Genomic DNA, 72089 nt, shown 5'->3' on the forward strand with positions numbered 1-72089 from the left:
CCTTTAAAACCTCATTCTTGATAAGCTTCTCAAATTGACTTCCTAAATAAAGGAAATCAAGGCTACTGTCCTGAAATCAAGCTAGTTGAGCCTTTAGCAATTGTTCTGAAGAACTGACCCACATGGAGAACAATGTAGCAACAAAGTTCATTAACTGCAGTAGTAAACAGAGTTTTTCCATAAAAATAGTGATCTTAAGAACAAAGCAGACAACCAGGTGGTGTTGGCTGTTGCATTAAGGGAACAGGACCTGAGGAATGCCCCCACTGACATCCGCTACTGAACAAGAAGAGAACAAGAAAATGTCCGAGGTAAGGTCAACAAGGACTGTACTCTGAGAGTCACCTATTTAATATGCTATCATCATTATCAAGTTATTGTACATGGTCCAAACTGTCATGCAACAGATCCTATAAGAGGCTTGGTGGATTATATGAATCAGTAGAATGGCCTGGCAATAAGAACTACTATGTAAACTATAATATAGCTATAGAAGCTTAGTATAACTACTAGACATCTTGGAACTTCAGGGTTGTCATTGATGTCTTGAATCTACCATACATGTCTCTAGGAATTGAACATTTGTATAAATTACATCTTGTTCATTTCATAAGATTTTAACTCATGACCAAAGGTGTCACTGTGATTGAGGACACAGGAAGTCATATCCTCTGCAATTCATAAAAAAAGAGTGATTTATTGTTGCACGTGTTGCATTTGGGGACCAGAGATGCTGTTTATATTTTACAATTTAAAGGTGTTGTCCAGCAATTTAGCATTACACTTTCACAATCCTGACTTTTAGTCCCTAGTCAAACCACTGGATGCTGCATTTCACATAATGCAGACAATAGCCACTTGAGAAAAAGTCTTTCAAACTCCACACCTTCAGTTTGTAACACAGTAGGCCGATGTCTGTCTATGTCCAGCCCAAGCTGAGATAACTCCGATGACCAGAGACTGTTTTTAGGTACCTGTACTTTACTTGAGTATTTCCATTTTATGCTACTTTTTACCTCTTGTAGATGATTTACTTCACTACATTTATTCAACTGCTAAAGTCACTAGTTACTGTACTTTACATATAAAACATATGTTTGTAAAATATGATGCATGATGTATATGGTGTTAAAATCTGCTCCACCTCCACCAGCTGCAACAATAAGTTACTGCTTGTATATTAATACATCAATAATAGTGATCCAATAATATAATAACATAAAATGTTTTGCTAATACGTATGTACTTTTACTTAGGTAATGCAGGACTTTTACTTTTCATTGTGTTGCATTTCCACTTTTACTTCAGCAAATTATTTGAATACATCCGCCCCCCCCCCCCCCCCCCCCCCCCGCCCCCCCCCCCCCCCCCCCCCCCCCATATAGTTCATATTTGGTGTAATATCAGTGCTTTATGCTCACTTCTGTGTTTTGCCAAATTTGCAAGTCCACTTTGAGGCAAAGGGAAGAGTTATCACTTAAGTGCTTTAATACACATTGGGTTTTAGTCGGGTCAGAACAAAAGAGGTAAAAATGGTTGATTTTGCAATTATTATCATTATTTTTATGCATACAGCAGTGACCACAAGCAATGAGGAAGCAAAGCCAATTTCCCTGCTGATGATATTCATCTCTGCTAAAGGCATTACAAAATAAAACTGCTTTTCTGAACAATAACCTGCAACAGAAAAGACATGATTTTGGACATTTTCCGAGCACAGAAGAGTATGGTACAGTTATCTGTGATATACATTCCAGAGAGAGGCATACTACTGTACATGAACTGTATGCAGCACACACTAACATTTACAGCATTCCCTACCAAATTCCAGCCATTCTGGAGGCTCCTCTCTTGGCATTCACCGCGTGCCTTAATTGACTGATTTTAAATCAAGGTCCACTGTGAACACTGAGAGAGGAAGCCCAGAGTCACAGAGGAGGAGAGAGACAGGGACAATAACCTTGAGGTAGAAAGTGCTGAGGTTAAACCGACACATTCAACACACTTTCAATTGAATATCCAAATTGCAAATAGGTGTAAAACATCAATTGTCAATTTTTCATGCATGCTGCAACAATGGGCTACTGTCACAGCTGCCTCAGTATAATCTATACAGGAAATCCCCAACAATGAACAACATATTTATAAATGAAACACTGTCTATATTTTGTTGTTTGAATTATTTCAAAACGCACTTCCTTCCTGACAATATTTAAAGGTCACATATACCTGCTGCTCATCTTCCTTTGGCTCTATACTTTATGTCAGCCAACAACTGTTTACAATGCCTGCCCTAATAGACTATACTCAGAAGAAAAACTCATGCACAAACAACACAGATAATATTCAATCTCTCTTTTTCATGACGTCAAGGACACATGACGCAGGCAGCCATTACAGAGCAGAGCCCTGCAGGCTGCAGGGATCTAAATGAGGCTAAGACCAGATTTGATGGAGACTCATCAGAATGTAAACAGATCAGGAAACCTGAGCATCTGAATCACGTTATCATGGTGAGAAAGACCACCTGAAGGCATATATATAGGCATATATGTATATATATATATATATATATATATATATATATATATATATATAATAGGAATCCCTTCCTATGCCAAATGGTGACAAACTAACTACAACTAAAATTGTATTATTTATTCACAATTATGATATTAAAATGTTATTAATTCAATTTAAATTAAATGAACAAGATTTAAAAAGCATCCTACAAGCCCCGCAGTATTGTAAACACAACACTGAATACTACAGACACATTGTCCCTGCGGGAATAGTGCAGTGATGATCAATATATATATACTGTATACTGTATATCAAATCATAAACTACCAATAAGGTCACAATAAACTCAATATTGACAAGCGCTGGCACATCAAATGTCCCTTTAGAGATGTTATATAAGAATGCTTTTACAGCAGGTTATTACAGTAGGCTATGTAGGCCGTGCATGCCATGCAGCATTAGCCGATACGCTCCGCCAAAGCCTGAACAACCACATTCCGTCAAACAATCACAATACAAAATACACTGAAAGAGAAAGGAGCTAGGAAATACATATTTAAACATCCATGTATCCATTTTCAGCAGGAATGAGCCATTTGATGCAACTTCCATCAGTCTATTTTCCGCACAAAGACAGCCCCTTATCATAAGGAACCGTTTCAAATAACAAGAATGAATTGGCTAAATATGAAGAGCGTCGACATCTGCAGTGAAACCCGGAGCTGCTAGTCTCCTTGTCGCATTATCTCCTCCAGCAACCATCCCGAAGCCTCTCCACCCTCCCTCTCCTCCTCTTCTCTCACAATCCTGTCATGCAGGACAAAACCTATTTCTGATTAAAAAAAGCATAACAAAGAAGAAGTTGTCGATGAGGCGCAGTCTCTATTCAGTGTCATCTTCCCGCTCGCTGGATGGTGAAAAATGATCTTGGTTAATTGGTTTAATGTTCGAGACGGATTTGTTAAATGAAATCAAAGTGTTTGGATTCATCCTCCCGGACGGTGCGGGCGGTGGATTACGCGCAGGAGAAGGCTTCGAGCGGCTGGGGCGGGGTGACGTCACCATGCAGACAGATGCTCTCTCTCTCTCTCTCTCTCCCTCTCTCCCTCTCTCTCTCTCTCTCTCTCTCTCTCTCTCTCTCTCTCTCTTTCTCTCTCTCTCTCTCTCTCTCTCTCCCCCCCGTCCCCCTCTTTGCCCTTGAGACCGGGATAGGCCTCCTGCGGAGAAGATGCTGCCATTTGGGTCTGTCACTTTGCTCTGTTTCCCCATTATTCATGTGTTCTAATATACAGTAGTGATCTAATATACCACGAAATATAATAAGAAATGATCACATTTTACATTTAAGGGAATTAGTCAACAATAAGTAAAATATGATGATCGCACAGTAGTATGTTTCTTTATAATGAAAAGAGATAATAAATACATTAACTCGAAAGCCTATAAAATGTCTATACAATTTATTTGCATTTATGCACGAGTATATGCATTCACTGAAATTTGAATTTATTGCTTTTGGATGCCCCTGTGGCAGATAAAACCTGATAAAGTGACCTCCAGGGTGCATTTCAGGTGAGAAAATGTGTAGAAGAATCCTCTGTGGTGCCTCTCCAGGGCAGAAAGCCCGATGAAGTGCCCTCTAGGGTGGCCTTCATAGGCGTTAACATTAAGAAAACATGATGAGGTGCCATAGGCTGCCCTACATGCTAGAAAACTTTCTGCACACTAGTGCCCCACCGCATGCAGCTGGTGCCCTTTTTATTTTTTCCGCCCCTGCCCCAGACAGCCTGAGTCCACCACTGCCCATGAGCAAGCACTACGGTGATAGTGTCAAAAAAGAACTTCCCTTTAATGGGTAGAAACCTCGGGCAGAACCAGGCTCTGGGTGGGTGCCCATCTAGAGAGAGAGAGAGAGAGATGCACAGCAACAACAATAATAGCTCAACAGCTATAATAATAATAATAGAAATAGGACTAATAACCATAATAGTAGTGGCGGATATAATAGAATGATAAAAACAGAAATAGTAGTGATAATATCAGTAATAATAATAGAACTATGGATACTACTACTAATAATATGCAGTATATGCAATATGCAGTAATAATAATAATAAAAATATGGCTGATAATAATGATAGTAGCAGTGGGTGTGAAGCAGGGCCACGGCAGCAGACGTAACCACGATCCATGGATACCTGCGAGACGAGAAAACACAAAGAAATCAAGTTAGTAACATGTATGAATGGGACATGAATATATACAGAAGGAGAAAGGAGAGAGGAGGTCAGTGTTTTCATAGGAAGTCCCTCGGCAGTCTAGGCCTATAGCAGCAGAACTAGGGGCTGGCCCAAGGCAGCCTGAGCTCGCCTTGCCTTATCAAAGAGGAAAGTCTTAAGCCTATTAAATGAGTTTGAATAGAAGAAGTAAAATGTCATCCACATAAAGACTGATCTTATGATGTGTGTTGACTGTTTGGATTCCTAGATGTTCTGACGGATGGCTGCAGCTAACGGATCAATGAGCATGGTGAATAAAGAGGGAGAGAGTGGGCATCCTTGCCTAGTCCCCCTTTGCAGTGTGAAGCTTTGTGAGGTTCATCCATTGGTGAAGACGTTGTCTGAAGGTGAGGTGTATAGAATGTTGACCCAGTTAATAAATGATTCCACGAAGCCAAATCTTTGTAGTGTGGTTAGAAGAAATGTCCAGTTTACTCTGTCGAAGGCTTTTTCTGCATCTAAGGAGGCTATGATGGTTCCTGCTTGCTGTAATGATGAATAATGAATTAAATTAAACAGTCTGCGTGTGTTGGGCTGCACGGTGGTGCAGTGGTTAGCACTGGCGCCTCACAGCTAGAGGGTTGCAGGTTCGAATCAGGCTTGGGACCCTTCTGTGTGGAGTTTGCATGTTCTCCCCGTGTTAGCGTGGGTTTTCTCCGGGTACTCCGGTTTCCTCCCACAGTCCAAAGACATGCAGATTAGGTTAATTGTGGACTCTAAATTGCCCGTAGGTGTGAATGTGAGTGTGAATGGTTGTCTGTCTCTATGTGTCAGCCCTGTGATGGACTGGCGACCTGTCCAGGGTGTACCCCGCCTTCGCCCAATGTCGGCTGGGATCGGCTCCAGCCCCGCGACCCCTAACGGGATAAGCGGTTGCAGATGAGGATGAGGATGAGGAGTCTGCGTGTGTTGTTGGATGGGTTGATAAACCGGTTTGATCTGGGTGAATTATGGATGGAGTGACTTTTTCTATCCTGTAAGTTAATACCTTTGTTATGATTTTTATATCTACGTTGAGGAGGGAAATGGAACGGTAACTCGACAGAAAGGTTGGGTCTTTGTTGGGTTTGAGAAGGAGTGAAATTGTGGCTGTATTCATGTTTGATGGAAATCTTGAATTTAGTTTTATTTCAGTTATCATTTTGTTGAAAAGCGTGATTATTGGTGATTACAGTATGTTGGTTTGGTCTTTACTAAGCTGTGGTAGGTAAGTGCTGCTGAGAAATGAGTTTGAGATCTTTGAGGGGTCGGAAGACTAGAAAAGCGCTATATAAATGCAAGTCCATTTACCATTCTGATAAATAAAGACCTCTACTACTGGGTCCATACAATCTACATTTACAGTCATCAGTTGTGTCCTCCGGTGTCCTCCGGTGTCCTCCGGTGCTCCTAACGGCATCTGCAGGATTTCACAGACCGGAAGAAAACAAGCAGTCAGAGCTGATCTGGAGTCTGCCGTCCAGCTGCCGTCTATGAGAGCCGGCTGTCAAACACTCGCGAAATCCGTCCAAACGGTCAAACTAGGCTGATCAAATATGAATCAATATTCTAATACTGTAATGCCTATTTCTCTCCTCAAATGTTCTCAGAATCATCTTGTAGTGTACTGTTTAGCTGTAAAATGATAAAGTTTGTGACCCAGCAGCCCTGTTGAGATCAGCTGAGGAGATACCAAGCACCACCCACCAGCCGCAGTACAGCCAATAGGAACGCTCTCTCTACCTTTTTTTTCCAGCGTGCACACAGAACAGACAGCTAGTGGAGATATTTGCTGAATTTGACAAAAATTGCATTGGATTAGAATCGCTGACTCCACCTTTAAATAGAGCATGAGCACTTCTTCCGATGCTGATTTCAGTATTCAGTAGACATAGAGTACAAGGCTGAGGCTAATAAGGCTGGTAGAGCATCACTGTTTTTTAATCAGATTGATTCAGGTAGCAGGCCCGGTAATTGGAGAGGCTCAAACACAAAATATATGATATGTATGTACAGCCCAGTCACATGAAATGGTGTATGAATGGCATGGTAATGCTCAAGGCAGAAGCATGCAATAAGAACGTCGTTCTCGCTTTAGGTGTGTCATTTGTACGTCATACATCTGCGTAAATATGCTACACTCAGAGTTAGTGACGTAGAATAACAAGTGATAAAGACTGCTGATGGCGGGCGAGAGGGAGGTGGATGGGTCCAACAAACACAGGACTTTCAACCAGGAGACCGCTGTTCGAGACTGCTGTTTTGTTTGTAAGTTACGTTAGTGATGTTTTTCCTAAACTTAACTAAGAGGGTTTGTTGCCTATACCTAAGTGAGAGGTTTTGTTGCCCCCTGTTGGTACTGCACCTTAATACATGTGTTTACTTGGCATGATACGGGGTTGGTATGTAACATTCTTCTGGAAAGCAAAAACGGGCCCAGAGCAAATAGAGACAATTAGACTACTTCAGTGGAAAACAATACAACACAGTAAGAGACAACGTAAAAGATTTTCCATAGACCTAAAAATGTAGCTTCAGCTACAGATTATTGGGCCTACCCTTGTTAGAATAAACAGCCTCATCAGACAAAATGTTACAATCTATTCATTTATCTAGTCAACTTATGATTTTTAAAGTTCTTGTCAGAAGTGCAATCATTTTTATATCTCAAAGGTTCAAAACATGTCCATATCCATATTAACCCACTAGTGGGCCCCAGGGCAAGAATGAGCTTTGGCCCCTATTGAGCCCCTGTTTGAGGTTATTACCTCCACCGAGGCCGAAGGCCTAGGAAGGAGGTTATTACCTCCACCGAGGCCGAAGACCTAGGAAGGAGGTTATTACCTCCACCGAGGCCGAAGACCTAGGAAGGAGGTTATTACCTCCACCGAGGCCGAAGACCTAGGAAGGAGGTTTCGGTTTTCACCGACGTTGGTTTGTGGGTTTGTCCGTTTGGAGGATTACTCCAAAAGTCTGCGATGGATTTGAATGACATTTTTTGGAGGGATGGGGTGTGGCACAATGAACAATCCATTAGATTAGCGACGTACATGAAACCTGCCTTGGCGGAGGTCTGCGCTCTCCGAGTGCACTTCTAGTCTGGTAAAGCACACATACATTTTATTTAGACCATGCACATTTTGAAATACGCCTCCTCTACAAGACAAATGTGCAATTAATCAAATTACCACAAACAAACTGATGCAATGAATATGGACCCCTTGACCCTTAGGGGCCCCAAGACAGTTGCCTGCTCTATCTTCTCGGTAATCCAGCCTTGATCATGTCTGTCTAAACCAGGGGTTCTCAACCAGTGTTGAGAACCAATATCCCTCTCTGTCAACACGGAAGGTGTGCCTCGGAAATGTTTTGACAATCACAAGTGTGCCTTCAGTTGCAAAAGGTTGAGAACCCCTGGTCTAAACCAAATCCAGACTGTAATTGGAAGGAATATTTATGATAACATTATTACACCAGGAAATATTAATCTATTTGAAAAAACTAACATGTGTAGTTAGTGCTGGACTTCATATCTAATTTGTAAACGATATCTATAGCAGCTGCTACAGCGGATGTTATTATGTGTATTAACATAGAGAGCAGTCTGTCATTGGAGCAGTGGCAAATCATGAGAAGCACCAAACTTCACATCATCACAACATCTCCTCTAATTATGCTAATCTGAACAAAAATGTGACCATCAATAGTTTACCCCCCCTCCCCTCCCCAATGAATGATAAATGTCATCCAGGTGAGAAAAATTTAAAATGAGTACATTCGGAGACATGAATTATTACATTGTCCATATATTGTTTTATTCTCTGTAAAGCAGTTTGTGTCTCAGTTTTGAAAAGTCTTGATTATAAACCATCATAAGGATCATCAAGTGCTCTGTTTTATCCTGTATTTCCAGCCCGTTCTCATTCCCAGGGCGTCACATACCAACTCTTTGTCATGGCCGTCAGCGTTCAATACCGCCGCATAAGGGTATGCGACGCATTGGGCTTTGCATTAACTATAATGTAAACCCATCCGTGGCGACAGCAAACGCACAGGGAAAGTACTGTGGTGACATATTACAGTATAAATAGCGAAAGAGACACAAGACGGGCGGGAGGGGAGGAGGATGGGTCCAACAAACTCAAGGCTTTCATCCAGGAGACCGCTGTTTGTGTCCCGTGTATAACGTTTCACTTTCACTTCACAATCAGCTGTTCGTTCTTGTTACAATATCAAGTCACATTTGCACTGTAAAAACGTAGTACTTTTAATCCAAACCATGTTTTTCCTAAACCTAACTAAGTGGTTTTGTTGCCTGAACCTTAGCAAGTGTTTTTGTTTAAATCCCAACATTAAGAACGAGTTTACTGCGATCGAAAAGTGACACAGAGGGGTCGTTAAGCACATGTTTAGTGCGACATGCGTCAGTATATGACGAGTTGGGAAGAGAACATGTTGGATGAGAACGTGCTGGTATTTCAGATTGTGTTCATGGTACAGGTGTCCTCAGTCATGACCCTGCTCACTCCCTTCCTTCTGTTAATCTGATTCCTAATTGGCTAAAAGAGCAGATGAAGCTAAGACCAGGAATAGGACTACATCCCCCACACAAAGACCTGTGTGTGGGCGTGTCCAAGTTAGAGGTTGGACAGAGTGTAAGGATACAACATGACCAAGATAAAATATGATATTATGTAATAGCTTAGAACCTGCGACCCTCTTGTTGTGAGGCAGCGGTGCTAACCACTGCACCACGGTTTCACTGAAGAAATACTCTCCAGTTCTGGTATAACTGATACTATTGCAGCATCTACGCTAACCTCTTTAGTAGCCGCCATTGTTGTTTATAACCAACAGTTGCCTCTCCGTGTCGTCTCACACATAACTGCAGTAGCTCCTCACAGGACGCTGATTGGTCCGTTGTCTGGCGAGCCAGATGCAAACGCATTACTTGAAGCCTGAAAAGATGGATTTTCATGTGACATTTGATACCGCGATTCTTGCACGATCTTTTGACATTGCGACAATCCAGCTGTGCCATTCTAATAGAGAAAACATGATGAAATGCCCTCCAGGGTGTCCTTCCAGTAGATAAAATGTGATGAATTGCCCTCCAGGGTGCCCTTCCAGTAGATAAAATGTGATGAATTGACCTCCAGGGTGCACTTCCAGTAGATAAAATGTGAGGAATTGCCCTCCAGGGTGCCCTTCCAGTAGATAAAATGTGATGAATTGCTCTCCAGGGTGCCCTTCCAGTAGATAAAATGTGAGGAATTGCCCTGCAGGGTGCCCTTCCAGTAGATAAAATGTGATGAATTGCCCTACAGGGTGCCCTTCCAGTAGATAAAATGTGATGAATTGCCCTGCAGAGTGCCCTTCCAGTGGAGAAAACATGATGAATTGCCCTCCAGAGTGCCCTTCCAGTGGAGAAAACATGATGCAGTGCCATATAGGCCGCCCTACATGCTAGAAAATTTTCTGCTTTACAGCCTAAATTTGCTGTGTAGCTCAACAAGAAACCATAGGAATCTCACTGCTTCTTGAAAAAGGTGACACTGAGATGAGAAATAAATTCTCAAGAGTTAAAATGAAATGAGAATGAGTGAAGTGGAGAACAGCTGTGTGAAGGTGGGTTTCTGTTTTATAGAAGCTCTCTAAATGTCTCTTGGCACTTTGTTCTGCCATATAAAGGTTACAGTGATTGACCAAAAGAGGTATTAATAATTAAACCAATCTAACCCGAACCCGCTTTAGCCTACTAATGCACACTGGTGCTTTGAGATGTAGGGACCCAGCAAATGGCTGGTGACCAGTGACCTCATGAACTCAGTAACATGATCCTTGACTCTGGACTCAGCTCAGCTGCCATTGGCTACTGTAGCATTTCACACAGAGGTGTGAAAATCACCCAGAACAAAACCAGAGGAATATCTTTGTTCCTTCTCTTTCTGCTCTTCATCTCCTCACCTCCTGACCTGCTCGAGGTGAGCTGCTCTCCAGTCCAGAAGCTTTAGAAGCAGCTCTGTTCTGATCAATGGCCTGTTAGGAAACAGCCATTTCAACACAAGGAACCAAAAGGCAGACGACGCGAGAGCCTGCCTTTGACCAACTAACTTCAAGCAACGACCGCAAGGAAGTTAGCACCAAGCTATCAAGCTACTGGAGAGAAAGTAATCTGCACAGCAAAGATGACCTCTTTGACTTGGAACCACAACTTTAACCCATGGAATCACAAACCCTTTTCTTCCATGGATCGGTAACGTACTGGGCTTACCTTAGTTAGCAATCGCACATGGCTGAGCAAGACTGTCCAACTTTGATTTCTAGAATGTACCTGTATTGATTTGGTTTAATGTTATTCATTGAGTTTGACTGTGGTGATTTATTTGTATTTGATATTCGGGTAGCTGGCTTCGCCACATCTGATGTGTTTAGTTTATGCTTCACATAGACAAGGTCTTGCATGCAAACTAACCATCTTTTCTAACCCACTGCATATCTAACACACATTAAGATCACATACATAACCTGTGAATTAGTTAAACATAAACATACAGCTTCAGATAATCTTAACCCCCCATCACCCCCCCCCCCCTGTCCTTCTTGAGCACATGTGCTCAGAAGAACAAAGAGGTCATGTGGTGATATGCTGGCGGCCATCTTTGATTCCGCCATCTTTGTAGTTTTACAGTGCTCGCCATTTTGTCTGTAGGCCATACAGACATCCTGAGACAAGAAGCCATCTAGTCTCCCTCTCTCTCTCTCTCTCTCTCTCTCTCTCTCTCTCACACACACACACACACACACACACACACACACACACACACAATATACAAGATATCCTTCAACCTTTACTATCTATTTTGGTTATAGTTATTAATTTAATTATTAATCAACGTTCCAAATTGATAGTTTAGCATATATAATGAGACTATATTAACGTTTTGGTCATTGGTCCCTGATTCCAGGGTGGTGCCCCGCTTATTATTAATGTTTATTGATCATCTTTATTAATATTAATAATTCTATTATTATTTATTAATTAATTTGCTAATAACCAAAACCTGTTACAGCCAAATCCCTACAGAGATAAATGCTAACATCAGCATGCTAACATACTCACATACTATCATATTGTTGTTAAGCAGGTATAATGTTCACAAGGGTAAGCGTGTTAACATGCTAACAATTGCTAAGTAGCACTAAACATGTACAGCGGAGGTTGATGGCAATGTCATTAGTTTATGTATTTTTAATCATAAACCAATAACATTTTTGAACTGAGTCAGAGATCACCGATGTGATTATAATTCATCCTAATGGGAACATGAATGTCTGTACTTAATTTCATGTCAATGCATCCAATAGTTTAGATATTTCATTCAAAACTGCAAATGTCAACCTCGTGGTGGCGCTAGAGGAAAAGTCAGCGAAATACCAAAGTAATTAGGATTCATCTTCTGTGGACTATGAATGTACCAAATGTTGTGGCAATCCATCCTGTAAATGTTATGTTTAGAGAATGGATATTTCATAAAATAAGTGAATACTTTAACCTGATGGTGGCGCTACAGAGCAAGTTAGGGGATCATCATCTAATTAGAAGTCATCCTCTAGGCACCATGAATGCCTGTATTAAATATAATAGTCATCAATTGTTGAAATATTTCACTAAAAGGCAAAAATGTCAACTTGCTGGTGGAGCTACCGTAGAAGAAAATGCAGTCAAAGGAGAAGCCAGTATTTCAATTCATCATGTTTCCTTAATCTCTGATGACATATCATGGTCATTTTATGATTTATTACAGTAAATATACTACATATTGATCCTTTCATAACCAACTAAACACCTACTGTATCAACACCATGTCAAACACTTGAACTGTGTGATGTAAGTGTAGATTTAGTTGGCTCAGCCAGTCAGTCAGGGAGCTCAGACATTTGGCACCATTTGGCTCCGCACCCTTGGGTGACAGGAGCAATCTACATTCCTCAGGCCAGAGAAGTCCATCTGCAGTGTTTGCTATTAGAAATGACCTTAAAGTGACCTTAAGATACACTGTAGGACAAGTGTTATTATAGTAAATCTAACTGTATTGGAAACTAATACGGTGAAACAATAACTGGATTTTTTATATACCATAAAATATGATATGAGTTCTGCAGGCACAGAAGGCATGGGAATATAAGTAGTTTACCGTATGGGAATATAAGTACTTTTATTATGTAAATTTACATTACAGTAAACCAGGGATTACTCTAAGGCTTTGGCAACGTGCCTACCAATGTGTGTGTGTGTGTGTGTGTGTGTGTGTATGTATAGAGCCACTAACGGAGCATGTGCAGAGCAGCAGAGAGATTAGCGTTCACTCTGACTCTGGACGGTTTGGTGTCTTCAGCTCTCCGACTGTTTGCTGGAATATTCCGGGAGATGTTTTAAAGACATGGATCAATCACTAGAGGGAAACTATTCCATTAAAACAGTCAACAGGCGTCTGAGGGAGAGGAGATGAACGGCTGGGCTTTTATTTCACTTCCAAGACTTTTTACTCGTGGATCGCCTCCTCAGTTGTGAGCATAGCCGTGAACTGTAGCTCAACAGTTGGTCTGTAAAAGAGTTACTGTGACTTTTACAATAGAGTTTAGAGTTGGACTTTTTTGACTCCAAGTATGGCAGGCTCATCGAAGCTGAATAACACACCTGGTAGGATATAAGACATTTTATAAAGAAATCCTGATTTTCTGGACACATCTCAAGTGAGATAAGAAAAAAATATTCACAATTTGATATAGACTGGAACAGAAGACTATTTATATTTGAAAGCAATCTAAAACGGAGGTTATTACAAGAATCACTTCTTAGTGAGTCAAATGGCAGAGGAATATGAACCGTGTGATACGTCAGAATTTATTAAAGGTAAGTTACACATTCATTTATGGTATTTCATAATGAGTAATAATCAATAAACTGTAAACCCTGTTGAACACACATATCGCTAATAGCCTATACCTACATCCTGTGAGGATAAAAATAATAATAACTATAAGAAATGAACATCGAGACTTCCATTGCAAAATATGATTTTTAATATATACATTACATTACTCTACTCTGATACCAACGTCATATGTAAACATGTGGATACCTGACAGTACCGTAGACTGTTTGGGACGCAGTAAACTCACTGTTGATAATTCTGCTCTGTGAGCAACAAATCCATGTTGAAACCAGCAGGGCAAGAGCTAGTTACCAGGAGGAGCCACTGATTTATATTATGATGCGTTCAGGCTCTATTAAATTATCTGTAACCACTTCCAGGGGGGCGCTGGAGCTGATCCCAGCTGACATTGGGTGAAGGCGGGGGGGTACACCCTTGAAAGGTCTCCAGACTATCACAGGACTGACATATAGAGACAGACAACCATTCACACTTACATTCACACCTACGGGACATTTATACCCCTTTCACACCAAGGACTCAACCAGGGTTGGTTGTGTGTATGAAAGGGTTAACCCGCGTTGATCGACTCGCCTTTGCGACCCGGGTCATGAGGTGGGTCAGACCAGGGTCGGACCAGGGTCTATTTCCATGTGAATTGAACGGACCAGGGTCGCTAACAAACAGGGCGGGACAAACCTATTCGGTTGTAAATGAGCGCTCACAGTCCGTGACGTAACTGTCACAGGTCGGTGGTCGCCGTGGTTCATAAACAAACGGAGCGACGGCAGCAGGAATGATTTCAGAACAACACGGATATGTGGCGAGACATCGAGGTGCGGGAGCTTCTGACCGTCCACGCTGAGGAGGAAGCTCTGCTTCCTGGTCTGACCTCTGGTTTGTCATGGATTTGGTCCACTAACAATCTTGGTCAGATTTCTGCATAAGAGATCCGCTCCATCCAAAGTAGGATGAATGCCGTCTCTCCTAATCAGACCAGGAGTCCCCCAGAATATAAAGTCATTAAAATGAGCTCCACCTTTACCAGCTGCAAGTGATGAACACATTAATGCATCAATAAGTATAATCCAATAATATACATTATTCTGCATAATGTGTACTTTTATGTTTGGTACTTTAAGTATTTCATATGCTAATATTTTTGCAATCGACTTCAAAATTTGGGCCAACTGTGGGTCTGTCCTTAAGTTGAAGTCAAATAGGGATAGAAATAGCCCGCTTCCTCCCTCTGACACATCATCAAAAGCATCTAATTTACCCCGTAGAGACAACTGGTTAGAAACTAGAACCTCCATGACATCAACAATACTAGAAACATAGTACCGATTTATCTGGAGCTGATCTGATTTGTTTCCCTTTCTCTACACGCTGCTCTCTTTCTTTCCACTGACTGAAACAGACCAAATGTTCCTTGGATGTCCCGTGTCTGTTAAGTCCCTTGTTAGCCTCCACTGCGTGTTTCCAGTCCGTATAGCCTTTGCTAGTGAAAGCAGGACCACATCTGGACTGAGAAGAGCGAAATATTCTGCACGGGTAACAAGCAGCATCCCGCTGTATAGAATATTCAAGCCACTCCCGATGAATGACCTCCTTTTAGTTCCAAAGAGACATGAGGGTTACTTCTCAAGTCTTACTTGCATAGGTCCATCCGCTCTCAAATCATCGGGGCAAATATCAGTCTCCATCAGCCGCTTCACGTTGGCCCGGCGGCGCTGGGGCTGGGCCCTGCAGCATCAGCATCCTCAATGCTAACGTTAGCTCCATCGCTGCAGCTTGTCTCTGTGTCAGGTTCAGGTGCAGTTGAGCTAATATTAGCTGAATCATTAGCGTGAGCTGGGTTGTCACTGCCATGACCTTTTACTGACGTGTTTGCTGTTCCAAACCACTTTCTTATATCCATATTAATTGAACGACGCACATTGTTAGCTAGTTAGCCTTGTTTACCGCCAAGAAAATGTCCACAATAGAGCCACCTACCTAACGTGAGGTGACGTCTCTGTAACGTAACTACAAGTTGAACCCAACCCTGTAATTGATTGGCTGGTCATACAATGCTGATATGCTAGTTGTTTTTAATTGGCTTAGGGAGGGGGGTGTTTTATAGGCTAGTAGTGCAGTGTTATGTCCTTTCATTACCAAACTGTATGACTTCATTTTACTTCTAGCTCTAAAAGTATTTCGGTTTAGTTTTTTTGTCAGGACAGAATTCAGCTGAGGGGGGGCACAGTGACCTATTTGAACGGGTCTGGACCCACAAGGCCCACCCCTAACGCCGACGCTGGAGTCAACAATGAACCTAACCGGCATGTCATTGGACTGTGGAAGGAAACCGGAGAACCCGAAGAAAACCCACGCTAACACGGGGAGAACATGCTAACTCCACACAGAAGGAACCCAAGCCGGGTTTGAACCGGCGACCCTCTTGCTGAGAGGCGACAGTGATAACCACTGATATGTTCAAATGTAATCATGTAAAAGTTTTGGCGAGAAATTTGAATAAATCCAGTTTTATGAAGGAGATATTTTCACAGCAATATAAAATAGATAATAGAGAGAGGATTATCATAACAAAAAAAAACAGTATGCAAACGTTAAGATAGGAGTGGACTTGTTTTTTACCGTGGTATCTGATATAGAAAATCGTGTAATTTCGCTCGTATTGGTATTGACTACTAAATTTCTGGTATCGTGACTTAAGAATAAGAACAACTTTTGAGTTGCCAGGTTGTGCCTGTTTTTTGGGTTCCTAGCCCCACATGTGACCTTGGCACTCTGTCCACTTTGTGACTTGGTCACATAGGCTTTTTAATCCAGTATTATGCCCAGCTCCTCAGAAACACAACCATAAACATGGCCCCGCTTTTTCCTTCTTCGCTGTACGAGCTGCACGCTGGGATCTGTTCCAGAGATCCTTCAGGTTCCAGTGGTCAAAACGACAAATAGTAGTTTTAGTAGTAATAACATACTTTCTTAATTTAATGTACAAGAAGAATGTATTAGAAGTTTCACTATTATCTCTTTCTGTATGTGATCTGGTGCTTTTTGAACAGCATGGCGTGCTTGGTTCTACTCTGTGTCCCTGACATGAAACCAAAACTGTCTGTCTGTGTCCACCTGAACTATCATAACGCAGTATTTCTGTCTGCTTGTCCTCCTGTCTGTGTGTGTGTGTGTTTGCTTGTACAGATCGGCTGTACTTTGCCACTCTACCTGTCAAACCAAAGAATACAGCCAACACACACTACTTCAGCATGGATGAGGAGTTCATATATGAGAGGTAAGCCTCTGTGATAAGCAGCTGGATCAAATGAACATCACTCAGTCAGTTCCAGAGATTATCCACGATGCAAGGCAGTGGAACAGAAATACTTCTTTCCGGGTCTGGTACACAGCAGTGCATCAAAACAGTAACGAATGGATAATGAATCAATATGTTATTGATCAAAGATCTCTTTTACAAGGGAGACCTGGCCAAGAATAGCAGCAACACAGAGTTTTAACAATTCAGATAAACAATACACAAAAAGTCCTATGATTGGAGATTATAATTTCCGTAATTCAAATTTAAAAGATAAAATAACTATTTTTTTTACCATGAATAGCTTTGTAATGCCTAGCTCCCAGACAAAGGCCCCTGATCAGAGGAAAATCGGCGTCTGCGGCGGCAGCATGCTACTGTATGTGTAGAATGTTCAAAGACGCAAGCCAAGAGACTCGCTGATGCATTGCAGACACATTCTAGAAATGTAGCAGGCTAAATATGTGGACCTATCGGGGAGTCTGTCAGGGAGCTACAGTCAATGAGAGTGCAAGACAGGGGTTGTAGGGATACCTGAACTGTCACTGAAAAATAACCATTGTTGTAAATTGTAAAAGAGTGGTAGTGGGTACCAGGCCTTTATTTTAAACGGGCTTACGTTAGATACAGGCCTTTATTTCTAATTCACTCTGTTTGATTTGTAAAATGGGTCATATCTTAGTATGACGCTTCCTTCTTTTCTGAACTGCTCCCGTTTGTCCTGTTAAATGTTTTATAATACAAGCTCAACACTTCCTGTATCCTTTTCAAATTAAAAAGATCTGTAGCGTTTCAGTGGACAGAATCCTGTCATTTGCTAACAATGTGAAACATTTGCAGGATTATGTTGTGGAAAATTCAGTGGTTCTTATATGGTACTTCAAACGTGGCACTTGTATGGTGTACAGTTTGGTTGGGACATTAACACACATATAGCAACAGTGACTGAAATAGGAAAATAACACGTTAATGATGAGTTAATGAGTAATCCAGAACAACAACATGTTGAAAATAGCATGATTGTATTGTTGAATTTATTAAATTCAATTTGATTATTTGATACCTCGATTATTTGACTCAAACTTAGCTCAACCATGTCATGTAATATGCTACTTCAGTACACTTTGAGAACACAAATTACTGGGACCATCACAGAAAATTGCAGATGAACAGTTAATATCCAGGAATTCACATTATAATCACCGCTGACCATCCGAGTAACAATTTTAGTTTAATAACTTAGCACATTGCCCATTCATGGTTCAGCCATAGGCTTAGACCTAGTCTTGTTTACTCAAATGTGTAGTTGTCATTTTTCAAAACTCCCCCAGGCTTGAATCAGGTCAGGTTCAGTACAGAGCTTCATAACATTGACATTCAAATATAAATCAACATGGGCTGTTTTTTTCTTTTTGAATGTCTATTCATTCTGTTTAAACACAATATTTCTGCATAGTTGCAGATAAAGATTAGGTTACACTAATTACTGTTTCCCCTATATTCATTCTGAAGTGGTGCACCCAGTGGTCAACCTACAGGTCTGAGAAGTGAAGCCGATGAGGAAGAGCCTTAAACCGAATTCTCTCTAAGAGCCAGCAGGGGGCGACTCCTCTGGTTGTATAGAAGTCTGTGAGAAAATGAGCCTACTTCTCACTTGATTTATTACCTCAGTAAACATTGTAAAAATTAGTTTATGGTCTCAATCGCTAGTGTCAAGTCTTCTTCAATACAGCATGATGTTCTTTTAGTAAACTGGAAGTGCAGACCTCCGCCAAGGCAGGTTTCATGTACGTCGCTGCCCCCCTGTGGTGGCCTGTGGTGTTAATGCACAGGCTAAGCAGAGTTATTAAAAAAAATACCTGAAGCCGGACCACGATCCGGATAGCCAACAAAATCGAATGGACTGTTCATTGTGCCACACCCCACCCCTCCAAATTTCATTCAAATCCATTTCGAACTTTTGGAATTATCGTCCAAACGGACAAACCAACAAACAAACCAACCAACAAACCAACCAACAAACCAACCAACCAACCAACAAACAAACCAACAAACAAACAAACAAACAAACAAACCAACCAACAAACCGACCAACAAAGCAAACCAACAAACAAACCAACTAACAAACAAACCAACAAACAAACAGACCAACAAACCAACCAACAAACAAACCAATAAACAAACCAACCAACCAACAAACAAACTAACAAACAAACAAACCAACAAACAAACCAACCAACAAACCAACGCCTGTGAAAACATAACAACCCGTTCTCACTCCCAACTCGTTAAACTCGTCGGCATCGGAATCCGACGCACGGAGGCACCCATTAGCAACAGTGTGACAAACCATGCGTTCTCCAATGCAGACCCACCCGCGGCGTTATTCGACAGTCAGAGCAAGTGGCGAGGTGTTAATAGCGCGAGAATCCGCTAATGGCGGCTGGAGTGGTGGTGGATGGGTCAAACAAACACGAGACTTTCAACCAGGAGACCTCTGTTTGTGTCCCGTGTGAAACTTAATGTAACGTTGACTTATTTTGTCAAGTCACTCTTTAGTCACGTGACTTGTTTAGTATCGTAAGTCACTATTCAGTGAAATTAAAGTCAACCACAACCATTTCCTAACCCTACTAAGTGGTTGTATTGCTTAAATCTGACTTCCTGTGAAAACTATTTTGAAAGGACACTATGCATGTAACGAGCGTATATTGACATGCCATTCCTCGTCTGTCCAAAAGTAACACGAGAGGGATACCCTGTACATTAGTCTCTGATGCCGAGGGGGCACTGACTAAACGGCGGTAGGCTATCTGACGAGTTGGGAGTGAGAATATGTTGGCCAAAACGGCGAACTCGAGGCTTCAAAAAGGCAGTCCACAAACTAGTAGGTGATGTCACGGTCACTATGTCCACTAAGTCCACTTCCTATATACAGTCTATTGGCGCATCGCGATCAATAATATCCTTCGCTCTCATGTTTCACTGAATATGGCTTATATGCAGGCTTCATTTAAACTATACGGTTCTCCACACAGTAGGTGAGACACCTGAAGAGAAGATAACATTGCCGGTACTGGTTACAAGCAGGCTCCGTAGTGAATAATAGTCTATTATAGTATTTGTAGTATTAGATTCCAGTGGTGGATCCAGTAGGATTGTGTCCGACTCATGTGATCCAAACATTTCCAATAACTCCAGAGTGTTGTAAAGTCCAAAAGTCAAACTTTTTTGAAAAAAGATGTAATCATTTCCAAAATTCACAACATGTGAATTTTATCTAATGAAATATTCTACTTCAATCCATATTTGTTGGCATTTAGTCTTTTAAAAAACAATACTTCCACTGCGGTCAAATAACTGTTTGCTGTCCTGCTTGCTGCAGTGCACACAAAGGGAGGCGTGCACCTGGAGAAGACACATGTCGGAGATTGTGTCACAAATGTCTGTTACTGCACTGAAAAAAACTTTAGTTGACATAATAAATGTTTTAATCTAGCCTATATTTTCTTTTATTTACTTTTTTTACAGTGGAAATTCAGGTTTTTAATCGAGCTTGGGCCCCGAACTGCTGCCGTGGTCCGGGCTCGGGTCGGGGTTGGACAGAAACTATACAGGTTCATGTAGGCCTGTTGTTTTTAGCCGGATCATAGCTCAATAAAACTCAGCCAAATACAGTGCTGCAGGTACAGAAAATATAACCAAATACTGAAACACACTGCAAATAGAAAAAAAAAAAAAAAACACGCTGCAAATACAGAAAACACATTCAGACAGTTCGATATTTAGTCAAAAATCAACCTGAACAAAGCCTAACACGTAAACTCATCTTCACAACAGTTAACACTCAAATTCCCAGAAATATTACAGAAGTGTACTCAGTGGTAGCGCTGGTTGCTTTTGTTGTCGACCCTTCTCCTGTTCTTGGAGTAACAGTAAAATAGAAAAAACAAAAAAATAATTTTCCATTTTTTAAAAGAAAAGGAAACAAGGCACAGTCTCGTCTTCCTATGTTAAGCTCATTTTAGGATGTCTAAGGGCAGTAATAGCTTTATTAGAGCTTTAATAATAGAGTTTTATTTTGTGAAGTTTAATTCAGACACACATACCCAGGATGCCATGTCAGATAAGCTTTCCTTTACACATATTAACATTTGTCTACACTATTATTATTTCAATGTACAGTTTTTCTCGATTGTTTACACACATTTTCTGAAAGCATGCCTCATAGTCTCAGAACTCTACACACAAATCAAAAAACACACACACAATGGGCAAAACCCCTCAATTCTCCTGCAAAATGAAACTTTACATTCAAAACAATGTTATTTCTTCTCAAAATGGTATTTTGTTTTCAAATGACACACACAAACCATCATATGAATAGACATTTATAAGAACCAGTTGAACACTGATGTGCTCAATGTAAAACACTATGATGAATGGAAAACACTTCTTCTCCATTCACCATAATGACTTAGGCCTTTTTTTTGTTCAGTGTTACACTTACTACAGACAGTACATACATAAGTGTGTTGTAAAATATTTTAGAATATTGTTTTTATACTCAGAACACACAAATACACGGTAACAAATATATTTTATTTTCCCCACAAAAACAATGTACACAGTGTACATCCCAACCAACACAAAGTTGCACATACAGTGGTCTACATACAAAACAACAGAAGAATTTACTGTATACAGTTACAGTAAAAAAAAAAACGAAAAAAAAAACTATGCTGCATCCTCTCTTCTGTTTCGGTCTGGCCACAGCACCTCATCCACATCACAAGCAATGTTTTCCCTGGCCAAGCAGCGGGGGAAATATCGCTTAGCATGTCGAATCCAGCCATGAAAAGCATCAACTGCTATATCTCCACATGCGTCTTCCAAAGCTTGGAGAAGGGGTATACGTGTTTGTGGATTTCGGTCATACACTTTCCATGATTGCTAATTGTAACACTGTGTGACAGGTGTTTGCCCATGTGATGAGTCAGTGTGCATAGTAGGGCAATTGACTTTAGAATTTTGAATGACAGTGTGTTCCTTGTGAAAACGAGATTTTCTTCATGAAAATTGTGCCAAATGCAGAGAATTGTGTGTAGTGTTTTGAAAAAAGTGTGTTTTAGAACTGCAATTTGAGTGTAAAGCAGGAATTGTGCTTGTAGTTTAGCAGAATTGGTTCAGGGGGTTGGTGCATGAGTTACATGTTGTGGTCATTGTGTGTCAAGTACCAGTATTTGTGTGTAAACAATTGAGAAAAACTGTAATACATGAAATAATAAATCGTTTTTATTTGAAGGGCAGATGTGCAGTGGATGACACATTCATCTGTTTCTCTGTGTGTTGCAGTTTCTATGCAGACTTTGGGCCTCACAACCTGGCCATGCTGTACAGATACTGCTGCAAAATCAACAAGAAGCTCAAGGTAACAGAGACAGAACTCTGCACTGTAACATACCTGTAATAGAGATTTAAGGTGGAAGAGAGTTTAGCCACTTTCTTAGGCTGATGTGATGTGATGTGATGTGATGTGATGTGATGTGATGTGATGTGATGTGATGTGATGTGATGTGATGTGATGTGATGTGATGTGATGTGATGTGATGTGAAGTCATAGTCTACATTGTGTGGACATTAAATCATTTGTGCTGTTGTGTTGTTGTTACTGACTCTGTTTCAGTCCTTCACAATGTCTAAAAAGAAACTGGTCCACTACACCAGCTATGACCAGAAGAAGAGAGCAAATGCTACTCTTCTCATCGGTGCCTATTCTGTAAATATCTCTTTATTTGTCCATTTATCCTTCTACTCATCCTTGTACTGTATCTGTCTGCCCCTCTGTCCATTATTAATAATGCAGTATAACCTCCCTACAGGTCATCTATTTGAAAAGAAGTCCAGAAGAAGCCTACAGGACTCTGATCTCAGGAAACAACACAGGCTACCTACCGTTCAGGTAGGCCTAGACACACACACACACACACACACACACGCACACACACGCACACACACGCACACACACACACGCACACACACACACACACACACACACACACACACACACACACACACACACACACACACACACACACACACACACACACACACACATCTCAATTTCTTAAAATTTGGCCGAAACGTACACTTGCACTAAAAGATGAACTGATTTAATTGTGGTGGTCAAAGGTCAAGGTGACTGTGACCTTGTGTCCATCCCATCCTCGTGATATCTCAGGAACAAATTCATGAATGAATTTCTTCAAATTTGGCACAAAGATCCACTTGGACTCAAGGATGAACTGATTAAATTATTTTGGTGGTCGAAGGTTACTGTGACCTCACAAAACACATTTTTGGCCATAACTCAAGGATTCATATGCTAATTATGACAATTTCACACAAATGTCTGACAGGATAAAATGATGAAGTGATGACATTTTGGACAGACATGGATGTAAACTGACACTGGTTGGCGGATGCATAAAACCGCAAGGCGGTAATTCTAGTTCTCTTTAAATAGAGCCAGGCTAACTTTTTGCCTGTTTCCAGTCTTTATGCTAAGCTAAGATAATTGGCTGCTGGCAGTCACTTCATATTTTAAGGACCAGTGTGTAGAATTTAGTGGCATCTAGCCGTGAGGTTGCAGATTGCAACCAACTGAATACCCCTCCGCTCAATGCTCCCTCCCTAGCGTATCGGAGAACTACGGTGGCCTTCAGGTAATGTAAAAACATAAAAGTCTCTCTCTAGAGCCAGAGTTTGGTTTGTCTGTTCTGGGCTACTGTAGAAACATGGAGGAGCAACATGGAGGAGCAACATGGAGGAGCAACATGGAGGAGCAACATGGAGGCGCAACATGGAGGACTATGTAGAAATGAAGGACTCATTCTAAGCTCATGAAAACAGTTCTTAGTTTCAGATGTTTATGCTCTAATGAAAACATATTAATACTATATTCCATTTCAGCACATAGAGCCCCAAATTCCTACACACTGGGCCTTTAACACACAGATATGAAAGTGGTACCGTGGGCCTTTTCTTTCTTCTTCAAACCCACTTACTCAGTTTTCACCAGTGTTTTCTTATTTGGGATTTGTTCTTAAGAACAGAATCTACGTGCTGATATGTGTTGGGGACATGAGCAGGTCAGGTAATTAGTAAAGATAATTATTAATATCAGCAACGTTAATATTAATAAAATTATCAATATTTAATAATAATAACGGGGTACCAAAATGATCATACCCCCATGACAACGTAGTCGTAGTGCAGCATTGCCCTGTCGAGGATTCTTTCACAACAATGATCTGCTCGCTGTACATCATCCCTTACTTATCATGCCCAGAAATGTATTTTCATACACTCTTTCTATTTCAACATCATTTATCATAATGTTTGACCTGATTATTGATTTGCAGATTACCAAATATTATAAACTTTGGCCTCTTTAGACTTTCATTTGGGCACTCTTGACTTCATTCAACTTTTCTTTTCCATTTCTGTGTGCACACGGCCCTGCAGTCTCATGGCCTTTTATGGGGGTTGGCAGGACGTTTACCTGCTAATTAGTATCAACTGGCACACGCCTTCATTTTATGAGGACAATAGGATTCACCATTATAAGAACACAAGTACCAACAATTATGCTGCAACACGTCGTGAATCTGACGTAAACCTTTCTTTGGACCTTTCTGAAGAACAAATTTAAGAACAAACTCAGGAATTTATTGGTGAATGAGGCCCAAAGTTCTCATCTCACTCTTAGCAAGAAAGCAAATAAGCACATTTCCCAAAAAGCAAACTTCAAATTATATAGTAAAACTTCTATAATTACATGTATTCATATTGCACTAAAATACAAATGCAAAAAGTATAAATATCACGTCTTTCTTTTCTGTCCATCCACTAATGTCAAGATTTGGCGAGCTCATTTTAACACATGTGTGTGTGTGTGTGTGTGTGTCCCACAGGGATGCAGCAGTGGGAGAGTGCTCCTTCAACCTTACTATCCTCGACTGCTTACAAGGAATCCACAAGGTAAACAACAACCTCAACAACAACAGAAGCGCAGCACTTCCTGTACCCTCGTGCACTCAGACTCTCTAACAGAGACGTCAACACTGAGTCAGCTAAACTTCATCCAGTCGTCATCTGAGGACAATACCTAACCCTCTGTTGTTACATCATATGATGACTGATGGAAGATATTTTGAAAAGAAACCCAACAGCTGCCCTGAAAACAAGTGATCTGTGTTCCCTTTGGAGGTCAGAGTTCAACTGTTCCTCTCTCCCCCCCCCCCTCTCTCTCTTTCCCTCTCTCTCTCTCTCACTCTCTCTCTCTCTCTCTCTCTCTCTCTCTTTCCCTCTCACTCTCTTTTCCCCTCTCCCTCCCTCTCTCTCTCCCCCCCTCCCTCTCTCTCTCTCTCTCACCCCACCCTCTCTCTCCCCCCCCTCTCTCTCCTCCAGGCATTACAGCATGGTTTCTTTGACTTTGAGAGTTTCGATGTGGAGGAATATGAACATTATGAGGTGAGGGTACACAGACAATAATAACTCTCATCAACTCACACAGAGCCAGTTGTGTTACAGTTAAAAGACATGATTAAGGATAATAAATAAATGAAGAACATGACTGAATGACTGAACAACCTTCTTTATTTGTGTTGAGACACTGGTGATGTTACCCCCTGGGGGGGCTAACATCACCTGCTCACTAATGTATTTAGGTCAGGGAAAAGTACTTGGTTTGGCTCGGATCATTACAATAAATACTTCTACCCCAGCACAAATTAAAGTTCTATTCCAGCGATTTAGTACTGTTCTTGGAAACAGATTTCTAAAAATGAATGGACAGAATTGAAGCAACAGAGACCAAAATCCAGATTTTTACAATGCAAGGATAAATCCTAATACAAAGAATGCATTTGCTTCCACAAAACGCAACACAGAAGAATAAAAATACCCAAAAATGAGGTTATAATAATAAGAGTGAAATAAACAAAGTAATATTAAAAAAAAAAAAAAAACATCTTTGAAAAAGACACCTGACATGGATGCAGGCCAATAGAAAAGAACAAGCAAAAAAAAACTGTAGACATCTCACAATTTTTAGAGCCGTTGTTATGAAACTAATACATTTTGCGCTGTGGACCAACGTAGCTGTTACAGTACACATTTTAACGTGAGACTGGAATGAAGGGAAATCTGTTGGATTTACTATACTGAACACAAAAAGTTTCTGGCAGCGTGCTATAAATGAGTGAAGGGAAAATTTCCAGGGCACATATCCTGTTATGTTGCCTGTAATGTTACACACACTGTAGTTGGAGTACCTCAGTCACACACTGCATCTCCATCTTTCCTCTCTGTGTTTATAGCGAGTCGAGAACGGGGATATAAACTGGATCATTCCAGGGAAAATTCTGGCATTCAGCAGTCCTCACCCTCACAGTAAGATAGAGAATGGTGAGTCAGATTCCACTCCAAACAGGGACCACCCTGCGGACTTTGTAAGGTTCCCAGAGAACTGTGAAAGAGTTGTATATACCGTTGAATTATTGGTTGTTGTATTAGTCTGGTACACAGTATTTGAATGGAAATGTTTCATGTTATTACTTCAAACTGCAATAATTCACAGCTAAGAAAATGCAACAATTGTATTTCCAGGTTATCCTCTCCACGCACCAGAGGCATACTTTGCATACTTTCGCCAAAATGACGTCACAGCTGTAGTCCGTTTAAACAGGAAGTTGTATGACAGCAGGCGGTTTGAGGATGCAGGATTTGAGCACCATGACCTCTTCTTCCTGGATGGGACCACACCCTCTGACCTCATCATCAGGCGCTTCCTGCACGTGTGTGAAAGTACTGAAGGGGCTGTGGCCGTGCACTGTAAAGGTAGGAGTGGATTTCTGTGTGTGTTCTTATGGAGAATTGTTCTGTAAAACTTAAGACACTTTGAATAAACACACAAAACACTGAGATTGAAGTTAAGAAGTTAAGAATATAAATATACACCAGAAGTCAAAGAGGAATATCTCCCCAAAAGAAGATATTATACAGCTCATGTACATTTCTCAAAGACAAATAAGCCCTTTTGCGTTGGTTGATTTCCATTGGTTGACATTCTGACCAATCAGCATAGAACATGCGCTGATCAGGCAATAACCCCCTGTGGTCCTATACCACAGAAAAGCCCTCTAGTTACTATTTTTAGAATATCTCCAGAACATGTAGAGACTTACTCTAACTGGCAGCTGCTTTCTAACGGGGGTCAGGATCGTATTCTGTCATCCAGCTTGGAACAACAGTGTTTTTTCAGAGACTTCATAAAAGTAATAAATCCAACAATGAAAGTGTTCTGTAAGATCCATTTATCCGTGTTGAAAGCAGTTGTTGTTGTCGTTAGCCTGGAACCCGAAAATGTCTTAGACCTCACAAGGTTTTAACACTGTTACAACCTGGCTCTCAGGGCCACCACAAATATGGAGACACACCGTGGTATCGTTTAAATCAAGTAATTTATTTAACAACAGAGAGTAAAATATGCAGAACAGAGGATCAAAAAGGTATGGAGTGTGAATATTAGTAGTATCTGTAGTGTAAGGTGTGCATGGAGGGTGTAAATGGTGTGTGCGCGTTGTAAAATGTACTCTGCTCAAAAACATTAAGGGAACTCTTAAATCACACAGCAGATCTTGATGAACGAATTATTCAAGTGTAAAATCTTTACTGATCTTTATTGTTGAAAACAAAATGACGTAACAACAGTCAATGGAAACCAAAATCATCAACCACTGACGGCTGGATTCAAAATCACACCCTTAAAGTAAAGAATGTAAATCAGGCTGATCCAGCTCATCATGGGACTCAGTAGTGGGTACGGCCCCCGCCTGTCTGTATACACTCCCACAACATCTGGGCATGCTCCTGATGAGTCACCGGATGGTGTCCTGGGGGGTCTCCTCCCAGACCTGGATCAGGGTACCGTTGGCTATGACATGGAGGTCTGTGATCCTCCAAGGATACAGTATGCCTCCCCAGACCATCACTGACCCACCACCAAACCGGTCATGCTGGATGATGGCCGGCGATGGTGTCTGCGGGGAAGAGAGAGAGAGAGAGAGAGATAGAGAGAGAGAGAGAGAGAGAGAATGAGTCATGAGCCTCGGTATCATAGGCTGGGAACAATGGGCCGTCGCAACATGAAACCTGCATGCTCTCTCAATGCATGGCTGGAATGGCCATCTGGCATACCGGGCGTTTTCCCAGTGGGCCGACGTCCTTTTGGGCCGACGTATGTCTTTTTCTTTTTTCTTTTTTGGGCCCATAAAACAGGTAAATCTGCCCATTTCTTTTCCTTAATTTTTCACTGGGCTGGCCCAATTGCTCTGTGCCGGGCGGCCACAGTGAAAGAGAGGGAGAGAGATGAGGGAGGGAGTGTAGAGTTAGCGGTAAGCAGTTCTGGGCTGCCTGGCTCAACATGTCATGAGAGATGAGCAGTGCTCGAAGCGGACCGCTACGTAGCGGTACGCAGTATTTTACTCATTTTCCTCCTTGGTGTACCGTGATGATTTTTTCAGGCGTACCGGAGCTTCTCACAAGCTGCCGGCTCTCCTCTGCCCTCTCCATATCAGGTTCACTGGGAGATTCATAATGGTAATACATAACGGCGCAGAGCCAGCGGGTTTGCCGTAGTGAACGGGAGCACCGCGCTATTAATCTCTGCACGAGTTGAAGCCTGGCTGTTCACATCAGAAGAGCATTTATCTGTTTCTTCTGATCCCCTTCTGTTTACTATCCATCTCTCTCTGTGTGTCTGTCTGTCTGCTTATGTGTGTATGCCAGGGGCGGGGCCAAAGTGGGGGCCGGGGCTGGCACTGGCCCCCCCCATCAGAGTCTGAATGTGATAGGTCCGATAAGACTGTCAAATTTACTTTTTACTTGTTTTAGCCTGTTTCTGGCACTGTAGAAAAAAAGAGACAGCAGGGGCAAAAAAAATAATTATAACTGATGATTATTAGTTTATGCTAGATATTCACATGCAAAGTTTATGCCAGAGGGACGAATTATTCAGTCTTCTTTCATGAGATTTAAAGGTAAAATTAGAAGTTTAACATTAAAGTGCTGTTGCAGTGTACTTATTATTTTGTTATTTTCATTGTTTTAAAGTCACCAGAATTCAGGAAACAAAGTCTCTGAAACTCACACTTTTCGTGGGGAGGACTCCCAGACCCCTCGCTTTGGTTTTGAAATCCTCACTAATCTTTAGGTCTCAAGGTTGGCAAGTATGAGAGAGCCTTCAACAAAACGTGGTACACACAGCACAAATGGCCGGTGATAGGGCCAGTCTGGGCCAAAATGCCAGGGCCGATTTTTTGTCCCAGTCCAGACCTGTCTCCATGTAATGTGTGATGTCCACACACATGTGTCCAGGGCGAGAGGGCCTCACAGCACATCTGGTTTCCATTAGCTGAGGTGCAGCAATGTTGAAACAGCAAGTACAGAGGGTACCAAAGGAATACATTGATAACTTTAAAGACTACCTCTACAGTACTGATGTTTTGGTCACAGTCAAAGACATTGCATCTGGCAGAAAATAATACAATAAATATATATATAATATATATATATATCGTATATATACTGTATATATAGAGTGTGTTGCAATTCCAGATGTTACATTTTTTCATTTGTTTCAAGCTTGTATCTCGTAACCTTCTCTTCTTAAACATTTCATCTACTCCCAGCTGGCCTGGGCCGTACAGGCACATTGATTGGCTGCTACCTGATGAAGCACTTCCGGTTCACTGCAGCTGAGGCTATTGCATGGATCAGAATTTGCCGGCCGGGATCCATCATCGGTTCTCAGCAGAACTTCTTAGAGGGGTGAGTTTCAGGCTCAGTTGTGGCTCCACAGTGTAAAAGACTGTGGTGAGACGGCTTTTCATTTTAGAGAATTCTGTACTAGTTCTTTTGGTCCAGAGTGTAATGCATCGATAGCTGTTGGATGGATCGTTATAGAATTTTGTATGATCATAGAGTCCGGAGAGGATGAATCCTTATGATATGACATAACTTTTTTACAGCAGCACCAAGAGGTCTAAATTTCCACTTTATGATAGTATACATCAAAATGAATTGCTGTCAGTCTCAGCTATAGTTTGAGATTAAAAGATAGGGCTGGTGAATTTTTATACTGTATGATTTCTGCTGTCAATACATCCACAAAATGACCCAAACCAACAAGTCTAAGCCTGATGTCTTATTCCTCTGTGCCATAGAGCTCCAGTGTTGTCCAAAAAACTACCACATGGTGTCACTGGGTGACACGTTCTTTCATCACCATGAACACACACACTGTAGTTTATTTTGCCTCAATCCCACATTCACCGTCCTGGTGCCATAAATTCTCACAGATTGTGGATTAATCCCCCACTAAAAATAGACCGTAACAAATGCACTATTTCGTCCTGTTTTCGTCCTATTTCGTCCTGGCCGTTTTAGAAAATTACTGTGACTTTTTAAAGGACCAACGTGTAATATATTTACTGTAATAAATCATAAAATTACCATGATATGTCATCAGAGATTAAGGAAACATGCTGAATTGAAATACTGGCTTCTCCAACAACAATGCTACAGCCAGTATGTTCTCCTTTGACATTTCCATTCCATACACACTGTTGGCACATATGAAAGAAATTGTGCAGCCATGGAAACAAGCAAAACAAACCACAGAGATACAGTAATGTTAACGTTAGATCCTACCGACCTGAAAAGCCTCAGCACATCTGTCTGTGGTCCGTGTGCAGCTGGTTATCAAGGCAGCGAGTATTTGAGACACACAGCGGCTGAAGTGATTCCAGCTACCGCCGGTGGCCAGTGGCTAACGGCTTGATACTAACGACGTGATGCTAACACACGTTAACTGTGATCAGTCACACCGGAGCAGCAGACGGGCCACGGCTCTAATGTTTTCAATGTGGACTGCAGTACCCATTTGAAATGCTAGCTGTCAGTGCTACATGTTGCTCCTTTAAGAGAGAGACTCATTGTTGGCTTTAGTCTTTTCATGGGATTTGTTGACAATGACAAACATATATAATAACACCAGTCTATCCTTTAACTGCCATATGTTGATAATGAGCATGCCAACATTATTAGTTTTTATTGAAATATCTAAACTATTAAATGGATTGCTGAAACACATTCATGGTCCACAAAGGATGACTTGTAGTAATGTTGATATCCTGACTCATCTAGAACCATCATCAGGTCCAAATATGAATCTGTCCAATACTTTTTGGATTTATTATGACTAAATACCTCATGTCGTTCCCATCAGCCTCAGCTGTACGTTTGGCTATAGCGCCAATCAGCGTGCTAACATGCCAAACTTTCTTATAAAAGTTTAATTCATTTCTTTATTGAAGTAGAAAATGCAACAATATGGTACGTGATACATCATCAGTAATAAGCTCTTTAGAAAACGGAGCACAGTGTAAACAGAATTATAACCTATAAAAGACAAAAAAACAAGAACAGTTTTTTGCTGCTTTTTTCCCCATATACTTCAGTGATTTGTAGCGTAGTGCTGGTTCTCATAGAAAACGCCAATAAAGTTGTGTCTTGATATGTTTTTTGATTTAAAAAAAAAAGAAAAGAAAATTTAAATATTCAACAGAAATTCAGTTTTCTTATCCTCCACTATGATTCCATATGTAATATCCTTTCTGGTAAAATGGGAGGCCAACATGCTTAACTAACATGATAAACACTGCACTGTACATTGTCATACATTGCTAGCATTGTCAGCGTGAGCATGTTATTAGCATGCTGACATTAGCCTTCATTACATAGCTTCTCAGTGCTGAAGCACAGCCTCACAGAGCTGTTAGCATAGCTGTTAGCATAGCTGTAGACTTGTGGTCCTGTTCACTGTTAAATCTTATTTAGCTAATAATTAAACGTTGGCACGATCAGCTCAGGCTTCAGCCAACAACTTTGTTTTTTCGGTCAGAAAATATTACATTTTTATTTTGTTTCATTTTTGATATAATGATTTTGTTTTATTTAACCACTTTCATAACTGTACGGTACTGTATGAGAAAATTGTATGAACTTGTTCCCTCAAGTTAGTAACTCGAGGGCACGAGTTACTTCATAGAGCACTTCCTCCAGTCACTCCTGACGGTCAAGTCATTGACTTCGGTAAAGTATTGACAGATTCCAACTTCCTGGATTAATAACTCATAACAGAAATGTAGTTCAAACACCAACCAGGGCTCTTTCTAACCGCAGTGAGGTAGACAACGAGCTACAAACTCATTTATACCACAACGAGCCTTTAGTCCTCCGAGCTGGACACATTACATCGGTCTCTATGTGCAGCCGGCTGTGAGACGAGTGGTCAGGGACCGTCTACAAAGTGCAACGCCGAAAAGAGATGCTATAAAAAATATTCAATAACTTCACTGTTATACAGTGTAGTACCACCAAAATTACTTCACACATCAATGGTCTCCTCATAGTTGTACTACAACACTTAGTTTGGAAAAATATGCTTTGCATAATTTTGGTGAATTTTTAATGGGAAAAATATTCAATAACTTCACTTTTATAAAGTGTAGTGCCACCAAATGTCTTAATTAGTTTAATAAGTATAATCAGGAAAAGACCATAGATGTGTTACATGATTTTGATGGTACCAAACTGCATTATATTGAAGTTATTGAATATTTTTCTATTAAAATTTCAAAAGAATTATGCAAAATCATATTTTTCCAAACTAAATGTTGTAGTACAACCAGGCCCCCCGTCAGGCGGGGGCAAAGGGTACAGCTGTTCCCGGGCCCAAGGCCAGGGGGGGCCAATGCAAAGGTCTATGGTTGACCCTTAAATGGGATCAAAAACAACACTTTACTTACTGACCTATATCACTGACAGTAAAAGTTAAATATATTATGATAAATAAATATATTGGTATCATTAAAACACCCTTCATCTTTATCATCTCATACCCCCACCCCCCCCGCTGTTATTGTGAAAATGGTTCGGTCGAAACTGGACCCGGAAAGCTGTGAGGGGTGCGCACCGCACGGAGGAAATGCGCCAGGAGAGGTCCGACGGGGATCCTTCCACACCGGGCGAGCGGTCGTCATTCACCCGCCGAGTTGAATCTTCCGGACAGACTGAGCGGCCGACCGACCGACTGACCCGTGGAGAAATATAAAACTATTGTCGGTTCATTATGAAACTGTGGCGGGCATAATTAACGGGAAACATTGGATTCACTAGCTACATGTTTACAATCAGACAGGCAAACTCATTAAAATATATAATAATTAAGATCAGTGTATATGATGGAATAGTAGCATTAGAATGTAGCAGAGGTCACCAAAATTGGGCTATTATAAAAAAAAATCTCCAGGGGGGCATGCCCCCGGACCCCCCTAGCTGGCTACTGTTTCCCCCTGGCTTTCTACTCCATATCCTTGTGGAAAGTCCTGATCGGGGGCTCAACAAAATAAAAGCCAGAGTACAGAGAGATCAAGAAAATGAAAAGGTCCGAGAGGCAATTAAAAAACTTTTGGAGAAGCAGCAGGTATGACAGGCGAAGCTGAACGTACAAAGATGAGGAGCTAGGCAGACTGGCAAATAAAACCCACTAGGGGGCTCATTTTTTAAGTTGGAGTGAAGATAATGGTATCATATGAAACTGGGCGACTTGGATTCGGGGTGGATGAGGGGCCCAATTTCGAAAATCTGTCCCCCTGCCCATAATTCCTAATGGCTGGCCTGAGTACAACCATTCTAACAACGCTTCGGTTATGAGTTATTGATCCAGGAAGTTTGAATCAGTCAATATCTTTCTAACCTTACCAAAGTCAATGACTTGACTGTCAGGAATGACTGGAGGAAGTGCTCTATGAAGTAACTTGTTCCCTCGAGTTACTAACTTGTGGGAATGAGTTAATAAAATGTTCTCCCAGGGGTCTAGGGGGGCTCCATAGTATGGTCAATTTGTTGTATTGCGAATAAATGACTGGAAGAAATAACAAACTAACAAATGAGGCAAGTGTGTAGTAAGATATTTGCTTCCTTCCATAAGAATCTCCTTTACTCAGTGATTTGTCTTGGTGCAACATGAAACCTGATGTAGGAGACTGTTCTGCATTTGATATTTGTCATCAATTATTGTGCTCAGAAATGACTTTCGACCAGCATTCATACCGGACTCAAAAACTTGACAGACCAATGTACAGAGTTGTCTGTTCCTTGTGTGTGTGCGTGTGTGTAGGAGACAGCACAGTTTGTGGGTCCAGGGTGACGTCCATCGCTCCAAACAGAAGCTCCTTCAGCAGAGACTGAGTCGACGGCAGCAGCTACAGCAACAGCGTCAACAGCAGCAGCAGCTTCACAGCCCTGACTCTGAGGGAGGGAAACAGGAAGCCATGTCCCGCCTACTCTCCCGCGTGGATGACCTGTCAATCAACACCACCCTTTACAAATCACACAGCTTGGATGAGGTCAGCCATGTTTATTATAGCTCCTTTGAAAATGAGGATTGCTGTATTTAAAACTAGAAACAGTGTGGTTTATATTTACAATGTGATTCATTTGATGATACTTTTTTTTTTTCCAATTTGAAACATGCTTTCTGTTCATACTGATGATAGCCTACTCCCTCTCACTCTTTCCGTGTGTACATGTGTGTAGAAGGATGGCCAGGAAGGCAGTCTAACTCAGGGAGACAAACTGAGAGCGCTGAAAGGAAGACGACCACCTAGATCAGCCTCCTCCTCCTCAAGGTACAACCTGATGATAACATGGCTTTGGTTAACATAGGGTTAAGGTTAGGGATGGGGTTATGTAGTCGTTATGGTTAAAGGAAGTTTGCCATTTTGAGAAATACACTTGTTCACTTTCTTTCCAAGAGTTAGATGAGAAGATCAGTACCGATATAAAATATAATATCTTCTCATCTAACTCTCAGAAATACTCCAGTGATTGCAATGCAATGTCCTCCGAAGTGACAAAATCAAGTCAGTGTGTGTCTCTTTACTCATAAGGGTAAAGTTCATCTTAGAGGGATTGTTTGGGTGTTTTAAAGTGGGGTTGTATGAGGTACATATCCATAGTAGGTGTAGTACCTAGGGTAGATGACGGCCGGCGTGCCCCCAGCATCGAGACACAGACAGGAGTACTGGAGCAAAGCAGGACAGTGCTGTGGACGGGGACGGCAGAAAAACGTAGTGCAGCTACCTAAAAGAAAGTCCCACCTTAAAAAATTGATATCCGTTCAAGTGTACGCTATATTTAGAATATTTTTCCTCTTTGTCTTGCCGTCAGACAGCCCTTTCCTCCTCCTTTCTGACAGGAACTGAACTGAAAGTGAAACTTATGCTCTCTCCAAAGCCAGCAGGCTCAGATGAATGATAATTATCAAACATACATATGATCTAATCAGTTGATTGGGCCTCATTCAGTTTAAGTTCAAGTCATTCAATTTTTTTCTTATATTTGTTCTTCAGAAAGGTACAAAGAAAAGTCGACGTCAGACTCATGACGTCTTCTTAAACTGCAGAATTGTTGGTACCTGTGTTCTTATAATGGTAAATCCTATTGTCCTCATAAAATGAAGGCGTGTGCCAGTTGATCCTAATTAGCAAGTCCTGATCAGTCAACAGCATATGAATCTCATCATTATAAGACAATACGTCAACAATATGTCAAGACAAAGCTAGGACACTGAGCCAAGTAGGCCTGTGTGCACAGTGGCAACACAAGTCTTTTCAATTAAAAAACTCCCAAACATCACAAGCTAAGGGCCGGTATAAATTTGGGGTGGGGGTTTGGGAGCCCTCCACCAAGAAAATTTGAATGTTTTTGACCTAAAACTATGCAATTTGACATCATTTTGGACCATTATAATTACTATAGATAATGCCCAAAAAGCTTAAAAACTAAATTTGCTATAGTTAAATAATAATGTTATTATGTACACATATCACAGCCTTTGAATATTGAATTCTTCTGGCAATGTTTGCAATGTAAAATCATATTCTGTAAATCAAATGAGCAGATTCAGAAAACTTTTAAATAATGTTTCACTAATTCTATTTATTCTAGCCGATAGCATAGACCCTGGGTTCCCAGCTCCAGACCCCCAGACCCCCAGACCTCCAGACCCCCAGGCCCCCAGTCCCCCAGACCCCCAGACCTCCAGACCCCCAGACCTCCAGACCTCCAGGCCCCCAGACCTCCAGACCCCCAGGCCTCCAGACCCCCAGACCTCCAGACCCCCAGACTCCCAGACCTCCAGACCCCCAGACCCCCAGACCTCCAGACCCCCAGACCTCCAGACCCCCACACCTCCAGACCCCCAGGCCCCCAGACCCCCAGACCTCCAGACCCCCAGGCCCCCAGACCCCCTACCTGCTCCAGTTCCCTCTGCTCCAGCACACCTGAACCAGCTGATGCTCAGCCCTGATCTGACAGAAAGGGCTGCTGAGTGGCATCTGGTGTGTTGAGAACATAATGTGATGAGTATGTTCTGAACTACTATTGTTGTTATTAATTTATTTTCTGCTCGGGGCCGATAAACTGATGACGATGACAGTGGTGCATACGGCAGATGTGCTACCGCATGTTATTGATTCACAGTGTATAGAAAATGAATATTTAGCCTGTTAACACAGCGACAGTCTTATTGTTCTTATTCGCTAACAGCCTTTTTTACTTAGCACTCAGTTAGTGCGATGAGCATGGTTTTAGCAGTACTCATTATCGTGCATTAGTAAACAACCAGATCCACCATGACATTCTAACAGAAAGGCTGCTCCATGATTCGCTCTCATCGTCGATATTAGGTACTGATTTAGCAGGAAGTGAACACATCGATACATTACAGCACCCTCGTTCTCAACCCCCTCCCCATGCCGTGCCGTGCCGTGGCGTGGCGTGCGTCGAGCCGTTAACATAGAACTCGTCCAGCTGTGTTCTTACCTAAGAACAAATCAAAAATAAGAAAAAAATGGTGAATGTCAGAATCTTCAAAAATGCGTAAGTGGGTTTTAAGAAGTAATTTCTTCTTAAGAACGGATGGTTAATGAGGCCCAATGTCCTTTGTGTTTCTTATTCAGGTTAAACCTGTCCGAGGCCTCTGACTGCTCCATTCTCCCACCCCCTAAGTCCCCTAAAGTCCCAAACTCCTTCTCTTCCTCTTTCTCCTCTTCTAAGAAGCTGGTAAGAAGCTCGTCCTCCTTCGCCACGCAGATCAAGAGGTGAGTGTCCATATTCTTGTTCCATGTAAAATGCACTTTTGAAATGCAATGGATCAAAACTATACTGCAATAACAGGTCAATAAGCTGAAACAAGTAACTGACTGTGTAACTGTGCCAACTCCATTGTGCAGACATAAGTATGATTACCTCCGCCAAGGCTGAAAGCCTAGGAAGGAAGTTATGTTTTCACCGGGGTTGGGTTGTTGGTTTGTCTGTTATCAGGATTACTCCAAAAGTCCGTGATGGATTTGAATGAAATGTTTTGGAGGGGTGGGTGGTGGCACAATGAACAATCCTTTCGATTTTGGTGACGATCCGGATCACGATCCAGCTTCGGGATTTTTTTTTAATAACTCCTCTCAGCCTGTGCATTTACACCACAGGCTTTAAGACATGTGCAGTGTAACTGATGACGCGTTCATGACGCGTCACACCGCCTCTTTCCTTCAGAGAGAGATAGAGAGATTTGGCGTTCTTTCACATTAAACTCAGTGAAATCACAGTTGAGTTGGACCAGAGCACACAAAGTAAGAGTAAACGACAACGGTTTAGGTGAGTTTCATTTTGTTTCTGTCCAGTTTGAATGAAGTGTTTTACGATGCTCCGGCACGTACAGCTGATCTCAACATAAACACGAATACACGTTGATGATTGCGCAAGCTGAACGGAGAGGGTGGGCTATCGTACTCGGGCAGCTTGGCGGAGGTCTGCGCTCTCCGAGTGCCATTCTGGTTTCTTATGTCATCCTCCAGATTAAATAAACTGGGGAAAAAAAGTTTGGAAACTTGTTTATTTACATGGTTGAAAAGCCTGTTTATTTACCTTCACAATGATGTCCAACTTGTACGGATCATGCATTTGTGGGATGAGCAGCACAGCTGATTATGTGGGTAGCGCCCAAGAAAAATTTGCCAAAATGCTCCGTCAATGGTAAACAGTGTATTCTCCGGTTGGTACTGACTCTTGTTTTGAGTTGTTTGGTGGATTGGATGATTGAACTCTCTATCAGTAACAAGAAACAAACAAGACATATTGGCTATTTTACACTTAATTCATTTAATACAATATGTCAGGAGCCTCAGTAGTGGTGGAAGATCCATACGCAGCCACAACAGCCTGGCACCTCCTCCTCATGCTGGTCACCAACCTGGTCACACGTTGCTGTGGGATGGCGTTCCATTCCTCAACCAGGATTAGTTGCAGGTCAGCCAGCGTGGTTGTGTTGGTCTCTCTAACACGTACAGCACGCCCAAGCTGATCCCACAAGTGTTGAATTGGGTTGAGGTGTGGACTCTTGGCAGGCCGTTCCATTCTCTCTACTCCCACATTGTGGAGGTAGTCTGTGATAACCCTGGCTCTGTGGGGGCGAGCGTTGTTTCTTGGAGGATGAAGTTAGATCCCAGATTGTGGAGATATGGGATCACCACTGGCTGCAGAATCTCATCCCGATATCTCACTGCATTGAGATGGCCTTCAATGATGACGAGCCTTGTTTTGCCAGTGAGGGAGATGCTGCCCCCCCCCCCCCCCCCCCCCCCTCCCCTCCCCCACACCATGACACAATCGGTGCAACAATCAGCATAGCGTTCTTCACGTCGTCTCCATACTTTGACCCTGCCATCCAACATTCGCAGACAGAACCTGGACTCATCACTGAACATGACATTCCCCCACATGTTCAGGTTCCATTGTCTGTGTTGTCGACACCAGCGCAAACGGGCCTGACGGTGAAGGGCAGTCATTGCAGGCTTCCTGGTAGCCTTATGAGAATACACTGTTTACCATTGGCAGAGCATTTTGGAACATTTTTCTTGGGCGCTACCCACATAATCAGCTGTGCTGCTCATCCCACAAATGCATGATCCTTACAAGTTGGACATCATTGTGAAGGTAAATAAACAGGCTTTCCAACCATTTAAAATACAATGCCAATTAGCATTGTAACAACAGAGAAATAATCCACCAAACACAAGTTTCCAAACTTTTTTTCCCCTTTTTATATAAAGGACAGAACCTCAATGGCAAGAGTCAATAAAATGAAAGAAGTCTAAATCCTATTCCTCTCTGTCTCTCTTCCTCAGTCCCTTCAGCCTCAGTCTGTTCAGCACCAGGCCTGCTGCCATTCACTGACTTCACAGTCATGTTGACTGATGAGGTCAAAAACCGGAACACCAACATGCTGCGGTTATCTATGCCTCAAACATTTTATCAACCTTGACAAATGGTTTAGTTATTTGTCTAACAAAGTAATTGTAGGGATTCACATAACCAATAGTTTTGTAGACTCAATTCAAAGTAAGGAAACACTTATATTTCTTTAACATTGACACCAAAATGAATCTCTATGTCTCCGGTAGATAATGAAGAAATTATATGTTGGAACGTAAAACACACAAAATTGTGGAAAATATTGTAATTTCACATACAGGTAATTAACAATGATGAACTAAGTTTAATTAATAAAGTGGTTATTGACAAATCTACGTACAGTACTAGTACGCTGAAACACATCCGTACGGAAGTACTCAGATCCTTTACTTAAAGGAACAGTGTGCAACATTTTGTGGGATCTATTAGCAGAAATTAAATATAATATTCATTGGTGTATAATCAGCTTAAAACTAAGAATGAATCCTTCATATCTCCATAGGGAGCAGGTCCTCTTCACAGAGTCATGTTGCTCCTCCATGTTTCTACAGTAGCCCAGAACGGACAAACCAAACTCTGGCTCTAGAGAGAGACTTTTGTTTTTACATTACCTGAAGGCCACCATAGTTCCCCGACATGCTTGTGAAACTACGGTAACGTGAGCCGCAGAGTGCTAATGCTGACTGCTAAAAGTTATTGCAAAGCTTTGCTGAAAATGCAGAAATGTGAAATGACTTGCCTAAAATATGTTTAAGCTCAAATACATTGCACTGCACTGCTGAAAGAACTGGAGGTTGAAATGTAAAACTGGCAGAGTTGGAAGCTGAAGTGCATCATCTGAAGAAGCTAAGAGCTGAAATACATTGCTAGAAAAGCTGGAGTTTAAGCTGTAATACTGTCAAAAGTGGAAAATGAAGTGAATTTCCTGAAAAGGCTGAAAAAAGAAATGCTTTGCATTAATATCTGACAGATGAAATTGCATTGCTAAACACTTTGGAACAAAAAAAAGCATCAGGCTAAAGAGCTGAGAGCTGGAATGTATTGCCTGAAAGGGAGGGAGCTGAACAACATTGCATTGAAAAAGCTGAAAAATGAATTACTTACACCAGGGCTGGACTGGGACAAAAAATCGGCCCTGGCATTTTGGCCCAGACTGGCCCTATCACCGGTCATTTGTGCTGTGTGTACCACGTTTTGTTGAAGGCTCTGTTCGAGGAAATCCCTTCAAATGTGGTTGTTATGCACACTTGCCAACATTGAGAACTCAAAAATAGTGAGGATTTCAAAACCAAAGCGAGGGGTCTGGGAGTCCTCCTCCAGAAAAATTTTAGTTTCAATTCTGGTGATTTTAAAACAATGAAAATAACAAAATAATAAGTACACTTCAACAGCATTTTTATGTTAAACTTCTAATTTTACATTTAAATTTCAGGAGAGAAAACTGAATAATTTGCATATTCGCAATTGGCATAAACTTTGCGTGTGAATATCTAGCATAAACTAATATTCATCAATTATAATTTTTGCCCCTGCTGTCCCTTTTTAGGATTATACATGCTGTACAGTGCCAGAAACAGGTTAAAAAAAGTAAAAAGTAAATTTGACAGTCTTATCACATTCAGACTCTGATGGGGGGGGGGGCACTTTGGCCCCGCCCCCCACTATGGCCCCGCCCCTGGCAGACAGATATAAGCAGACAGACAGACACAGAGACAAACAGAGAGAGATGGATAGTAAACAGCAGAGGATCAGAAGAAGCAGAGAAATGCGCTTCTGATGTGAACAGCCAGGCTTCATGGAATGGAAAGTGCAGACGGATTTAAAGTTTGTATATGACCTGAAGTTTAATGAAAGGTCCTTTCAATTAAAGTGTAAGGTCTTTGAAGTAACTTTTATTTTGTGTGACGTATGTCATTACTTAAGTCCTGACATTATGACATTGTGTATGTGAAAACAATGGAATGACCTGGAAAATGGAAAGATACTGAAATAGTGTGTCTGTGATCTTCATGGAATGTATTTGTAAGACATTTGACCGTAAGACCATTGGTCTCAATGTTTAACAAGTATGAAGCAGACTGGTGACCTCATTACTAACATGTTTTAATTGTATATAATAAAAATTCTGGCAATGTCAAAACTTTGTGCCTATGCATATTTTATTGTCCTAGTAAGGATGACTAGTTTATTGAACTGAATTAAACTGAACTACATTACATTAAAATTATTTGAACATAATCAAATTGAACTGAAATGAAAATTGGAAAAAAAAAGTATAATTAAAGAACCTTCTCTGTCTTAGAGTATTGTTTTGCACCACGGGGGCACTTTGGCTAACCAGAAGGAAACTCTAAGGGCCTTTTGGCTGCACTTTGGTGGCAATTGCACTGACAAATGCATGTAGAAAGAGGAAAGATTTTTCAAAACTCTTTCAATCAACTTTGACTAATAAAAACAAAAACAATTGAGTTTTGAGACAGAAATTATCCCAAAACATACTTTATCCCCATGTGAATTAGCTGGGCTTTGAAACTCTCTATCGATTGTTTGATTTGAGCTTTACATCAAAAGGGTGATGGTGTAACTCATCAGGCTAACCGTGCGCTCACCTGTGTGTAGCCCCCCTTTTAACTCAAGGAAACAAATATAACTTCAAATAAAATGTGATTAAAATATAGACTTTGATAATCAATTAATCTAATCATACACCTAAAAGCTTGCAATAAAACAAATAACCAGTAAACAAATAAAAAAGAACAGAGAAAATACACAAAAACGGTACTTGCAATACCAAAACCCATAGTGCCTACACAGTATTTTTTTCAAATAGTTTTATAAGGCAGGCAGGGCTCAACATTATACCGTCAGCATCAGTAGTAGGAGGTATGTTAATAGCAAACATTCTACATTTATTGTTGTTATTTATATTGTAGTGCAATGCACATATTTTACATACTTTTTTCTTATTTCTATTTTACTTATAACTTCTCTCTGTTAACTGTAACATTAACCCAACACTGAACCTGAACATTATTGGATATGTGGGAGATAAATGACACAAAAGATGTGGAATTAGTTGTGTAAACACAAATTTCTTACTGGAATCAGTGAACTGATACCAACCTCATTCTACAGAGTACATAGTGTATCGTACCTAATGATGACCTTGAAACTTGTGTACCTTCCAACGCTCTCCTGCCTTATCTGTATCTTGATACTGTGTTACTTTCAATAGTGCACTGTTCCATGTGTTGTCCATGTGAGTCTAGCATGATGTGCAGCAATGAAGGCCAAATGGAACGGAAAATAGAATAAAAGTAGCATTGATAACAGTTCCTTAAACTCACAAACAAAGGCCCTGTTCAGACCTGGTATTAACATGCGTCCTCAGTGATCCGATCACAAGTGGACAGCTCTAAGTACTTTCAGACCACATTCAGAGGTGGTCTGGGCCACATATGACCACATTCTTTTAGCAGTGTGTAGTGAATGTGTCCTGGCCACATTAAGGACCGCATACTCATCTGATGTCAAGCTGGGATCTCCTCCGGTGAATAAACAGGGAGACACAGGCGCTTGTCAGCATGGAAACGACCTCTGTGCTCTACTGTATCCTGTCGGTATAACTGTATTTTATTAAAATAGATCTTGTTTATAGGCTACATATCTACAGACTATCAGACTACAGACAGGAAGTGCATTATTATCATACTGTCGGAGATGTGTCGGTGTTTTTGTTCCGCTGCTTTGCGCGGAGCTGACACCTGACCGCCCGACCACCTGTTCTCTGTCCTCCCGGCTCTCTGGAGCTCTGTACCCCGCTGTTGTCTGGCAAAAGCAGCGTGCCGGTACTGGCGGCGCAGAGGTCCCCGGGACCGCCGGTACAACAACCTTTTATTTTGATGTTGATACAATGTACCAGAATTAACGAATATGTAGGATATTACTACTGACATTCCTGTAGTATTACGTCACAACGGCTGCTGTATAAGCCATGTGTTTACTAATTGTTTATTTGCATATAAAGCGGGGAAGTGAGATCGGATCACAAGAGGTCACTGAAGACACATGTGTGAACAGACGTACCTAAAGCTGTCCACTTGTGATCGGATCACTGAGGACGCATGTTGATACCAGGTCTGAACAGGGCCATAAATCAAGGGTTCACGAGCTCATTTGAAAAGCAAAACTTTTTTCATGACATAATTAGTATAAGAAGCAAATTTGTTTCAATTTATGCCAATTTAGGATTGGCAAGCCCGTCAAATACTGAGGCTTTGCCAAGGCTGTCGGTGTGTGATATCGCCATGGCCCCCTTTAGCGCCAGTATGAGCGCACCAGGCTTTCCATTTACTACAATGTAAACCCATCCACGGCAACAGTAACCACTCAGGTAAAGTGAGCCAGGAGTGACTGTGGCGACGTTGTTTAAAGAGTTAAAAGATACACACCGGGAGTTTTGTCAGCTCAGCTGTAGTTTGTTGGTTTAGCCTGGTAACATGGGTTAATCAAGTTCAATGGACAACTTTTTTTGTCATACCATATGCCGACACTGTTAAACTGAAGTTGGGTGTAGGCATCACCTGAATGTATTGATTAGCGGAATGAAACAAAAACAGACTGGACGGCGAGTCCTTCTCCACACAGTGTTCAGGCAGACTCCCACTACAGATTCAGACAGAGCCAAAGTAACAACTACTGCTAGAAGAGGGTTTATCGATGTGTATGCAACCACACTCCATGGTAGACAAAACAGAATTCAAACTTATATTCAAAGTGCTTGAGCCTCGCTACCATGTGCCTTCACATGTGGATTTTAGTCAGTCTGTTGTAACTGTCCTGTATAAACGAGCACAAGCTGCAGTTGAAGAATTAAAGGATTGCATTCTGCTATTACGTTTCTGTAATTACAGATTTTAACCATCACTCCCCAGTGAAGAGCCTGTGAACATTTTCTAAATCTAGTTATCATTATGGATTTTCCATGTTCTTAGGAGTCTGTTCACACTGATATTGGCTAATAAAAATAACTTTCATTTTGTAAGAAAGTGAAAATATTAAACTAATAACTAAATTAAAAGAAAAAATTTACTTTTATTTTTTTTATTTGAAAGTCCGGCCCCCACAGTGCCCTTGGACAAATGCAGCTGTTGCAATGTGTCTGCTAGAGGTGTACAGAGACATCATTATCTGTATCTGTTTAACCAACAAAGTTATCCATCTCTACATCTGTATTCGGATAGAAGACCAGAAGTGGGTGTGGTTTATACCGGAAGTCATGTTGAATTGGTCAAATGTTGTATTTTCTAACCTAATATTCATTGGCAATGCAATTTGTGTGCCTTCAAAGCAAGACCGGTTGTAGCCTGCTACATTAGGGAGGTCTGGTATAAATAACAGGTGGGTACGTTGGGTGGTAGGTATTCCAGAGTATATTAGATATAGATATGATATCTTTAGAAATATTAAAGATTATTAGCATAAATACATTTATTAATATTAATACAATTATTAATAAAAGGGGAACCACCCTGGGATCAGGGACCAATAACCGAGCCGTTGATACAGTCTAAAAACTGGTTGTTTGCTCAAAATGTCAGCATTTAAACACTACTTTACATTTATGAGGTGAAAGGTGAAGGAGTGAATCCGAACACTGACTCTCACCACCAGCTGTTATCACAACCAGCTGTTATCACAACCAGCTGTGTGATGATCACAGCCACACAGGGTAATATCATTCTGGTTCACACTCTCTCATCTCATTAGTTTACTACCTACACAGGTTCATTTAATTTGCAGCCAACTACACCTTTACAATTAACATCACATATTTGTTTATTTGTGTACCTTATATAGTTTAGATTCACACATTAACACTGTGAGGTTACACATATTATTATTTGTTATATTAATCATTTGTTTCTTTGTTTGAGTTGGCTGTTGGGGGAGCTGACTTCCTGGTGGAGATAGGGGCGTGGCTGAGGACTCAAACCAGAGGTCTTTCCCATTAGTGCTCTTTTATACGGCTTGACTCCTCTCCTCGACTCCTCGACTCGCATCTTAGTCCCGCCCACGGGAGATGCGAGCGGAGGAGGCGAGGAAAAGACTCGAGGAGAGAGGAAACGAGTAAATATGTTTTTAGAGACATGAGTCGTTACCTCTGAAGCGTCACGTGAAGCGACGTCCGTTTCTGATGACAGCAGCAGCTGATCACAGCTGGATCAGCTGTTAGTCGGCTTCAACAGCTGTTTATGTCTGAACTGATCTAATACTAATAAAGAAACAGAGTTATCAGAGCAGCAGTGTTTCTCTCTGTTTAACAAACACCTGCACATGAATAACAGCTGCAGTCTGTATTTATACTGTGGACTGAGTCCTGCTTAGAGGACCAGGAACCATCTCTACTGTGGACTGAGTCCTGCTTAAAGGACCAGGAACCATCTCTACTGTGGACTGAGTCCTGCTTAAAGGTCACATATTATACTCCATATAAACTAGTTATTATAGGTCTCAGACACCTCCAAACCATGTCTCTGAAGTTTTTTTTTCAAAAAAACAATCAGATCATGCATTCCAGCATGTCTCTATAACCTCTGTTTCAGCCCATTTCCAAAAGTGCTGATTTCTGTGTCTGTAGCCTCTGTCTCCTCCCACTCTGCTCTGATTGGTCAGCGTTTTCTGTCAATCAAACGTCCTCAACAACACAGCGTCACCCTCCCCGCCCCCCTCGCGGCCTGAGAGCAGGGAGAGAGAGGAGTGGAGAGAGAGGAGCTAGAATAGAGCTTATAAACCACTTTAAAGTTTATAAACCAGAAACTTCACCCAGCGCACGTTACCGGAGGAATCTGATCAGAAATCGGCGACACATGATGAACATCTGCGGTCCAGATTCCAGGTTTTCCTGACGGTTTCTCTCAGGTAAATAATACTATTTATATCTCTGTTAGTTAGCTCAGTGTTTACCTCATGCATCAACTCTGTAAACCGTAAACATACACTCTGTTTTACGTCTGTCTTTACAGATCCATCTGTGAGAAATGACCGACAGAATCATCCCAGAGGAGAGCAGACAGCTGAGAGCAGACAGCTGTGGGCAGATGGGAGATACAGAGGCTACGGGTTAGGAGGATACGGGTTAGCTCTGTATCTCCATGTAAACAGAGCTAACCCGTGAGCTAACCGCTATGACACGGTGTGTAAACACAGCGACCATCAGGGTGGAAAATAGAAGATGTGAAACAGTAGTCAGTTCATTATTTCTGCTAAAAGATAAATGTATGGAAGATCAGAGTAATGGTATATTATTTACAGTAGTAGCTGTCTCTGTGTTACCATGACTACAGACCACCGGAGCTTAGCTTACTGTAGTTTACCAGAGCTGAAGACTTTCTCCTGTACCATGTTAACTTAACTGCAGGTGGGATGATTACAAATGCTGTGAATAATTAATATTGTCATCTGTCTACTCAAATAAAGTTTGACTGTGAAACAGAAATGTGTTGTGTTGCTTACAAGTCACTATTTACTACCTGTACTCTGCTACATGCATGACATCAAATATATATAATATATAAATATCAGCTGTTGAAACAGTGTAATTACATGAAGCCTTTGTGAAAGAACATGTTATATTTAGATGATGGGAGTACATGAAGCCTGTTCTGCTGGTTCTTGCAGACTAACAGGAGCTACTTTGCTCAAGTTCGGTTGAGGAGGAGAGACAGTGACGCGCTGTGGGGCGGGGTCAGCTACTGAAGGTTCTGCTCTGGTTCGACCAGGAAACCCTTACATGGCTTGCATTTCTCAAATGACGTCAGAATACAAGGAAAAAAGCGAATTTTTTTTCTGCACCCATTTCCGGACAAACGGAGGAGGAGAAAAAGAGAGAGGATGGTCTTTTATGATACTATGGTGGCCTGTAGACACACTGGGGACAGATATTGATGTTTAAAAGACATGGAAAAGTGCATTTTGCATAATAGGTGACCTTTAAAGGACCAGGAACCATCTCTACTGGAACAATATCTTTACATTATTTATTCATTATTAGCGTCTGTAGTTATTAATATTCTGATAGTAGAAATTATGTATTAGGCTGAATGTTTGAGGGAAAAGTGAAATGATATAACTCATATCAAACCCGACTCTCAGGAATTATCAACCTCATGTGACTGAATGGAAATGAGGATAAATGATGTAAAAGGTGTAAAAGAGAGACTCTCCTTCTCTCTGACTTTAACTGTATCCTTAATAAAAGTGAATGAGTGAAATAACAGCTCATCAAAAGAAAACTCTTTCTAATAAATAAAGAAAGTTATTCGAGGTCCGCTCGTTGTCAGCTATTTTAAAGCTCCTTCAGTGTCAGACTCCTTCAGTGACGGTGTGTGAAGCAGAGATACTGCAGGTCCTTCTGCTGCTGGAACACTTCACCATCAACATGGTCCGTCTGTTGTTCACGCCTACAATTAACACAGATTATAACTAGATGGTGAATCAGAAGACAACTAAACTATAAATCTTTTAATCGCTGATCTGTCTTCACTCTGGTATGAAACTCTAGTGATGTTGATGTATCAGATCAGTCTGATCGGCGCAGCGTCCAATCAATAACTGATATCCAATAAGGGGGCGTGTCGGTCGGTGATAAACTTCCGTGGAGGAGACACTGGAAGATGCACTGGTGTATCCTCACTCATAGCTCCTCCAGCAAGCCTCCTCGCTCCTCGATCCTCACTCCTTGATGCACATTTTATGAATTGGGACGTCCTTCAAGATGGAGGACTGAGATAGATTTCCGGGTCACAGCCGGAGGATCGAGGAGCGAGGAGTCCAGGAGGCGAAAAATTACGAAATGAGAAGCACCTTAAGTGCTGCCATGAGGACTCAAACTGGGCGAAACCAAGTGCTGCCATGTCATGGGGGGGGAGGAGAGGGGGGAATTTGGTTTTAGTTGGTTCTGCTTAGTATTTAATTATAGTTAGTGTCCATCTTGTTTACCCCTTTGTGTGCTATTGGTTTGGCTAAGCCCTATATATATCTGCCCTCATGTGTCATTGTTGGTCTGGGTATCATCGGATAATCCGTTTTTGCTTTGGAATTCAGAAAGGAAAAAACGTTTTTTTATTTTTTCATTTTAAACCAAAAACGAGAAAACGGCCGTTTTCTCGTTTTTCGTTTCTGAATCAAAAAATGAAAAACGAACCCAAACCGGGCCGTTTGGTCTGGGTATCATCGGATATTCCGTTTTTTCTTTGGAATTCAGAAAGGAAAAAACTTTTTTTTATTTTTTCGTTTTAAACCAAAAACGAGAAAATGGCCGTTTTCTCGTTTTTCGTTTCTGAATCAAAAAATGAAAAACGAACCCAAACCGGGGTCTGGGTATCATCGGATATTCCGTTTTTCCTTTGGAATTCAGAAAGGAAAAAACGATTTTTTATTTTTTCGTTTTAAACCAAAAACCAGGAAACGGCCGTTTTCTCGTTTTTCGTTTCTGAATCAAAAAATGAAAAACGAACCCAAACCGGGCCGTTTGTTTGTTTTTGCGAATTCCTTTTCTCATTATTCGTTTTTGATTGAAGAACGGAAATCACGTGGGTTTTTCGTTTTTTCGTTTTAAACCACAAACGAAAAACGGAATCACGTGGTGCTCTGTTTGTTTTTTGTTTCCAAACGAAAAACGAAAAAACCAAATTAAAAAAACGATCCGATTTAGTTTCTTCAAGTTTCTTTCTGTCATTTTCTCTTCTGAATCGAGGAGCGGAGAACGGCAGTCACGTGACCAGGAAGTGAAGGCAAACATGTCAAAATAAAAGCCAAGAAGATAGTGTGGTCATATTATAAAAGTGTAACATTATTTAAGCACATGATCGAGGTAACAGTAGAAGATAAATAGGCTAAATAAATACATACTGTACCTAAAAAAGCCTAATTAATTATATATCCTAGACACATGCACTGTGCCAAAATCATGGAAATTCACAATAATTAGGCCTGTGCTAAAAAAGCCAGGCGCAAGTAAGCCAAATGATCTGTGGCCCATCGCAATAACCTCCATATTGTGTAAAACCATGGAACGAGTTCTTGCCAGCCACCTGACTAGCACAATGGCTACTAAGCTAGATCTGCTCCAGTTCGCTTAAATAAGAGCAACAGAGGCCCAGACGACGCTGTGCTGACTGCTTAACACCGTCCACAAAACTCCTTATGCATCCTAAAGGTTATGCCAGAGCTTTATTTGTGGATTTTAGCTCAGCTTTTAACTCAATGAAGACGCATATTCTCCTGAAAAGGCTCCTTGATCTCAACATCAACACAGGGTTAGTGTTGTGGATCAGAGGGTCTGTGTCAGGGAGAACATGTCAGACGTGCTGCCCACAAGGCTGTGTTCTTTCCTCTGTGCTATTCTCTCTTTTTACTAATGAATTTATGATCAATGAGGAACATTTTAGACTGTTTAAGTATGTGGATGACATGGCCTTAGTTGGCCTTTTACAGGAAACAGGCCCACTAGGTGAAGCTGCCTATCTGACCCACACTACAGCCCTTCAGACACGGTGTCACACTAGCCAGCTAGAAATCAATGTGGCCGAGACGAAAGAATTAATCATGTGCTGCACAAAACAACATCTGATCACAGAGCCAGTTTCACTTGATGGCCAACATGTTGAAACTGTGGAACACTTTAAATACCTCGGTACAGTCCTGGACACCCAGGTGAGCTTCTCTGAAAATACAGAGTATATCTTCAAGAGATGCTCACAGTGACCTTTATCTTCTAAGGAAATTCAGTGGCCTCGGTGTCAGCCGGCAGATTTTAGAATTAGTGTACAAAACTATTGTTGAGAGGATTTTAACCTTTAACCTTCCTGCCTGGTACGGTCACCTACACTGTAGATAGAAGAATAAACTGTTTAGGATTGTGTCAATGGTAGGCAAAATAGGTGGTAAACCCCAAAAGCCCTTGACTCAACTTTTTACAGAAAGGACGAGGAAGAAAGCGAGGAGCATCCTGGCAGATAGCTCCCATCCTCTCTGCAGCCAGTCGGGAGGCGCTATAGAGCCCCTCTGGCAACTAAACATGTGTTTAAAAAGTCTTTCATCCCAAATGCCATCAATACTCTTAACTCAACACAGTGACTGAGCAGATCTGAGCCACAGACACTGACATGAACTGTTTTTAATGTGTAACATAACCTGTCTCTGTTTTTTACTGACTGCTGTCTGTTGTTTTCTGTGTTTTGTGAGCCGAAGAGAAAAATCCACCCTGGTGGACAATAAAGTTTGATTGTATTGATCAATTCATATTGAGGGGCCGTCAGCTTTACAATTTAGTTTGGAGGGAGATTCGGTACCAGTGAAGTCAGTGCATTTTATGAGTGGGCCTTCTGTGACGTTACCCACCGTAGGGGTCAGAGGTCACCATTCCTCAATCCCCAAGGATTTTCTTTTCAGTCAAATTTTCAATTTTGACGCATTTATAGATGAAAAGTCAAGTCAATAATCATGGTCAATGATAGAGAAGTATGGTTGATCAGCATGTTTGCCAACCTTCAGACATCATAGTCTAATATGAGGATTAATCAGCCTGAGTTCACTAAAAAACTGAAATCACTAACTTTCTGTATTCTGTTTGGTGGTTTATGATGCTTTTCAATCATTTCTAGCCTGTTTGGTAGTTTATGATGCTTTTCATGTTTGTTAGTATATGTAATTTAGTTAATTTGTTCGACATCATGATAAGGCTGATTTTTCAACCAGTGGTTATGACATTAATGCCAGCTAGACAGAATAAAGCTCTGTCTGTCATGACAATAGAACTGTACTGAAAGCCTTTCCTTTACTCGGGTGACTCTTTACAGCCGTCTGAAGACAGCAGGTATCTGTTAAATCTACAGTATCTGGAGTGATGGAGTGGCCTTCAGTCCAGTACAGTATTGTCATGACAGACAGAGCTTTATTCTGTCTAGCTGGCATTAATGTCATAATCGCTGGTTGAAAAATCAGCATTATCATGATATAGAACTACTCGGCTACAGCCTTCCTAATGGAGTGCAGGGGATCAGGTGGAAGTGTCAGGTGTGTTGAAAGGATTAGCCACATAGTGCTTCTCACCTGCCGACATAAAGAAACAGCCCATAGTGAGGGTGTGAGAGAGAAAATTGTCAATTATGTGAGAGTTCTGTATAACATCTGTAGAGACCCTCCCTGTAATTTATCACACACTTTTTGGATAAAAGACATTCATGTGTTAATGAAAATAACAAAACAAAAAAATATCTATGTATGTACTTATTTGTGTATTTATTTAGCCTATTTATCTTCTACTGTTACTTTGATCATGTGCTTAAATAATGTTACACTTTTATAATATGACCAAACTATCTTCTTGGCTTTTATTTTGACATGTTTGCCTTCACTTCCTGGTCACGTGACTGCCGTTCTCCACTCCTCGATTCAGAAGAGAAAATGACAGAAAGAAACTTGAAGAAACTAAATCGGATCATTTTTTTAATTTGTTTTTTTCGTTTTTCGTTTGGAAACAAAAAACAAACAGCACCACGTGATTCCGTTTTTCGTTTGTGGTTTAAAACGAAAAAACGAAAAACCCACGTGACTTCCGTTCTTCAATTCAAAACGAATAATGAGAAAAGGAATGCGCAAAAACAAACAAACGGCCCGGTTTGGGTTCGTTTTTCATTTTTTGATTCAGAAACGAAAAACGAGAAAACGGCCGTTTTCTGGTTTTTGGTTTAAAACGAAAAAATTAAAAAAAAAATTTTCCTTTCTGAATTCCAAAGGAAAAACGGAATATCCGATGATACCCAGACCAACCGGGCCGTTTGTTTGTTTTTGCGTATTCCTTTTCTCATTATTCGTTTTGAATTGAAGAACGGAAGTCACGTGGGTTTTTCGTTTTTTCGTTTTAAACCACAAACGAAAAACGGAATCACGTGGTGCTCTGTTTGTTTTTTGTTTCCAAACGAAAAACGAAAAAAACAAATTAAAAAAACGATCCGATTTAGTTTCTTCAAGTTTCTTTCTGTCATTTTCTCTTCTGAATCGAAGAGCGGAGAACGGCAGTCACGTGACCAGGAAGTGAAGGCAAACATGTCAAAATAAAAGCCAAGAAGATAGTTTGATCATTCTATAAAAGTGTAACATTATTTAAGCACAGGATCAAAGTAACAGTAGAAGATAAATAGGCTAAATAAATACACAAATAAGGACATACATAGATATTTTTTTGTTTTGTTATTTTCATTAACACATGAATGTCTTTTATCCAAAAAATGTGTGATAAATTACAGGGAGGGTCTCTACAGATGTTATACAACAGGGAGGATCTCTACAGATGTTATTCAGATCTCTCACATAATTGACAATTTTCTCTCTCACACCCTCACTATGGGCTGTTTCTTTATGTCGGCAGGTGAGAAGCACTATGTGGCTAATCCTTTCAACACACCTGACACTTCCACCTGATCCCCTGCACTCCATTAGGAAGGCTGTAGCCGAGTAGTTCTATATCATGATAATGCTGATTTTTCAACCAGCGGTTATGACATTAATGCCAGCTAGACAGAATAAAGCTCTGTCTGTCATGACAATACTGTACTGGACTGAAGGCCACTCCATCACTCCAGATACTGTAGATTTAACAGATACCTGCTGTCTTCAGACGGCTGTAAAGAGTCACCCGAGTAAAGGAAAGGCTTTCAGTACAGTTCTATTGTCATGACAGACAGAGCTTTATTCTGTCTAGCTGGCATTAATGTCATAACCACTGGTTGAAAAATCAGCCTTATCATGATGTCGAACAAATTAACTAAATTACATATACTAACAAACAGACTAGAAATGATTGAAAAGCATCATAAACTACCAAACAGACTAGAAATGATTGAAAAGCATCATAAACCACCAAACAGAATACAGAAAGTTAGTGATTTCAGTTTTTTAGTGAACTCAGGCTGATTAATCCTCATATTAGACTATGATGTCTGAAGGTTGGCAAACATGCTGATCAACCATACTTCTCTATCATTGACCATGATTATTGACTTGACTTTTCATCTATAAATGCGTCAAAATTTAAAATTTGACTGAAAAGAAAATCCTTGGGGATTGAGGAGTGGTGACCTCTGACCCCTACGGTGGGTAACGTCACAGAAGGCCCACTCATAAAATGCACTGACTTCACTGGTACCGAATCTCCCTCCAAACTAAATTGTAAAGCTGACGGCCCCTCAATATGAACTGATCAATACAATCAAACTTTATTGTCCACCAGGGTGGATTTTTCTCTTCGGCTCACAAAACACAGAAAACAACAGACAGCAGTTAGTAAAAAACAGAGACAGGTTATGTTACACATTAAAAACAGTTCATGTCAGTGTCTGTGGCTCAGATCTGCTCAGTCACTGTGTTGAGTTAAGAGTATTGATGGCATTTGGGATGAAAGACTTTTTAAACACATGTTTAGTTGCCAGAGGGGCTCTATAGCGCCTCCCGACTGGCTGCAGAGAGGATGGGAGCTATCTGCCAGGATGCTCCTCGCTTTCTTCCTCGTCCTTTCTGTAAAAAGTTGAGTCAAGGGCTTTTGGGGTTTACCACCTATTTTGCCTACCATTGACACAATCCTAGACAGTTTATTCTTCTATCTACAGTGTAGGTGACCGTACCAGGCAGGAAGGTTAAAGGTTAAAACACTCTCAACAATAGTTTTGTACACTAATTCTAAAATCTGCCGGCTGACACCGAGGCCACTAAGTTTCCTTAGAAGATAAAGTCGCTGTGAGCATCTCTTGAAGATATACTCTGTATTTTCAGAGAAGCTCACCTGGGTGTCCAGGACTGTACCGAGGTATTTAAAGTGTTCCACAGTTTCAACATGTTGGCCATCAAGTGAAACTGGCTCTGTGATCAAATGTTGTTTTGTGCAGCACATGATTAATTCTTTCGTCTCGGCCACATTGATTTCTAGCTGGCTAGTGTGACACCGTGTCTGAAGGGCTGTAGTGTGGGCCAGATAGGCAGCTTCACCTAGTGGGCCTGTTTCCTGTAAAAGACCAACTAAGGCCATGTCATCCACATACTTAAACAGTCTAAAATGTTTCTCATTGGTCATAAATTCATTAGTAAAAAGAGAGAATAGCACAGGGGAAAGAACACAGCCTTGTGGGCAGCACGTCTGATATGTTCTCCCTGACACAGACCCTCTGATCCACAGAACTAACCCTGTGTTGATGTTGAGATCAAGGAGCCTTTTCAGGAGAATATGCGTCTTCATTGAGTTAAAAGCTGAGCTAAAATCCACAAATAAAGCTCTGGCATAACCTTTAGGATGCATAAGGTGTTTTGTGGACGGTGTTAAGCAGTCAGCACAGCGTCGTCTGGGACTCTGTCGCTCTTATTTAAGCGAACTGGAGCAGATCTAGCTTAGTAGCCACTGTGCTGGTCAGGTGGCTGGCAAGAACTCGTTCCATGGTTTTACACAATATGGAGGTTATTGCGATGGGCCAAAGATAATTTGGCTTACTTGCGCCTGGCTTTTTTAGCACAGGCCTAATTATTGTGAATTTCCATGATTTTGGCACAGTGTAGGTGTCTAGGATATATAATTAATTAGGCTTTTTTAGGTACAGTATGTATTTATTTAGCCTATTTATCTTCTACTGTTACCTCGATCATGTGCTTAAATAATGTTACACTTTTATAATATGACCACACTATCTTCTTGGCTTTTATTTTGACATGTTTGCCTTCACTTCCTGGTCACGTGACTGCCGTTCTCCGCTCCTCGATTCAGAAGAGAAAATGACAGAAAGAAACTTGAAGAAACTAAATCGGATCGTTTTTTTAATTTGGTTTTTTCGTTTTTCGTTTGGAAACAAAAAACAAACAGAGCACCACGTGATTCCGTTTTTCGTTTGTGGTTTAAAACGAAAAAACGAAAAACCCACGTGACTTCCGTTCTTCAATTAAAAACGAATAATGAGAAAAGGAATTCGCAAAAACAAACAAACGGCCCGGTTTGGGTTCGTTTTTCATTTTTTGATTCAGAAACGAAAAAATAAAAAAAAGTTTTTTCCTTTCTGAATTCCAAAGGAAAAACGGAATATCCGATGATACCCAGACCCACGTGATTCCGTTTTTCGTTTGTGGTTTAAAACGAAAAAACGAAAAACCCACGTGACTTCCGTTCTTCAATTCAAAACGAATAATGAGAAAAGGAATTCGCAAAAACAAACAAACGGGGTCTGGGTATCATCGCTTGTTGAAAAATTAGCATTATCATGATGTAGAACTACTCGGCTACAGCCTTCCTAATGGAGTAAAAGGATCAGGTGGAAGTGTCAGGTGTGTTGAAAGGAGTAGCCACATAGTGCTTCTCACCTGCCGACATAAAGAAACAGCCCATAGTAAGAGTGTGAGAGAGAAAAGTGTCAATTATGTGAGAGTTCTGTATAACATCTGTAGAGACCCTCCCTGTAATTTATCACACACTTTTTGGATAAAAGACATTCATGTGTTAATGAAAAGAACAAAACAAAAAAATATCTATGTATGTATTTATTTGTGTATTTATTTAGCCTATCTATCTTCTACTGTTACCTAGATTCTGAGCTTAAATAATGTTACACTTTTATAGAATGACCACACTATCTTCTTGGCTTTTATTTTGACATGTTTGCCTTCACTTCCTGGTCACGTGACTGCCGTTCTCAGCTCTTCGATTCAAAAGAGAAAATGACAGAAAGAAACTTGAAGAAACTAAATCGGATCGTTTTTTTAATTATTTTTTTTCGTTTTTCGTTTGGAAACAAAAAACAAACAGAGCACCACGTGATTCCATTTTTCGTTTGTGGTTTAAAACGAAAAACGAGAAAACGGCCGTTTTCTCGTTTTTGGTTTAAAACGAAAAAATAAAAAAACGTTTTTTCCTTTCTGAATTCCAAAGGAAAAACGGATTATGCGATGATACCCAGACCATTGTTTAGGTTAGTTTTGTTCAGTTACCATCTTGTTTAATAGTGAGAATAAGTATTGTTATATTACTTTAACCTCTTTTTGTTAGACCTAGGTATTCACTTATTGGTTAATAATGTTTTGTTATTTTTAGGCTGAATAAAAAAAGCCCAATTATTTCAACAACTCCTGTTTCCTCGTTGCTTCACTGCTTTGTCCCTCTCAATTGGTGGCAGTGGTGGGATCCCAGCATTCTGCTGATTCAACTTAGCCACAACACACAAGCTAACAATCTAACATGCAGCTGAACATGATCCTGTAGTCACTGCTGTATGCATCATTGGCAACATTACACAAGTTACAAACAGTAACAAACTGTCCGACGTATAAATATAGACATAATGAGACCGCGTTGATACAATGATACATTTCCACCGGTCTTTATATAGATGGCAGTTCCAGAATCATAACGAAACAATAACAACAATGTTTCTGGTAAATAAACGTCACATCTTACGTTTCTCTGGAGGCACATCAAACTTAACAGATGAATAAAAAACCTCTGGTCATGCTGTCCCTACTTCTCTCCCCTGAAAACAGGTAGACTCTACTCTGGTCGAGTCCGAGGCAGCGCCCCTAGGGCCCCTAGTGGCTGGCCCCTAATGGCTGGACCGCCCTAGTGGCTGGACCCCCCTAGTGGTTGGACTCTAATGGCTGGACCCCCCTAGTGGCTGGACCCCCCTAGTGGCTGGCCCCTAATGGCTGGACCGCCCTAGTGGCTGGCCCCTAATGGCTGGAACCCCCTAGTGGCTGGGGCCCCCTAATGGCTGGACCCCACTAGTGGCTGGGGCCCCCTAGTGGCTGGCCCCTAATGGCTGGACCACCCTAGTGGCTGGCCCCTAATGGCTGGCCACTAGTGGCTGGACCCCCCTAGTGGCTGGCCCCTAATGGCTGGACCGCCCTAGTGGCAAGTCCCTAATGGCTGGACACCCCTAGTGGCTGGGGCCCCCTAGTGGCTGGCTCCTGGTGGCTGGACCGCCCTAGTGGCAAGTCCCTAATGGCTGGACCCCCCTAGTGGCTGGGGCCCCCAGACCAGCTGTACTGCTATGCCCTTCAGAACAGCATGACAACAACAGTAATCATCATTAGAAGATTAGATTAATGGGAGAGATTCATTATAAAAAGCTTGTCAGCTGATCCGGAGCTGAGGTCTTCAGGTGTCCCCTGAAGGTCTTCAGGTGTCCCCTGATGTAATATGCTGCACTTTTTTAATAGTCCTTTATTATTTGTCTACTACCTTAAGTAGCTAAACTAAGATCAACTATTACAATCTTAAAAGAGATATATACTGTATGTTAATAAATAAAATGATTGCATCAACTATTTTGCAGCATGCAGGTGGATTCACTGCTTTATAGAGTTACTGCAGTTTATCAGGAGTTTCAAGATTGTACAAACTGAACAGTCGATTCAAGGTAAGTGTTTGTTTATTGCAGCTTTATCATTTCGTTTCTTTACACTCTTGGCTTTTTTTTTTTATCTCTCTTCCTCCCTTTGCTGGACTTCATCTACACCTACAGTTAATTCCAGGTTAAGGCCATACCAACCCACTGATACATGCCAACACAGAGATGGATCAAACCTGGATGAGTCATCTCCACATGCCACATCTGATATCAGTATCTGGTTGTATAACCTAATATCAATAATTGTGAGCATGTTCCCATGCTGAAGTTAACATTTTGTTCAAAGTAGTGCTGTGTCTATGAACAGCCTCACAGAGCCTCTAACAAAGCTGTAGACTCCTCTTGGTTATTCACAGTTGGTCAGATGACTACTTGCAGGAGGAGTGGAGACCAAACTACAGTCATAAGGAGAGTAAATTAATATTGGACTTACGTTCAGCAGGTGGACACAAATACAACTCTAAATAAATGCTAATGTTGCTCTGTGTGTGCTGGATAAAAATAATTAGAAAAAGAAAACAGTTAATGTAGGTTTAAACAAGGGCTCTTTACCTTAAAGCAGCATTGGGTAGAAACAGAGCAAATATGATGAAAAAAAGTTATTTTTATAAAACGGTCACTATATCCTGACAGTAGTGCAAGAGACAGGTAATCTGAAATAAATCATGTTCCTCTGTGTCCTCCGGTGTCCTCCAGTGTCCTCTGGTGTCCTCCAGTGTCCTCCGGTGCTCCTAGCGGCATCTACAAGATTTCACAGACCGGAGGAAAACAACCAATCAGAACCGAGCTGGAGTCTGCCGTCTCTGAGCAGCTGTCAATCAAACGGTCAAACTAGGCAGCGCTGATCAGATACGAATCATCTTGTAGTGTACGGTTTAGCTGTAAAATGACAAAGTTTGTGACCCGGCAATACCCAATGATGCCAAAAATATACTGACTACTGAAGCTTTAACAGAACCACATTTAAGTTATTCATGCTTAAACCTGCAGTAGGCAGAATGTTTTTGGCATCATTGGGCAAAAATCCCATAATAACCTTTCAGCATATTGTAATTCAAGTGTTCTGAGAGAAAACTAGACTCCTGTTCCTCCTCATGGCTCTGTTTTCAGGCTTTAGAACATCTAGCCCGTGACGGGAGACTTTGACCAATCACAGGTCATTTCAGAGAGAGAGAGCGTTCCTATTGGCTGTGCTCCGGTCATGTGACCAGAACTTGGCGTTCCTTCACCAGATTTCACAGCGTCACAAACTTTCTCATTTTACAGCTAAACCGTACACTACAAGATGATTCTGAGAACATCTGAGGAGAGAAATAGGCATTACAGTAACAGAATATTGATTCATATTTGATCAGCGCTGCCTAGTTTGACTGTTTGATCAGAGTTTGCGAGTGATTGACAGCCGGCTCTCATAGACGGCAGCTGGACAGCAGACCTCAGATCAGCTCTTACTGCTTGTTTTCCTCCGATCTGTGAAATCTTGCAGATGACATTACGAGCACTGGAGGACACCGGAGGAGACAGAGGTACGTGGTTTTTTTCAGGGTTCCTATCTCATGTACTACTGTCACGATATAGCGACTGTTTTATAAAAATAACTTTTTTAATCATATTTGCTCCAATCTCACCTAATTCAGCTTTAAGCTGTCAGGAACAGATAATATAAGAAAATAAATACCTTGATAACAAACCATTTGCAGATGCATTCAATAAAAACAGTTCCTTGGTGTGTTAATAAAAAAAAGAATCTGGGTGGGGTTTTCATAAAATTACTTAACTTTTAGGAGACTGGAGGCCTGTACTACTAAGCCAGTTCAACATACCCAGGCTATCTTCTCATTATCTAGCTTCACTAACCCTAACAACCGAGAACACACTAAGCGGTCCTATGACGCTGGTTATCAACTCAGTAAATCAATCCAGAGTTTCTCAGTCTGGTTATGAGCGCGTTCACATGAACGGTGTTTGCAGTTTATGACCAATCACAGACATGGACAAGTCTACAGACTGCAGACAGACAGAGAGACACATTTTACAAAGAGTAAACTATATTAGACACATACGAAGATTTTAAACACATAATCAGACTAACAGTAACACAGTTGAAGCTGCCAAATGCAGCTGGCTAAAGAAAAAACTCCCGATGTGTGAATGCGTAAATTAACAGAGTTATTAATTGAACGGAAAACTCAGAAGTCAGATATAGTTGTGTAGATATAGGTAGCTTTAAGAAATGTAATGGATGGATGAGTTACACGTCATGATGCCCATTAATAAATATTCAATTCAATTCAATTCAATTCAATTCAATTCAATTCAATTCAATTTATTTTTGTATAGCGTCAAATCCCAACAGAAGTTATCTCAAGACGCTTTATATATAGAGCAGGTCTTAGACCGTACACCATAGTTTAGAGACCCAACAAGATCCACCAAGCGCGCTGTGGCCAGGAAAAACTCCCCGATTACTGGGAAGAAACCTGGAGCAGAACCGGGCATAGGGCGGGCGGCCATCTGCCGAGACCGGCTGGGGGATAGAGAGAGAGAGAGAGAGAGAGAGAGAGAGAGAGGGAAGCGGCCACAATAGTAACCTAGCAGCTGTAATAGCTAATACAAGTAGGACTGATAACACAAAACCAATAGTGGTGGATGGAAAGAGTGATAATACAACTATCAGAATTGATATCATTGGGTCGTCCTCAGACGGGCCTTCAAGCGGAGCTTCCAGCTGTCTCAGTCCACCATACATCTGGCTAGCTCGCCAGCACTGTCCAGCATCTCTCCTCAGTACGTCCATGTATGTTGGTGTGGGACGTCCCTGTGATCGATGCCCGTGCGTTGGTTCCCGCAGCATCAGCATGCTTCCTGGGAGTTCTTGATGTCTTTGGCAGTGACCGAGAAGTGTTATTCTCCAGGCTGCCACTTTGTCACTAGGTGTTGGTAGTCCCTCGTTAGCCTTGGTAGTCCCTCGTACAGACGGAATTAATTAATGATGGTAGCAGTTGGTGTCAAGTAGGCAGCAGACGCGGGAGCAGATGCAGCCACAATCCAGGTGACATCCAGATCCAGGTGAAAGCCCACTCCAAGTGTACCCCTGCTCCAGGTATAACCTCGCTCCAGGTGTGACCCCGCTCCATGGTTACATGCGAGACAAGGAGGCACAAGGACTCCCGGGAAGGAATGAAGTTAGTAACAATGAATGGGACATGAATATTTACAGAAGGAGAGGGGAGCTCAGTGTGTCATAGGAAGTCCCCCGGCAGTCTAGGCCTATGGCAGCTTAACTATAAGCGTTATCAAAGAGGAAAGTCTTTAGCCTACTCTTAAATGTAGAGACGGTGTCTGCCTCTGGGAGCGCAGTGCTCTAGTGGGGTAATAGGGTACTATGAGCTCTGTAAGATATGATGGGGCCTGACCGTTTAGCGCTTTGTAGGTGAGGAGGACGATTTTAAATTCTATTCTTAATTTTACAGGCAGCCAGTGTAGAGAAGCTAATACAGGAGTAATATGATCTCTTTTTCTAGTTCTTGTCAGTACACGTGCTGCAGCATTCTGGATCAACTGGAGAGTCTTAAGAGACTTATTGGAGCAGCCTGATAATAAGGAATTGCAGTAATCGAGTCTAGAAGTAACAAATGCATGGACTAATTTTTCTGCATCATTTTGAGACAGGATGTGTCTGATCTTTGCAATGTTACGTAGATGAAAGAAGGCAGTCCTTGAGGTTTGTTTTATGTGAGAGTTAAAGGACATATCCTGATCAAAGATAACTCCCAGATTCCTTACGGTGGTGCTGGAGGCCAGGGCAATGCCATCTAGAGTAACTATATCATTAGATAATTTGTTTCGGAGGCACTCAGGGCCAAGTACAATAACTTCAGTTTTGTCTGAGTTTAACATCAGGAAATTGCAGGTCATCCAGGTTTTTATGTCCTTAAGGCATGCTTGAAGTTTAGTTAACTGGTTCGTCTGGCTTGATCGATAGATATAATTGGGTATCATCTGCATAACAATGAAAGTTTATGGAGTGTTTTCTAATAACATTGCCTAAGGGAAGCATATATAAGGTAAATAGAATTGGTCCAAGTACAGAACCCTGTGGAACTCCGTGACTAACTTTGGCGTGCATGGAGGACTCATCGTTAACATGTACAATCTGGGATCGATCTGATAAATAGGACTTAAACCAACTTAGTGCAGTTCCTTTAATGCCAATTAATTGTTCCAGTCTTTGTAATAGGATGTGATGGTCAATGGTGTGGAAAGCAGCACTAAGATCTAACAAGACAAGTACAGAGACAAGTCCTTTGTCCGATGCCATTAGAAGGTCATTTGTAATTTTCACTAGTGCTGTCTCTGTGCTATGGTGCACTCTAAATCCTGACTGATAATCCTCCAATAAATGATTGTTCTGTAGAAAGTCACACAGCTGACTGGCGACTGCTTTCTCGAGGTCTATAGTTAGCTAGGACCTCTGGATCAAGAGTGGGCTTTTTAAGAAGAGGTTTAATTACAGCTACTTTAAAGTACATAGCCTGTTAGTAAAGACACATTGATCATATCCAGTAAAGAGGTGCTAACTAAAGGTAAAACTTCTTTAAGCAGTCTAGTTGGAATAGGGTCTAGGAGACAGGTAGATGATTTAGATGAAGAGATCAGTGAAGTCAGTTTGTGGAGGTCGATAGGAGAAAAGCAGTCTAAATGTATATCAGGTTGTACAGCTGTTTCTAAGGTTCCTAATTTTTAGGATAAATCGGTACCAGTTGACGGTAGGAGGTGATTAATTTTGTCTTTAATAGTTATGATTTTATCATTTAAAGAAACTCATGAAGTCACTACTACTGAGGGTTGTGATAAAATATGTGATAAAATTGTGATAAAATAAATATGAGGCATGTGTGACTATTTCAACCTTCTTTCAGCTGCGTCCCTGTCTCCGGCGGTGTGAAACGGACTCAAAACCAACTATTAAAATAAATATAAAAACATAATTCAAAGCAGTAAACACCAACAGCATATATCCAGCTGTCCTTCCTGCATCTCTCAGTTTAAACTGTGCTGTTTTTAGTCCGATTATGACTTAAACTTCTTCATCTTTGTGTAATATTATCATACAATCCGTGCACTGAGCTCTGATTGGTCAGTAGGAGGTGCTTTTATATGGTTGATCTCTTATCTGGAACATAACCTGCTGTGGAGCAGGTTAGCTGTTCAGCATCAGTTACCATGGCGATCTACCCCGGTAAGAAGTGATCCACCTTCGTAGGACGGAAAACCCTGAAGGGTTAACCCTGAAGTTACCTCACTGACCCTAAATCCTGCTACGTAGTACAGACCTCGGATTGCACCTACTGATCAAAATATCAACATTGCACATGAAATATTCCATAATCTATCTGTCAGATAGACATACAATTTAAAGTACAATGCATTTATGAGCCACATGGGATAAACCCTTTAAATTCTAAAGACCCAAATCACAGACCACTGTTAACACTACTGACAATTGTGTATGTTGTTAATGTCTGTACAAAAAACAATAAAGAGATTTGAAAAAATAAATAAATAATTAAAGACCCCTCCGGTGCCATGCTTAGAAGAAATGTGTTATTTCTATGCTCACTGCTAGTAAGGCTCTAGGAATAGTAAAATATTTTATTCAGAATACTTATTACTTTGGAACGTGGAACACTAGAGGATATTTATGGTTTTTAGTCTTAGTTATTTTAGGAGTTCTATTTCATTCACGCTGCAGTAAGCACAATGGTCTCACTAAAAACCTTTTTGCTTTATGTCAGATTGGATAACAAACCTGACTGAGACAACTGTGATACTCGGGTCACACAGTCATGTTTGGGTGTTATTGTGAACTTTTGGATGGAACATTAAGAAAGGCCACACATACATGTACACCTATGGTTGCCAAAGCTATTTAACCTTCTGACAAGCACTTCTGATGGAGTATACTGGCAGCTTATCTGTGGCTAGTTTAAAAAAAAAAATATATATATCTATATTAATTTTTTTTCTCTACCTTCTGCCACTTCAGAAAGACTTTCTGACATCACAAAGTGTTTTTCATCTTTTCTTTTTAAAATGAGAGAACATTTAAAAAAAAAAGGACAGCATAGCAACACCAGGTGAGGGGAAATAGGGGAAACATCTACCTTATTTTTATTTATTATTTTATTTAAAAAGGACCATGTACAGTTTAAAACATAAATGTCACCATTTGATGCACCGTACCAGATTATAGCTTTAAGCTAATTCACATCTGTAGTCCCTTGGCAGGTCAAAACAAAGAAACATACTACAGTCATACAAGAAAGAACATACAAAACGCACAATACACAGCTACACACAATAGCACATCACAAAGTATGCTTGTGAAGTAAAAGCAAGTCATGAAGACCATGGAATAAAGATCAGTGAGTACAGAGCTGAGCAGCTTTCAGCAGACATATTAATTGGTTTTGAAAATGCTGATAGAGCTGCAGCTCCTCACATCGTCAGGCAGGCTGTTCCACTGATTTGTGGCCTTAACAGAAAAAGCTGATTGCCCAGATGCGGTGCGGCGAAATGGTACAGTACAATCTTGCATAGAAGATCTTCTTAAGGATCTAATAGAATCTACTGAACGAGAATGCACAAAATCACGCAGTGGAGGAGGGGCCAAACCATTTAGAATTTTATAAACGAGGCACAAATTTGGAAATAACCTAAAATTCTCAAAGCTCAGTAAATGATATTTCTCCAGTATTGTAAAGTGACGAAAATTCAGTTGTTTTTTGTCCAGAGTTTTTAGAGTTTGTTTGTATAAGGACTCAAGAGGTCTTAGAGCGGTTTCCCCAGCCTGCCCCCAACACGTAATACAATAAGACATATGGGAAAGGATCATAGCATGCATAAATATCTTGGCTGTGTCTAGAGAGAGATAGTTTCTAATACTTCTCAAATTTGCCAAGTTGTACTTGATGGTTTTAACCATTTTTTTTTTACACGTTTCTTAAAATTCAAATTTGAATCCAGTATTACGCCAAGATATTTAAAATCAGTGACTATGTCAATCCTTTCACCCTTAATGAGAATATCAGCATTAAGAGGTTGTACCGCAGTTTTAGAAAAAAACATACCTTTTGTCTTGTTAACATTTAGACTCAGACATGATTGATCAAGCCAATGTGAGATCCCTTCCAGCGCAATTGTTAGCTTGGCAGCTGCTAACTCAGCTGTTTTTGAATGTGTATATACAACAGTGTCATCTGCATACATTTGCAGTTCTACATCATGTCACTGTTGAGGAAGATCATTAATATAATGGGGGACTTAACACTGACCCTTGTGGAACACCCATAGTGCACTTCAAGTTACTGGACAGTGCATCACAAACTTTAACACATTGCATCCTATTAGATAAATATGAAGACATCCATGCCAGTGCTCTAGTTGAAAAGTTTAGATATTAGAACATCATGATTGACTGTATCAAAAGCTTAACGCAGATCTAAAAATACAGCACCAACTACACCTCCTTTATCGAGCCTTGATTTGATTTGCTCTGTTAAGTACAAGGTAGCAGTTTCGGTGGAATGATTAGCTCTAAAGCCAAACTGCATATGATGTAAACCAAAATGACTTGTACTTAGAAATGTTGTCAGTTGCTCAATGACAATCTTCTCAACAACCTTTGAGAGTACTGGCAGTATACTTATTGGTCTATATAGTTACTGGCTTCGTGGCGGCCTCCAGACTTAAAAATAGGTGTAACAATGGCACGTTTCCAGTCATCAGGGAAAGAACTGTGTTTAAAAGACAAGTTAATTAAATGAACAATAGGGGGAGTTAAAATATCTTTGTGTGATTTAACAAACATGGTATCAAACTGGAACGCATCTCTACATTTTGAGCTTTTTAAGGAGCTGATGATTTTGTTCACTTGTGATTCGTTAGTCTCTACCAGCTCAAAAAACCTGGCCTGTAGCATCTACGGGAACAATATCCAGGTGCTTTTTTGTAAAAGTTTTTCCTAGCTCACATACAGAGTCAAGAAAACAATTATTAAAAACAGAAGCAACAGCAAGATGATCTCCAATTAACTCTCCTTGTACTTTAAGTTGGGGACCCCCTAAGAATTTTGGATCCCTCCGAGTGAGATTATCAATATTTCTCCAGATCATTTTACTGTTACCTTTTGCCTTATTCAGTATGTTGAGATAAAAACGAGATTTAGCTAATCTTAGCTCTTGGATGACTTTGTTCCTTAAACCTTTATAGGTCAGCATGTCATAGGGTCTTCTAGTTTAAATTGCCCTCTTAAGTGCAGCATCTCTAGTCTTCATCAGCTTCCACAGATTTTCATTGAATCAGGGTAAAGTCTTTTGATTTTTAGATTTTATCTGGACCCTCACATTGAATTTTTCCCTAACGTAGCTGATTCTTTGAGTAAGAGTATTTCTGCCATAGTCCAGATTGTCAGAGGACAGTACATCATCCCAGTTCAAGCTGTTGATTTCACTGGAAAATTCTTCTTGCTTAGCTTTAGGTATGCACTGATGAATCTTTGCCTTAGTCGCTGTGTTCCTAAATCTATTTTTGTCACTTTCCTAGCAAAAAGGGTTAGGGTATGATCTGATAAGCCGGTAATTAAATTATAACTTTTGGTTATTCTTTCTGGTTTGTTAGAAAATATCAGATCAGGGCGGCTGGTTTGCGGCAGCGGGAGAGGGATAGAGTGGGTCTGCCGACGAATCAGCTTCCAGGATTTCCATTTTCTCTCGACAAATCATGTGGCGGCTTTCCATTTTCACTGCCGACGTCATCCATTTTCACCGCGGATACAGCCAATCGGAGCTCTGGATTCCATTTTCAGGCAACGAATCGTCTGGCTGATCTCTGCCACGTCATCCATTTTTGAATAGCCAATCACAGCCGTCCCAGCGGACGCGATGCGGAGGAGGGACTTTTGAACTATTCACTGCCGTCGTCGCAGAAACGCCTATTCAGTTAAAGACAGGTAAATGTCATTATTAACATTACGTAACATTGATATTGGGTTCTCTTAGACAATACGGATTAAACGTGTTTTAGCTTTCTGGCGTTTTTTAATGTGGGCTGATTAAGAGTCGCTGTGAAATCAATGAATAGGTTTGTAATGTTACTCTGTCTAAGCTAGCCTGGCTTTAATTATGTTAGCTAGACTTGGTGAATAAGTTACCAATCACTTTATCATCTGTTCAGAGCTCTAATTAGAGCTCTGATTATTATGCTGAGGCTACGTTACAGTTACAGTTACATAGAGGTAACGTTACTCCTACTGTATGAGCTCCTCAGCGTTGTTAAACTAACACTACCACAGTCCCTTCTTTTAGCTCAGACAGGTAAGATAACTGTGGTGTTATATTAATGATTATATGATCATAAACGTTATGTTAATACTAAAGCTATATATACATATACAGTATGACTGCTGCTGTATTAGCTTCTTAACGTTGTGAAACAAAGTTTACTATCACAATCACTGTTTTTAGCTCAGACAGGTAACTGTCAGATAACTGCTGTGTTATATTAATGTTCATGATTAATGATTATATGATCATAAACGTTATATTAAATGTTCATACTAAAGTTATATAAACATGACTGTAGTTTGCAAGGTTTTTCAAGGTAAAAGAAACATAATTATCATGTATGTGAAATTGTTTCTACATATAAGTTTTATTTCAATGTCTGTTTTGACTTCTCCAGGCTGTCAGTCATCCTGTATCCTCTGCCCCAGAAGCTCAGCCTGCAGTCCAGTCTGAATCCTCACCTGGTGAGGTCTCAGGTGGCAGAAATACAGTTGGTAAGTAATGTTTACATAAACCTCACAATAAAGCAATAGTAACAGTTGGGTCGAATCTATTTAACATACAACAGACAGCATACGGACATTAAGACATTATATGTTACATGTAGTGTAATTTCACAGCAGTTTATCCTGTTTATTTGCTTACTGATGACAAATTGTATGTTTAGGGGACGGGTATGGTGTGCCAGGTATGGATCGGGTTGACAGCCTTGCAGAGCACCTGGTAGAACTGAGGACACAGACCTCCATGACTCTCAGCAACCAGCAGGTTAGTAATATCTGTAATTTGGAATACCATGCTTAGTCCAAAAAGAATAAGACAATGTTGTTGTTTTCATTTCATTAATTACTCACATAAGCCTGTTGTGTGAATAAATATTCAGTCTCTGTTGTTCTTTTCATGTTTTTTTATAAGGGAAGCACAATTGTGGCCCTGTAGCAAAACCTGCTGGACGTTGACAGAGGGCCCAGCAATCTACAGTGGGCTGGTCACTGCCGGAGGCCCCGCTGGAGTCTGAGCTGAAGGAGTTTCTGGTGAATCTGTGTGCTGTAAATCATTCTGTCTGATGTTGCAGGGAATCAGACCCAATGACAAACATTAAGAATAGTATTATCTTCTTCAAATTATTTGTTCTTGTTGTTTCACGTGTTCCAGGCCCAAAGACAATAAAGTTAAAGCTTTAATATCATTACTGTCTCAATTCATGTGTATTCCTATGGTTATTTTTTTAATTAATTACACACAGCAAGTCCATCCCAATATTGCTCAACTATTCTCCAGTACATTATGATTTATTCTACTAACATTTTGACCTATCTTGCCTAACAGTTCATTAATCAGTCATAAGGAGGATGTATGCAATAATATTAAGCGTCTTTGAGATTACTAAAAAGCGCTATATAAATCTAATATATTATTATTATTATAATAATGCAAAACATCATCATGGATGATGATAATGTTTTGTATATTTGTTATCTGTAGTAATCTACCAGTTATATGACTGTATAAGGAAACCTGAACGATTTTCAATATTAATGTATTAGTTGCAGTGCACAAGTCTTGCATTAAAATTATATCTTGAGTCAATTCAAGTTTACACGAGCAACACAAACTATTTTTTACTGCATATTATAAACTTCGACCCTGCCAGAGACGAGATTCGAACTGCCTCTCAAGTGGACATGTATTCTTCCCCCCGAAAAGCACAAAAAATAATGTTTTTATTCTTTAACAAAAATACTATGGTGTATAAAGACTTCAAAACACCATGTGGGTGAAAATAAGAGCTACAGAACTGTGTTTTCTTCTCTCTTTCTCTCTTTTTCTTTCTTTTCCTCCTCTTTTCCTCTCCCCCCTTTCTCCCCCTTTTTCCACCTTCTTCCCCCGCCCATCCAGACTATCGTTCCCCAGCTTTTGCGGAGTCGGTAGAGCGAGCGCCCATGTATGGCCAAAGCTCAGTCCTAGCAGCGGTGGACCAGGGTTCGAATCCGGCCTGTGGTCCTTTCCGCATGTCATTTCTCTCTCTCCCCCTTTCCAACACTCTATCCACTGTCCTATCAATAAATGCTTAAAAAAATGCCCCCAAAAAATAACTTAAAAAAGAAAATATCAGATCAATTTGTGTACTGGAGTACACAAATTTTACTAGCTGTCTAGGTGGAATTTGTCTGTAATCATTTTTAGTTTTTTCCTCTTAGATTTATCCTCCCAGTTTACATTCAAATCGCCCATAAGAATGAGTTCTTTCTTGAGATTGTTTCAATCTGTTCCGTTCTTCACTAACCATACAGACTGGACGGTTAAAGCATTACAGTTGCTTACTTGTGACTTTATTCAGTACGACAGTCCACATGTTAATTCAGCTCCAGCTAGCGTTACTTTGTCTGTGTCACACTCTAACAGTTCCCCGGAACAACAACAACTAGGAACCAACAATCCTATTGTTACAGAGATGACACTCTTTCAAGACTTCTGTAAGTTGATCATAGAAAGTGACATCTGCAGAGGGGGGCCTGTAAACACCTCGGATATTAAATCACATATATTGGGACAAGATTATTTTTACCCCGATATATTCTAATGTCTTAGCCGCTCTGAAGACCAAACGTTCACATTTTATGTTGTCTTTCACATAAAAAAGCACACCACCACCCCTGCCACCAGTTCTATCTTGTCTAAAACATTGGTATCTGGGTACTGTGAATACGCCCGCGGGAGTTGTCTCTTTCAACCATGTTTCAGTTAGACAGAGAAAGTCCAGATTTGAATCAGACAGAAGATGAGTTAGCTGAATGCTCTTTGAATTAAGGCTTCTGACGTTGAAATGTCCACCAAATAGCCCCCTCGGTTTCAGCTCCGGGTCCCATAACACTTTTGTTTGATTGACAGTTTGAAAAGTTTTGAATAAGCCCTGCATCCTCACGGCTGGGTTTCGACACACAGCGGTGCCTGCGACAGATGTATTGAGGGTCACAGTGGACCTGTCAGGTTCTCCGCAGTCCAGCATCGGGTTTTAATAAAGTTCAGTCCATTAAGGGAGAAGCCCCGCTCGGAAAGTTCATGCTCACTTACCACCATCGGAACCGGAGGACTCCCGGACACACTCGGGCGTAACGTTGGATCAGCACCGAAGTTCTGCGGCGTTCCAGAGGACACTGGTCCGGGATTTAGTTGTATATCACCGGAGAGCATGAGCAACAAGAATACAAGATCTGTTATCCTCCGACACGGGGTGATAGATGACCTGTCCGTAGGACCAGTGAGCCGCTCCTGAACCTGGGCACGTCTGTGCCGCAGGACAGAAGAGTGGATTGCAAAATAGCCCAGCAAATTGTGATGGAAACTCACTGTAAGAGCATCAACTGGCCACAAGCCAATGTTTGTCCCGAGCCCAGACACCGGGAGTGCACGGTGGTCCGGCAGTTTTCCGGTGTTGTTTACTCTGGCTAGACAGCCACAAACAGGTACTGCCGCAGTGACAAGCAGCAGCAATCCGAAAAGCACGCCACGAAACAAAGCCCAGATGTTCTTGTTGTTAAAAAGCTGCTTTGTACTTGACGCAGTTGATGCAGTATTTCACAAACATGCTTTGTGATAGGATAAACGGCCTCCTCGGTGTATCAGGAAACGCAAAGTCGCAGGGCCTGCCATACCGCAACTCCACGCTGCCGCCATCAACCAACCAAAAAAAACGGAAAAAAACCCTGACATTCCTTTAGATATGTGTCATAGTGACTCTTATCATTCCCTTGCCAATAATCACAAAATTGAGGTAAAAAGCAACCCGACCTACCTTCATACATAATCACTGAGAGCTTCCCTGATCTGCACTCGTTTGCTTTGGCTTTTTGTCTGTTTGTCAGATGCATCCCTTGTGGTTCTACCTGTCTTCTGTAATGTAATGTGCTTTTATGTTTATGTCATTTTTTGAAATACTTGTGCTGATTGTGTGCTCATGATATGTCTTTCTGTTCATCATGCTTTGCTGATGTGTTTTATTTGTTATTTTAATGGCCGATTTTTACATCAGGTCGAGGGACAACAGTTGAAAATTAGCCTTTTGGCTAACACTGGCACATTTACTGTGAGGCCGATCAATGTGCATTGTCCCTGAGAATAAATACATAAAGAAATAATGTAATGTTGAAAGTTTGTATCTCCTTATATGGTCATTCAGTATCTCTTCATCACCGTCTGTTGTATCATAGAAACCTCTCCTCCTGTTACAACAGGTTCAGATGTGTTTGTGTGGGTGTATGAGTAGATGTGGGACATGTCACAACAGAACCCAAAAGAATAAATGTTGAAAACCCCCAAAAATCTTAAAGGTGCTTGTGTGTCTTTGTGCACATACTGTTGGATTTATTATGTACAAAAGTGCTTACAATGACCTGCAATAACCTGACTGTTGGATTTGTTGTGAATGGAGTGATTGCGAGGAAAGGGAGGTGGCAGGTGTTGTTCTTTTTGCAAGGTCAAAGAGAGAAAGGAGCCAGAAGGAGATAACGAAGAAGACATGCAGCAGAAACATCACGTGCCATAAGCTCATGAATATTAATATTGTGTAAACCATGAATAGGCTGGATCAGGGATAGCTTGGGGTTCAGACTTCACGAACTGACCCATGCACTGTATGTTGTCAGGGACACGTTGATTGGATCCAGATATCTGTAAACTCTTTTATTTTACTTATGCAACATTGATTGTTTGGAATAAATTGTATTATTATGCTTTAACCCGTCTGTTTGGAAAATCTCTTTGTCACACAAGATTAACCAGCACGTAACTGGGCCTTGACCTCTCGGAGGTAGAAGGCCAGT

General features: G+C 41.0%; 1 protein-coding gene and 1 long non-coding RNA gene across 2 annotated transcripts in view; both read left to right on the forward strand.

Annotated features, from left to right (window-relative positions):
- Positions 1 to 13166: 13166 nt before the first annotated feature.
- Positions 13167 to 39858, forward strand: LOC141777814 (dual specificity protein phosphatase CDC14AB-like). The gene is made up of 14 exons (XM_074652401.1): positions 13167 to 13698; positions 16928 to 17018; positions 22395 to 22470; positions 22726 to 22818; positions 22922 to 23001; positions 25016 to 25082; positions 25512 to 25574; positions 26423 to 26510; positions 26712 to 26942; positions 29795 to 29933; positions 34348 to 34576; positions 34767 to 34858; positions 37193 to 37333; positions 39416 to 39858. The coding sequence occupies exons 1-14, from the start codon at positions 13653 to 13655 to the stop codon at positions 39462 to 39464; spliced, it is 1485 nt and encodes a 494-aa protein (XP_074508502.1). The 5' UTR covers positions 13167 to 13652; the 3' UTR covers positions 39465 to 39858.
- A 31990-nt stretch (positions 39859 to 71848) lies between these two features.
- Positions 71849 to 72089, forward strand: part of LOC141777817 (uncharacterized) — a 1978-nt gene continuing 1737 nt past the window's right edge. The window contains exons 1-2 of the long non-coding RNA XR_012595979.1: positions 71849 to 71939; positions 72040 to 72089. The exon at positions 72040 to 72089 is cut by the window's right edge and continues 212 nt beyond it. This is a non-coding gene — a long non-coding RNA (uncharacterized LOC141777817). The remainder of the gene's footprint in view (positions 71940 to 72039) is intronic.

The sequence above is a fragment of the Sebastes fasciatus genome, chromosome 11 (assembly GCF_043250625.1).
Source record: "Sebastes fasciatus isolate fSebFas1 chromosome 11, fSebFas1.pri, whole genome shotgun sequence".
NCBI classification, from domain to species: domain Eukaryota; kingdom Metazoa; phylum Chordata; class Actinopteri; order Perciformes; family Sebastidae; genus Sebastes; species Sebastes fasciatus.

Coding starts and splice junctions, on each gene's coding strand:
- LOC141777814 (XM_074652401.1), top strand. CDS start 13,653: ATGGCAGAGGAATATGAACCGTGTGATACGTCAGAATTTATTAAAG. Junction 22,819..22,921: donor TTCTCATCGGTGCCTATTCT/GTAAATATCTCT, acceptor ACCTCCCTACAG/GTCATCTATTTGAAAAGAAG. Junction 29,934..34,347: donor CAGCAGAACTTCTTAGAGGG/GTGAGTTTCAGG, acceptor GCGTGTGTGTAG/GAGACAGCACAGTTTGTGGG.